Genomic DNA, 72,089 nt, shown 5'->3' with positions numbered 1-72,089 from the left:
GAGACGGACTAGTCATCATCGGTGAACATCTTCATGTTGATCGTATCTACCATACAACTCATGTTCAAACTTTCGGTCTCTCGTGTTGCGAGGCCATGTCTGTACATGCTAGGCTCGTCAAGTCAACCTAAGTGTTTTGCATGTGTAAATCTAGCTTACACCCGTTGTATTAGAACGTTAGAATCTATCACACCCGATCATCACGTGGTGCTTCGAAACAATGAACCTTCGCAACGGTGCACATTTAGGGGGGAACACTTTCTTGAAATTATTGCGAGGGATCATCTTATTTAAGCTACCGTCGTTCTAAGCAAATAAGATGTAGAAACATGATAAACATCACATGCAATCAAATAGTGACATGATATGGCCAATATCATCTTGCTCCTTTTGATCTCCATCTTCGGGGCGCCATGATCATCATCGTCACTGGCATGACACCATGATCTCCATCATCATGATCTCCATCATCGTGTCTTCATGAAGTTGTCTCGCCAACTGTTACTTATACTACTATGGCTAATGGTTAGCAATAAAGTAAAGTAATTACATGGCGTTTTCAGTGACACGCAGGTCATACAATAAATTAAGACAACTCCTATGGCTCCTGCCGGTTGTCATACTCATAGACATGCAAGTCATGATTCCTATTACAAGAACATGATCAATCTCATACATCACATATATCATTCATCACATCCTTTTGGCCATATCACATCACACGCATATGCTGCAAGAACAAGTTAGACGTCCTCTAATTGTTGTTGCAAATTTTTTACGTGGCTGCTATAGGTTTCTAGCAAGAACGTTTCTTACCTACGCCAAAACCACAACGTGATATGCCAATTTCTATTTACCCTTCATAAGGACCCTTTTCATCGAATCCGATCCGACTAAAGTGGGAGAGACAGACACCCGCTAGCCACCTTATGCAACTAGTGCATGTTAGTCGGTGGAACCTGTCTCACGTAAGCGTACGTGTAATGTCGGTCCGGGCCGCTTCATCCCATGATGCCGCCGAATCAAGATAAGACTAGTAATAGCTAGTAAATTGACAAAATTGATGCCCACAACAACTTGTGTTCTACTCGTGCATAGAAACTACGCATAAACCTGGCTCTGATACCACTATTGGGGATTGTTGCAGAAATTAAAAAAAATCTACGCATCACCAAGATCAATCTATGGAGAGACTAGCAATGAGAGAGAGGGGAGTGCATCTTCATACCCTTGAAGATCGCAATGCGGAAGCGTTACAAGAACGCAGATGAAGGAGTCGTACTCGCAGCGATTCAGATCACGGTTGATTCTGATCTAAGCGCCGAACAACGGAGCCTCCGCATTCAACACACGTGCAGCCCGGTGATGTCTCCCGCGCCTTGATCCAGCAAGGAGGAGGGAGAGGTTGGGGAAGACAACTCCAGCAGCAGCACGACGGCGTGGTGGTGGTGGAGCAGCGTGGTTTCCAGCAGGGCTTCGCCAAGCACTACGGAGGACGAGGATGTGGAGAGGTAGGGCTGCGCCGAGAGAGAGAGAGAGAGAGAGAGAGAGAGAGAGAGAGAGAGAGAGAGAGAGAGAGAGACTTGTGTGTTTGGCAGCCCCAAAACCCCCACTATTTATAGGAGGAGGGGAGGAGGGTGCGCCCCCTCTAGGGTTCCCACCCCTAGGGGGGCGGCAGCCCTAGATGGAATGGAGGGGGAGGCCAAGAGGGGGAGAGGGGGGCGCGCCCTAGGGTGGACCTTAGGCCCATCTGCGCCTAGGGTTTCCACCCTCTCCTCCTAGCTGCGCCATGGGCCTTGGTGGGAGTTGCACCAGCCCACTCAGGGGCTGGTCCCTTCCCACTCTTGGCCCATGCAAGCCTCCGGGGCTGGTGGCCCCTCCCGGTGGACCCCCGGAACCCTCCGGTGGTCCCGGTACATTACCGGTGACGCCCGAAACACTTCCCGTGGCCAAAGCCTCACTTCCTATATATTATTCTTTACCTCCGGACCATTCCGGAACTCCTCGTGACGCCCGGGATCTCATCCGGGACTCCGAACAACATTCGGTAACCACGTACAAACTTTCCCTATAACCGTAGCATCATCGAACCTTAAGTGTGTAGACCATACGGGTTCGGGAGGCATGCAGATATGACCGAGACATCTCTCCGGCCAATAACCAATAGCGGGATCTAGATACCCATGTTGGCTCCCACATTCTCCGCAATGATCTCATAGGATGAACCACGATGTCAGGGACTCAATCAATCTCGTACACAATTCCCTTTGTCTACCGGTATGATACTTGCCCGAGATTATTGTCGGTATCCCTATACCTTGTTCAATCTCGTTACCGGCAAGTCTCTTTACTCGTTCGTAACACATCATCCCGTGATCAACTCCTTGGTCACATTGAGCTCATTATGATGATGTCCTACCGAGTGGGCCCACAGATACCTCTCCGTCACACGGAGTGACAAATCCCAATCTCGATTCGTGCCAACCCAACAGATACTTTCGGACATACCCGTAGTGCACCTTTATAGCCACCCAGTTATGTTGTGAGGTTTGGCACACCCAAAGCATTCCTACGGTATCGGGGAGTTGCACAATCTCATGGTCTAAGGAAATGATACTTGACATTAGAAAAGCTTTAGCAGACGAACTACACGATCTTGTGCTATGCTTAGGATTGGGTCTTGTCCATCACATCATTCTCCTAATGATGTGATCCCGTTATCAACGACATCCAATGTCCATGGTCAGGAAACCGTAACCATCTATTGATCAATGAGCTAGTCAACTAGAGGCTCACTAGGGACATGTTGTGGTCTATGTATTCACACATGTATTACGATTTCCGGATAACACAATTATAGCATGAACAATAGACAATTATCATGAACAAGGAAATATAATAATAACCATTTTATTATTGCCTCTAGGGCATATTTCCAACACTATCGTCAACAGGTAGTGGGTCTTCAAGAACATTCTCTAACCTAGACAAGTTGTCTGCAACGGGGTTCTCAGCTCCCTTTCTATCAATAATATGCAAATCAAATTCTTGTAGCAAGAGAACCCATCTAATAAGTCTAGGTTTAGCATCTATCTTTTCCATAAGATATTTAATAGCAGCATGATCAGTGTGAACAGTTACTTTAGAATCAACAATGTAAGGTCTGAACTTATCACAAGCAAATACAACTGCTAAAAATTCTTTCTCAGTAGTAGCATAATTTCTCTGGGCGTTGTCTAGAGTTTTACTAGCATATTGGATAACATTTAATTTTTTATCAACTCTTTGTCCTAGAACATCACCTACAGCATAATCACTAGCATCACACATAATTTCAAAGGGTAAATTCCAATCAGGTGGCTGAACAATAGGTGCAGAAATCAAGGCTTTCTTAAGTATTTCAAATGCTTCTACACAATCATCATAAAAGACAAAAGGAACATATTTTTGTAAGAGATTAGTCAGAGGCCTAGAAATTTTTGATAAGTCTTTAATGAACCTCCTATAAAAACCGGCATGACCAAGGAAACTTCTTATACCTTTGATGTCCTTAGGACACGGCATCTTTTCAATAGCATCAACTTTAGCTTTATCAACTTCAATACCTCTTTCAGAAATTTTATGCCCCAAGACAATACCTTCACTAACCATAAAGTGGCACTTCTCCCAATTCAAGACAAGATTAGTTTCTTCACATCTCTGCAAAACTCGATCAAGGTTGCTTAAGCAATCATCAAAAGAAGTTTCATACACGGAGAAATCATCCATGAAAACCTCAACAATCTTTTCACAAAAGTCAGAGAATATAGCAGTCATACACCTTTGAAAGGTAGTAGGTGCATTACATAAACCAAAAGGCATACGTCTATAAGCAAAGGTACCCAAAGGGCAAATAAAAGTGGTATTTTCCTGATCCTCTTTTGACATAGGTATTTTAGAGAAACCAGAATAACCGTCTAGAAAGCAAAAATGTGTATGTTTAGATAATCTTTCTAGCATTTGATCAATAAAAGGTAAAGGTTAATGATCCTTTTTAGTAGCGTTATTTAATTTGCGGAAATCAATTACCATTCTTTGTGGGATCAATTCATCTTTATCATTAGGAACAACAGTAATACCTCCCTTCTTAGGGACACAATGGACAGGACTTACCCACTGACTATCAGCAACAAGATAAATTATACCTGCCTCCAGAAGCTTTAGTATTTCATTTCTTACCACTTCTTTCATCTTAGGATTTAACCGTCGTTGGTGATCAACAACCGGTTTAACGTCTTTCTCCAATTTTATTTTGTGCTGGCATAGAGTGGGACTAATGCCCTTAAGATCATCAAGAGTATGTCCAATAGCAGCACGGTGCTTCTTTAGAGTTTTCAATAATTTCTCTTCTTCCTGCTCTGAAAGGTTAGCACTAATAATAACAGGATATATCTTCTTTTCATCAAGATCAGCATATTTAAGAGTATCAGGTAATGGTTTAAGCTCAAACACGGGATCACCCTTCGATGGAGGAGGATCCCCTAGAATTTCAATAGGCAAGTTCTGTTTCAAAATAGGTCTCTATTTAAATAATACTTCATCTATTTCCCTTCATTCATTCATAAATATATCATTTTCATGGTCTAGCAAATATTGTTCTGAAGGATCATTAGGAGGCACGACAATAGAAGCAAGACCAATAATTTCATCTTTACTAGGTAGTTCTTTATCATGGGGCTGTCTTCGAAATTTAGCAAAATTAAAATCATGAGACATATCCCCTAATCCAACAGTAACAATATCCTTTTTGCAGTCTATCTTACAGTATTCAAGAAGGGTCTACCTAATATAATGGGACAAAAGTCATCTTGTGGGAAACCAAGACCTACGGAAGTCAGTAGGATATTTAACTTTCTCACACAAGACTTCAACATCTCTAACAATCCCAACTGGTGAAATGGTATCTCTATTGGCAAGCTTAATAGTAACATCAATATCTTCTATCTCGGCAGGTGCAATATCATGCATAATTTCTTTGTATAAGGAATGAGGTATTGCACTCGCACTAGAACCCATATCACATAAGCCATGATAGCAATGATCTCCTATTTTAACAGAAACAACAAGCATGCCTACAACAGGTCTATGTTTATTTTTAGTATCGGTCTAGCAATTCTAGCAGCTTCATTACAAAAGTAAATAACATGCCCATCAATATTATCGACCAAGAGATCCTTAACCATAGCAATACTAGGTTCAACTTTAATTTTCTCAAGAGGTGTAAGTGTTCTAGTATTACTCTTACGAACCACAGTTGAAGCTTTAGCATGACCCTTTATTCTCACAGGGAAAGGTGGTTTCTCAATATAAGCGGTAGGAACAATAGGATCAACATTATAGGTGATAGTCTTTTCTTCAACTTTAATAGGTTCAACTACTTTTACTTCAATGGGAGGATGATATTTAAACCACTTCTCCTTAGGGAGATCAACATGAGTAGCAAATGATTCACGGAAAGAAGCTACTATCTCAGAGTCAAGTCCATATTTAGTGCTAAATTCACGAAAAGCATCGGTATCCATAAAAGATTTAACACAATCAAACTTAGGTGTTATACCTGACTCCTTACCTTCGTCGAGTCCCCAATCTTCGGAGTTGCGTTTAATTATTTCCAATAAATTCCATCTGAATTCAATACTCTTCATCATCAAAGAACCAGTACAAGAAGTATAGAGCATGGAGCGATTATTGAGAGAAAGCCGAGCATAAAATTTTTGAATAATAATTTCTCTTGAGAGCTCATGATTGGGGCATGAATATAACATTGACTTAAGCCTCCCCCAAGCTTGAGCGATACTTTCTCCTTCGCGAGGCCAAAAATTATATATATAATTACGATCACGATGAACCAGATGCATAGGATAAAACTTCTGATGAAATTCCAATTTCAATCGGTTGTAGTTCCATGATCCGATATCATCACATAGCCTAAACCATTTCAATGTCTTTCCCTTCAAAGATAAAGGGAAGACCTTCTTCTTGATAACATCTTCGGGCATACCTGCAAGCTTAAATAATCCACAAACTTCATCCACATAGATTAGGTGCATATCGGGATGTCATGTTCCATCTCCTGTAAAAGGATTAGCTAGCAGTTTCTCTATCATACCCGAAGGAATTTCAGAGTAAACATTTTCAGTAGGTTCAGTAGGTTGAGGAGCAACTCTTTGCTCTACTCGTCGGGGTGAAGATACCCTGAACAAGCCCCTCAAAGGATTATTTTCCATAGTAACAAGTGACAGTAAATTTCAGCACACTATATAAATTTTTCCTTACCAAATTCCACCTACGAAAGGCGCTTCACTCCCCAGCAATGGCGCCATAAAAGAGTCTTGATGACCCACAAGTATAGGAGATCTATTTTAGTCCTTTCAATAAGTAAGAGTGTTGAACCCAACGAGGAGCAGAAGCAAATGACAAGCGGTTTTCAGTAAGGTATTCTCTGCAAGCACTGAAATTATCGGTAAGAGATAGTTTTGTGATAAGGTAATTCATATCGGGTAACAAGTAACAAAAGTAAACAAGGTGCAGCAAGGTGGCCCAATCCTTTTTGTAGCATAGGACAAGCCTGGACAAACCCTTATATAAAGTAAAACGCTCCCGAGGACACATGGGAATTATCGTCAAGCTAGTTTTCATCATGCTCATATGATTCGCGTTCATTACTTTGATAATTTGATATGTGGGTGGACCGGTGCTTGGGTACTACCCTTCCTTGGACAAGCATCCCACTTATGATTAACCCCTCTCGCAAGCATCCGCAACTACGAAAGAAGAATTAAGGTAAACCTAACCGTAGCATGAAACATATGGATCCAAATCAGCCCCTTACGAAGCAACGCATAAACTAGGGTTTAAGCTTCTGTCACTCTAGCAACCCATCATCTACTTATTACTTCCCAATGCCTTCCCCTAGGCCCAAATAATGGTGAAGTGTCCTGTAGCCAACGTTCACATAACACCACTAGAGGTAAGACAACATACATCTCATCAAAATATCGAACGAATACCAAATTCACATGACTACTTATAACAAGACTTCTCCCATGTCCTCAGGAACAAACGTAACTACACACAAATCATATTCATGTTCATAACCAGAGGGGTATTAATATGCATAAAGGATCTGAACATATGATCTTCCACCGAATAAACCAACTAGCATCAACTATAAGGAGTAATCAACACTACTAGCAACCCACAGGTACCAATCTCAGGTTTTGAGACAAAGATCGGATACAAGAGATGAACTAGGGTTTGAGAGGAGATGGTGCTAGTGAAGATGTTGATGGAGATTGACCCCCTCCCGATGAGAGGATTGATGGTGATGACGATGGTGACGATTTCCCCCTCCCGGAGGGATGTTTCCCTGGCAGAACAGCTCCGCCGGAGCCCTAGATTGGTTCCGCCTCGAGACGGCGGCGCTTCGTCCCGAAAACTTCCTTCTGATTTTTTTCAGGGCAAAAGAAACCTTATACCAGAAGATGGCATCGGGGGGCTTCCAGGTGGCCCATGAGGCAGGGGCGCGCCCAGGGGGTAGGGCGAGCCCTCCACCCTCGTGGACAGGGTGTGGCCCCCTCTGGTGATTTCTTCACCCAATATTTTTAATATATTCCAAAACTGACTTTCGTGGAGTTTCAGGACTTTTGGAGTTGTGCAGAATAGGTCTCCAATATTTGCTCCTTTTCCAGCCCAGAATTCCCGCTGCCGGCATTCTCCCTCTTCATGTAAACCTTGTAAAATAAGAGAGAAATGGCATAAGTATTGTGACATAATATGTAATAACAGCCCATAATGCAATAAATATCGATATAAAATCATGATGCAAAATGGACGTATCAAGGGGATACTATGAAAACTAGTAAAGTACACATCAATAACATGTATATCAAATATACATTTGTTCACTTTGTCATCCTTCTTATCCGCCAAGTATTTGGGGCAGTTCTGCTTCTAGTGACCATTTCCTTTGCAGTAGAAGCACTCAGTTTCAAGCTTGTGTCTAGCTTTCGGCCTCTTCAGGGGAGTGAGAACTTGCTTGCCTTTTTTGAAGTCCCCTTTCTTTCCCTTGCCCTTTTTCTTGAAACTAGTGGACTTGTTAACCATCAGCACTTGATGCTATTTCTTGATTTCTGCCTTCGCTGATTTCAACATCGCGAAGAGCTTGGGAATTGTTTTCATCATCCCTTGCATATTATAGTTCATCACGAAGTTCTAGTAACTTGGTGATAGTGACTAGAGAACTCTGTCAATCACTATCTTATCTGGAAGATTAACTCCCACTTGATTCAAGCGATTGTAGTACCAGACATTCTGAGCACATGCTCACTAGCTGAGCTATTCTCCTCCATCTTGTATGCAAAGTACTTGTCAGAGGTCTCATACCTCTTAACACGGGCATGAGTCTGAAATATCATTTTCAGCTCTTGGAACATCTCATATGCTCCATGGCGTTCAAAACATTTTTGAAGTCCCGGTTCTAAGCCGTAAAGCATGGTGCACTAAACTATAAAGTAGTCATCATACCGAGCTTGTCAAACATTCATAACATCTGCATCTGCTCTTGCAATAGGTATGTCACCTAGTGGTGCATCAAGGACATAATTCTTTTGTGCAGCAATGAGGATAATCCTCAGATCACGGACCCAGTCCGCATCATTGCTACTATCATCTTTCAACTTAGTTTTCTCTAGGAACATACCAAAATAAAATAGGGGAGATATACGCGAGCTATTGATCTACAACATAGATATGCAAATACTATCAGGACTAAGCTCATGATAAATTTAAGTTCAATTAATCATATTACTTAAGAACTCCCACTTAGATAGACATCCCTCTAGTCATCTAAATGATCACATGATCCATATCAACTAAACCATGTCCGATCATCACGTGGGATGGAGTAGTTTTCACTGGTGAACATCTCTATGTTGATCATATCTACTAGCTATATGATTCACGTTCGACCTTTCGGTCTCAATGTTTCGAGGCCATATCTGCATATGCTAGGCTCGTCAAGTTTAACCCGAGTATTCTGCATGTGCAAAACTGGCTTGCACCCATTGTATGTGAAAGTAGAGCTTATCACACCCGATCATCACGTGGTGTCTCGGCACGACGAACTATAGCAACGGTGCATACCCAGGGAGAACACTTATACCTTGAAATTTAGTGAGAGATCATCTTATAATGCTACCGCCGTACTAAGAAAAATAAGATGCATAAGGATAAACATCACATGCAATCAAAATATGTGACATGATATGGCCATCAACATTTTGTGCCTTTGATCTCCATCTCCAAAGCACCGTCATGATCTCCATCGTCACCGGCTTGACACCTTGATCTCCATCGTAGCTGAAAGTGCAAGTGGCACTTATACTATATTTTGGTGTGATGACAATGTGGTTAGTTGAACTAATATCGGTTGCTAAAGTTTATCTCAGGATATTGGTTCTAAGTGCCCACGATGGAGATGTGCGACCCCCCCCCATTTCACAAAGGGCAAAGGCGTGGTCTTTCGACGCTTCGAAGGTTTTAGTTTTGGTTTGCTTCGAGTCATAGGAAAGACCGCACTATTAAGAGGGGTTTGTGTGGATGAAAGTAGTGTGGGAATGCCATTGCCGAGCCTTACTCTCTTATCCTTCCCACTCCGACCACCTAAAGAACCTAGTGTGTGTGCTGTGGTACTCAGAAAGCTTACAACAGAAAGTTACTGGGTACCCCGTGCGCACGGGATCCTTTGACCCCCGTGTGCACGGGGTACTGCGTAACTCTCTGAGTACCCCGTGCGCACGGGGTCTTTTGACCCCCGTGCGCACGGGGTACTGCGTAACTCTCTGAGTACCCCGTGAGCACGGGGTCTTCTGACCCCCGTGCGCATGGGGTGGTGTGATAGTCTCTGAGTACCCCGTGCGCACGGGGCTGACTTAGCCCGTGCGCATGGGGTCCAACGGGCAGAAATCCCCACCAGCTCAAGAACACTATATATAGGGACTTCTTCCACCTCCAACCCTTAACCCTAATGTCTTGTTGAGCTCCACCATTGCTACACCCCATTTTGCTCAATACTCTCAATCCCTCCACCCAAACTTGTTGAAACATTGGGGATTGGGAGAGCAAGACCCGATCCACAACTTGACCAAACCAAATCGCGTTCCCCGCAACATTTCTTCCCCATTGACTTGTTACTCTTGGATCTTGGGCTCCTAGGCGGTTAGAGGTTCCTCCGGAAGCTTCCTTGCTTGTGGTGTGCTCCAGAGAAGTTTGTAAAGGTGTGGTGGTCGCCTTCAAGACCAACCCCGAGTGATTCGAGGCTCATCCGTTGGGGGTGACTCGAAGGAGAATATGGTGAGCCTTCGGTAGCGTTCCGCAAGCTTTGGCTCCGGCACCGCTCCAAACGGAGAGTAGCTCTTTCCAAGGAAGAGTGAACTTTGGGTTAAAATCCGCGTCCTCGTCTCACTTGTGGTTAATCCTTTCCCGCACCTTACTTTGTTGTTGTTTGCTTGTTGGCTTGCTAATTAGTTTGTTGCCTAGCATATTTATCTTGGAGCCTGCTTGTCATATAGGTTGCATTCACCTAGTTGCATATCTAGTGAACTCTTTTATCCGCTAAGCCTTAAATATGACAAGAAAGATTAAATTTGTAGTCTCCTATTCACCCCCCCCCCCTCTAGTCGACCGTATCGATCCTTTCAATTGGTATCAGGGCCTCTTTCTCTAATATAAGGTTTTACAACCTTAGAGGATATGGTCGATCTAGGGAATGAGGGAGGTGGCACACCCGTTGCAGAGGATGGTCAAAACCAACCCCCCGCCGCGACCGAGGCACTTGGTGCTCCTGTCGTTGCTCCCGCCGCTCCTCCTAACCCGAGTGTCCCCTTGACCGCGGCCGATCTTCTTTCAATGTTTGCGGACCTCAAAGTCTCTATGTTGAAAGAGGTTCGGGCCTCGGTCAAGGAGGAAATTGATGCTCGCTTAAAGCCATCAACGTCCGCATCAAACTCGTTTGATCCAAATGAGGTTCATGATGCGGATGACTCGAGGGAACCTCTTGCTTCTCCGGCTCGTACTCAAGTTCCCAAGTACAATGTCGTGGAACCCTTTTACTCTCCTCAACCCTTGCAACATCCTCACATTAATCCAGTTGGGCCTCCGCCCCCTTTGAAAGCTAATGCATTTGCTAAGTGGAAGCTAGATATGGAGTCTCACATGCGCAGTGCTTCAACTCAATTGTGGTGGATTGTGGTCAATGGATTCAACCCCAAGGACCCAATGAATCTCACTCGAAGGGAAGCAGTTGATGACCAACTCAATGCTACCGCACACAACATGCTTCGCATCGCTGTGACTGAAGACTATAGTGACTCCATTGCTCTTCTCAAAACCGCAAAGGAAATCTGGGATTGCCTTGAGGAGGCTCTTGAAGGAGATGAAGCAATTCGAAGATCTCGGTTGGCTTTTCTCAAGCAAGAAGTCAATCTCTTTGTGAGGAATGAGGGTGAGTCCGCAGAAGAGGTTTACCGAAGGTTGAAGTCCCTTGTTCTCAACTTGAGAACCTTTGGGTGCACTTGGGCAAATGATGATTTCATCAAGGACAAGTTCATCGATGCTATGGTTCTCACGGAACATACCATGGTCATGATGGTTCATCAACGACCGGACTATCACAAGTTCACCGCGGCTCAAGTTGTTTCCACCTTCTCTACCCATGTCCTTTTGGAAACCAAGTCCAAGAAAACATTTGCAATAGCTCAAGCAACCAAGAACTCCAATCTTGCTTCGAAGGCCAAGAAAGTGATAAGCCAACCCTCAAGGGAGGAAGAAGTGAGTGAAGAGATATGTGAGGAGGATAATGACACCTCGTGCCCGGCAAATGATTTTGCAGAAGACTTGGCTCTCTTAGTCAAGAAGTACTCCGGGACCATGGCAAACAAAGGAAAAAATCTTCAAGGAAGATCTTTTGGAAGAAGGAAATGCTACAATTGTGATAGCCCAAGACACTTTGTTCATGATTGTCAATATGAGAGACGTGAAGACAAGTCCGAGAAGCTTGTGCTTAAGAAGAAGAAGTTCACCAAGTTTGCAAAGAGGAAGGATGACAAGGCTCTTGTTCATGAAGAATACATGTCTGGAGATGAAGATGACGGTGATGATGATCAAGTGGGCACGGCCGCCTTTGCCATGCATGCCACTACCTCCTCCTCCACCACCGGCCTCTTCGACTCTCCAAATGAGGACAAGCCGTTCACTCATCGGTGCCTCATGGCCAAAGAGGACTATGTCTCCGGTGGAACTCAATGGGTGATCGACAGTGGATGCACCAATCATATGACCGGAGAAAGGGGGATGCTTGTGGAGTTCGTTGATTCACTCAAGGCCTCTTCGAACATCTCCTTTGGTGACAATAGCAAGGGCAAGGTATTGGGATTGGGCAAGCTGGTAATCTCTAATGATTCATCACTTTCAAATGTCATGCTTGTCCAATACCTTCACTACAATTTACTTTCAACTATTCAATTGGCTCGTGCCGGATATGATTCACATTTTGGTGAATTCCATGTGACCGTCTTTAAGAGAAGCAATCTCAAAGTGGTCTTCGTTGGGCATGTTGAAGACAACCTTTACGTGGTTGATTTCTCGAAAGAGAAAACTCATCTTGCAACATGCCTAATGGCCAAGGCCGACGTGGGGTGGCTATGGCACCGTAGGCTAGCCCACGTGGGCATGAGAAATTTACAAGCTCTCTTAAAGGGGGAGCACATTCTTGGACTAACCAATGTGTCTTTTGCCAAAGATCATCCTTGTAGTGCTTGCATTGCCGGAAAGCTTCATGAAAAAGCTCATAAAGTGAAGACTATCATCACCACCTTGAGGCCCCTTGAGCTTATTCATTTGGATCTATTTGGGCCTCCAACATATGATAGTTTGGGAGGGAGGAGGTATTGCCTTGTCATTGTTGATGACTTCACAAGATATACTTGGGTGTTCTTTCTCAAGACTAAAGATGAAACTCAAGAAACCTTCATCAACTTTGCCAAAGAAGCTCAACGTCAACATAACTGTGAGATCAAGGCAATCCGAAGTGGCAATGGAACCGAGTTCAAAAACTATACAATGGATGAATTCTTGAGTGAAGAGGGGATAAAGCACCAATATGCCGCACCATATACTCCCCAACAAAATGGTGTTGCGGAGAGGAAGAATCGAACTCTTATTGAGATGGCTAGGACCATGCTTGATGAGTACAAATCACCATACAAGCTTTGGGCAGAAGCCATCAACACCGCGTGCCATGCTTCAAACCGACTTTATCTTCGCAAGCTCAAGAACAAGACCCCTTATGAGCTCCTAATCGGGAGAAAGCCCAACGTCAAATACTTTCAGGTATTCGGTTGTAAGTGTTTCATTTTAAACAAAAAATCCCGGTTAGCTAAATTTGAGTCTAGAACTTATGAGGGCATATTTGTTTGATATGCATCAAACTCTCATGCTTACCGAGTTCTCAATAAATCCACCGGGTGCATTGAGGAAACGGTAAATGTGGAGTTTGATGAAGATAACGACTCCCGTATGGAGCAAATTGTTCCTAGTGTTGTAGGTGATGAGGCTCCTTCACAAGCTATAAGGACAATGGGGATAGGTCACATTCTTCCACAAGAAACACCCCATGTCCAAGTAGAAGAAAAAGGAGTAAGAGCCCCTCTTGAGGATTTTCCACAAGGGAAGTCATCAGCGACACCACTTGTACAAGATGCTTCGGGAAATAGTGAACCTATCCAAGAACAAGATCAAGTCCCTCATATTCCTGAGCAAGATCAAGAGCAAACTCTTCCAAATAATGAAGAACCAATCGTTGAGGTTCAAGATCAAGCTCAAGGTCATGATCAAGATCAAGATCAACCCCAACCACAAGTGTCTTCATCATCATCACTTCCTACTGAGCAAGAACTTGTGATTGCAAAGAGAAGAGTGTCTCCAAGGCTAAAACAATCCCAAGGGCAAGCTTCTTCATCAAGTCCAAAACCAAGTGAAGAAGAGCTTGACCGCAAAGAGCAAAAAGTGGCCGCCAAGCTAAAACATCTTCAACACCTCACCGAGAACATCTACGGAAGCATCAAAAAGGGGGTAACTACTCGTAGACATTTGGCAAACTTTTGTGAACACCACTCGTTTGTCTCTTGTGTTGAGCCCCTTAAGGTGGAAGATGCACTTGACGATCCGGATTGGATAGATGCCATGCATGAAGAACTCAATAACTTCACCCGCAACAAAGTGTGGACCCTTGTAGAAAGACCCAAGGAATTTCATAATGTCATTGGAACAAAGTGGATTTTCAAGAACAAACAAGATGAACATGGACAAGTAATAAGGAACAAGGCAAGGTTAGTGGCACAAGGTTTCACCCAAGTTGAAGGTTTGGACTTTGGTGAAACTTTTGCCCCCGTTGCCCGTCTCGAATCCATTCACATCTTGCTTGCTTATGACTCTCATCATGATTTCAAATTATATCAAATGGATGTTAAGAGCGCATTTCTTAATGGTCCTCTTAAGGAGTTGGTGTATGTCAAGCAACCTCCCGGTTTTGAAGACCCCGATCATCCCTCTCACGTTTATGAACTCCATAAGGCACTCTATGGACTCAAACAAGCACCTCGTGCTTGGTATGATCACCTTACGGCGTTCCTAAGCAAGAAGGGGTTCTAGATTGGGGTAATAGATTCCACTCTCTTTACGAAGAGGGTAAAAGTAGAGTTGTTTGTCTGCCAAATATATGTTGATGATATTATCTTTGGGTCCACTAACCATGCTATTAATGTTGATTTTGAGAATCTTATGACTAAGGAATTTGCGATGAGCATGATGGGAGAGTTGAAGTTCTTTCTCAGTTTTCAAGTGAAGCAATTGAGAGGCGGAACCTTCATCAATCAATCTCGTTATATCCAATACATGCTCAAGAGATTCAAAATGCAAGATGTCAAGCCAATGAAGACACCCATGCCCACAAATGGTCAACTTCATCTTGATCCAAATGGTAAAGAAGTGGATCAAAAGGTATATCGCTCTATGATCGGTTCCTTGCTTTACCTTTGTGCATCCAGGCCAGATATTATGTTGAGTGTGTGTATGTGTGCAAGATTTCAATCCGCTCCTAAGGAGAGCCACTATTCGGCAGTGAAAAGGATCCTTCGATATTTGGTTCATACCCCAAACTTGGGCCTTTGGTATCCCAAGGGATCATCATTTGAGTTAATGGGTTACTCGGATTCGGATTGGGCCGGAGACAAGGTTGATCGCAAGTCCACTTCCGGTTCATGTCAATTCCTAGGGAGGTCGTTGGTAAGTTGGTCTTCAAAGAAGCAAAACTGTATATCTCTCTCCACAGCCAAAGCCGAGTACATTGCTGCCGGAAGTTGTTGTGCTCAATTATTATGGATGAGGCAAACTTTGATGGATTATGGTGTCAAATGTGACAAAGTGCCTCTTTGGTGTGACAATGAAAGTGCCATCAAGATCGCCAAGAATCCGGTTCAACATAGCAAGACAAAGCATATTGAGATTCGCCATCATTTCATTAGAGATCATGTGGCCAAGGGAAACATTGAGTTACTCCATGTCAACACCGAGAATCAACTAGCCGACATCTTCACCAAGCCCCTTGAAGAAGCAAGATTCCGCGAGTTAAGGCATGAGCTAAATATCGTGGATATTAGTAACTTGGGATGAAATTCTTGCTCATACACACATACGCATGTATTATCTTGCTTAGATGTAGGCACATGTCTAGGGGGAGCTAGCTCAACTCATGAGCTATCTTATACTAGAAGTGCATAAAACAAACACAATCTTTCACATAAGCCACTTTAGGTGGTACTTGTGCTTCAAAGATGAGTATTGGTCTTGGGCCCAAGGTTCATATCTTCGCGGTGCCATACCAAGTAAACTCAAACATGGTGGCCTCGGCCACCGCCCTCTCTTGAGGGTTGTGTCCGTGTTTGTTTCGCGTGTGTGGTGTGTTGTTTTTCGTGTCTTTTCTCTCTTTTTCTTGGTGGTTTTTTTTTCTCGCTTCTCTTTTGGTACAAGTGCTCCACATATGCCCTTCTCGTAGTGATAGGACTTTCCTCGCGGCGTATTCAGAAATATAGACCGAGTGTTTTGTGAAGTAGGGGTAAGAGTCTACACTCAGCCCTGTATTAAAAAAATTCACTCATGTCAAAGTTCCTGAATACCCCGTGCCCACGGGCTCTGTACCGTGCACATGGGGTCTGCGGTTTCTGGCCCTGAAGAGGTGGGGCGTGGGGGGGCTCGGGTTCATTCCCACCCATTCGCCCCCTTCACTCCCAGGAAACCTCTGCCGTCGCCTCCGCTCGCCGGAGCTCCTCCGGGCTTCGTCGGGTTTCTTCCTCCGTGGATCTGCATCAGATGGGTTCCTCCTCCGGTTGGTCTTGTCCTCTTGTTTTCTCTCCATTAGTTCCTATCTAGTTTATGGCTTTAGGGTTTCCTCCATAGTTTCGTTTGGCCTAGACTTTTGTTTAGACAGAATTCGATGTGCATAGGTCCTTTGGTCTCTCTGCTCCACCACTCCCGGATTTCGATTTGGAAGTGGCTGCCGCTGGGAGGCCCTCGTGTCCACGGGGTGTTTAACCCCCGTGCGCACGGGGCCCCGTGTCCACGGTCATGTACCGTGTGCACGGGACCCCCGTGCCCACGGGGTCTAAACCCCCGTGCGCACGGGCTATCCAGGAACTTTTTGCCTGGATTCTGTCTAAATCCTTGCCATCCATCTTGCACTTGTACTCATTTGTGTTTGTGCTTTGTGTTGTTGGGTGTTTGCGTGTGTTTCAGACTCCGATGACAAGAGGTCTGAGCTTCGTCGCAAGCGTGCAAAAGGAGGATCAAAGGACTACACCATTGCTCGTCATCAGCCGTATGAAGGCATGGGTCAGGGGTTTGGGTCAGGTCAGGGCCGTGTTCGCCGTGCTGCCTCAAAGCGGCCCGTTGTTGAGACCTCTGATAATTCTGAGGAAGATTATGACTCGCAAGATGATGCTTACTATGACAACCCCAATGTTGATGATGAGATAGAAGAAGAGGATGATCTCGTTGAGGAAGATGAAGAAGAGGAAGAGGTGTCTAGTCCCGAGCAAGCCATTCCGGGTGGGCGTGACCTCCGGAATATGCCTCTTGCCAAGTGGACCAAGCCAGAGATCTAGGTTGAGAGACAGAGCCATCCATATGCAGCTTCCACTGGTATGGGAGTGGATCCTCGCTTCAAGAACGAGTTTCAGCAAAGGGTCTATCATGAGCTTCTTATGACCAAGTCAAAGAAGTTTGCTCCTCACAAGCAAGTCAACACTGAGAGTTTGCGCGACAATGATCATCTGTATCCCGGTGTGTACTCCGCTCTTGGCAGATTGGGTCTTATTCCGTTTGTCACCTTCAACCAACCCTATAATGAAGATCTAGTGATGCAGTTCTTTGCCACTCTGTTTTTCTCCAATGACTCTGCTTGCACCCTCACTTGGATGTCTGGAACGGATCGGTGCTTGGCTCCTATGGCAAAGTTCTCTGAGATCATTCCCTACCCATTTATGGATGCAGAGGCTGTTTCTGATGAGTTTGGCATTGTTAGGGAAAGTGGGCAGCGCACTAAGGATGAGATTGCCATTCCTTACAAACAAGAGAAGTCGTTTGTCACTGGGTCAATCAAAGATCTCTTGCCCCTCTATGACACCATGCACCATATTCTGAGGTATACCCTCACTCCAAAGGCCGGGGATTCCCATAACATTCGGAGCTCCATGCTAGATGTCTTTGTGTATCTTCATCAGAAGAAGAAAGTGGATGTTCTGGATTTCATGTACTATGAGCTTCATCAGTGTGTGCAAGAGAACAAGTCCTTGATCTATGCTCCATTCATACAGGCTTTGATTGAGACCGTCTCTCCTACAAAGTACATTGCCTCTTTCAAGACCTCTATTCCTAAGCGCAACTCCAACTGGACCCCGGCTGCTCCTGCTCCTTATGTGCCTATCAAGAAGGGGCGAAACCCTAGGCCCGAGGATCGTGCCACTTATACTCCAGGCATGTCCTCTACTGCACGGATCCCTCGTGGTAAGGCCAAGTCTGTTGGTTCTGAGGCCATCTTTGCCAGGGGAGAGAAGAAGTCTCTGTTCAAGACCTTGAGCAACATGTTCAAGATGTGCCAGTCAATTCAGCGTCGTCAGATCAAGGAAATCAACAAGGACAAGCTTGTTCGGCGTGAGCAGAAGGCAGCAAGGGCTGCTGCTGCTGAGGAGGTCGGTCCAGGTTCAGAGGACAACGAGAGTGAGGCCACTGCTCGATCTTTCCCGATGGTCGGGTGGCGTTTTGATGATGATGATGATGCCTCGAGTGCTCCTCCTCTTCTCTAGTGGGTCTGGGTGACGCCATTTGTCTCCTTTTTGCTGTCTTGATGACAAAGGAGGAGAAGTGGTGTGGTCGTGGGTGTGTTGTGTGCGTTGAGATCTCAAGCCTCGTGTTTCTCGCTGTTGGTTGGTTTTAGTTGGCTTGAGATACTCTTATTTACTTTCCGTCTGTGTGGTTGTGAGACTCTAGTTTATCATTGGACCTTGCAATTATCTCCTTATGCTTTTTGGGTCTCACATTATTTGCTCGCCACACTTTGTCATGAGATCTAGGCACCGTTATAGGTTTATTATGATATATCTCATGATTGTCAATCGTGACCTTGGTAGAGCCTCCTATGTGTGTACTAGCTGCATTCTTGTTTTCGGGCACACATATAGGGGGAGCTATCATGATCATTATATGTTCCATGGCTTTCTATCTGTTTATCCTCTATGCCATGCTCTAACCACGTTGTCATCAATGCACCAAAAAGGGGGAGATTGAAAGTGCAAGTGGCACTTATACTATATTTTGGTGTGATGACAATGTGGTTACACTACAAAAAATACACTTCCGTGATGATACGTGTTTGTCACAGTAGGTCGCGTTTTTTGTCATGCATGTACATCCATGACAAATTTATGACAGAATCAAGATAGTCATACCTGTTCTGTCGTAGAAGTGTTCCATGACATTACCAAAATTATCATCACGGAAGTGTCCACTTCCATGACGATAAATCGCGCGTCACAAAAGTGCTTACGTCAAGGGTGACCGACACGTAGCATCCACCGTAACGGAACGCCGTTAAGCTATCGGGTCGGGTTTTGGATCCGATAACCCGTTAACAGCCCCGACCAATGGGGATTTTCCACGTATAAAATCATCATTGGCTGGAGGAGACACGTGTCAGGTCCGCGTTGGCACGGGTGTCACTCATCCAATGGGCGAGACGCGCCTATGATATGTTGACACGTGGACCGGCCCATCAAGTTTAAATGGGCCGGCCCAACTGAAGGCCCACAAGATTTTGCGGACCATAATGGGCCGGCCCAGCTAAAGGCCCACGAGATTTTGCGGACCATAATGGGCTGGCCCAGCTAAAGGCCCACAAGATTTTGCGGGCCATAATGGGCCGGCCTAGGTAAAGGCCCACAAGATTTTTGTGTGCCATAATGGGTCGGCCCAGGTAAAGGCCCACAAGATTCTTGCAGTTCATAATGGGCCGGCCCAGCTAAAGGCCCACGAGATTTCGCCGACATTAATGGGCCGGCCCAGCTGTAGGCCCACAAGATTTTGAGGACCCTAGTAGGCCGGCCCATTAACTGGCTGCCATGTTTTGGGCCAAATGCCGGCCCATATTTGATCCGGTCCATTAATGGCATGCCACGCTCCGGGCCTAATAGTGGCCCATATGAGATCCGGCCCGTTAAAAGCCTACCACGTTCTGGGCCAAATTACGGCCCAGATCAGGTCCGGCCCTTTAAGAGGCTTTGGGCTCAATTATGGCCCATATCAGATTCGGCCCGTCAACTGGACACTATGCTTTTGGGCCCACTTGCTAAAGGCCCACTTAGTAATTCGGCCTGATATTAGTTTTGGCCTGTTAAGGGCCCGTTTAACATTTTGGCCCTATATTAATTTCGGCCTATTAAAAGCCCGTCATATAGTTGGGCCTAACTACGGCCCGGTTTGCATCCGGCCTGCTCGCAGCCGATATCTGATTGGGCCAAACAAGGACCGAGACAATTTTGGCCTGTTAAAAGCCCGTGATTTGATTCGCACAATCATGGGCCGGGGTTCATTTCGGGCTGCTGCCGGCCCGTGAGCTGTTCGGCACGTTTCAGGCCCAACCTACATCGTGATTGCATGATGGCCCGATTATGTACCGTAATTTTACGGTTTGGCCGGTTTACTGCAAAGACAGGATATATATACAGTAAAATAACTACAGCATCGTGAATAAGAAAAAACCTAGACTATACAATAAAGAAATTACGGCATATTACATCCACTGGGCATCAAAGTTTGCCACTATGATAATAAAGCACAAGCAGACAGCAGATTACATACACTGGGCATCAAAGATCGCCACCAGTGCAAATAAACACGCCGACAAAATAATATACAAAACCGACAGCACTTCAATAGAGTTCAAGAAAGGTTAGCCCTGCTGGGGAGCTGCAGCGCAAGCAGCTGAGCAAGATGATGAGACTGCGCTTGTTCAACACTTATATCTTCCTCACTCTGAAAGATAAACAAGCAGACAGATGACAGGTTTTACACATAAAAGTATCAGTGCTGACAATTCATCACATTTCTTACTGACGAATAAAGTGACACAGTTTAAAATTGCATTAACACAATATGGTATTGTTCAGGTCAAGACATGGCAGGAAATGACATTGTGAAGGAGTTGGTAGCTTCACGACACCACTGGATTACAGATCAAGAACTCATAAGTATCAATGGTTAGTGTGTTGTCAATTTATACCATTTCAGATTGGCAAATAAAGAGATGGTTTAAATAATAGTAGAATGATATGACATTGTTCATAGTTAAGACATTGCAGAATATGACATTGTGTTGTAGTGGGTAGGTTCACCACACCACTGGATTACGGATGAAGAACAGAAGCATACATGCAGTGCAAAAGAAGATCACTTGCTCTGTATAGCTTAATTTACATGGTATGAAGAAGGAACTTGGTTGTACAACTGAAAACTTAAATTGAGAAAGGACAAACTTTTGTTTATGAACTACATAATAAACTTTAAACAAGCAATTTGATGCAAACACCAAAAATAAACAGCTGTTGCAGTCATGCCTAACCAAATATATACAACAAAGTTTGAAGGCTTGAGATGGACAAACTTACATTATTGGTGAAGACAGGCTCTATAAAGGCCTTGTCCATGCTGATGGGGGGCAATTCAAGAAGTTTACCACAGAATCTTCTTCAAAAGCATTGCCTTTATTCTACATTTTGTTAAGAGTAAATATAGATGTGATAATATACGAAAAAATGGAGAATATTTAAGATAAGATGAAGAGTGATGCTACATAAACAAGTAGCTATAAATGTAAGTGCAGCGATACAGGCAAAAGGTACAGCCAAGAGCAATGCACAGCTAAACTTCTTCAGTACCAACCTTATGGTAAGAGTAAATATAGATCTGATGTGTAGAAAATGGAGGGCAAAGGAAAATAAGCTGCAGAGTGATGGTACATGAACAACTACCTGTCATTATAAGTACACTGATAAAGGACAGCATGTACTTACAAGAAGTATGCAGAGCTAAAAAAACATTGGCATTGGATATATTCTACACTAATGTAACCATTCATACAAATCAGATAATTTGGAGCGAACAATTGATAAGCAAGCTATCATGCATACTGCTGTCACATAATGAACCAGGTATGTATGCAAGTACAGTGATACAGGACAACAGGTACTAACAAGAGCAAAGCAGCGGGCAGCATATTTGCGATATCCTGTCGTTCTTGTCAAACCGGAATTCTTCTTCGAGCAGATTTCCTGCAAAAAAGATCCGTAAGGCACATGCGGAAAAGTAGAAGTTCAAATTGTCATGTGATTTCATAGACAGTACCTCGTCCTGGGAACGAGACCAGTGCATAACAAGGTTTTTCCATTCAATGTCTTCTAAATTTAGCACAGGAAACTTCACCGGAAATTCGTTTATAGACTTGCCATCAAAGTGTGATTTCCTCAGGTAACACCGATACTGCTGCAATGCTTCCTTGAAAAGCACAAGCAAGCTTTGCTCATCATGACTATCCAGATTAACCGTCGCCTAGTTACAACAATGTAATGTAAATCATTGATGTGTTCAATCAGCAGAAAACAGGAAAATAATAACCATGAATAATAGCACTTACACGTAAGTTGGACAGGAAGATGTGAAAATGGTGTTTGTCTTCACAATAATCTTCCCATGATGGGAATATATGCACGTAGTCCCTAACAACATTGAAATCATTGTCTTTTAAACTGGGAATAAATGGAATGGGGTTCCAATCTGCAGGAGTTGGTCGTCTCTGCAGTTGGGATAGGTCTTCGGCCGGTGGACTTGCTGTACTTTTTGCTGGAGTGGGATTTTTCTGTGGTACAGCTGGTGCTATGGCAAATGAAATCGGTATACCTTTTGCTGGAGTGCAGGTCCTGTGTGGTGGGGCTAGTGGTGTGGCTAGTGAAGTATGGGTACAGTCTGCTGGAGTCGGTCCTACGTTTTGTGTCACTGGTTGTACAACCAATATAAGTGGGGTGCTGTCTGATTTCTCCGGCACCACCACATTTTTCAAGGAATTTGCTGGTGCTCCTTCAGGTTCGGCAATCACCCTCTTCCTTTTTGATGTCTGATGCATAAGAACAGCATTTGAGTGGAAAAACATGGTATGATGACAGATGGAATATGTATTGATAATGGATGGGCATGGCATCTCGACATATATGATGAGTAAACTAAGCAGATGGCGGTGCAACAAAGTAGAAGAAATGCAAGACAACATATGCAAGATACCCGCAATCAATAAAACATTGCCAAATTAGAACAGGCACCTTGATGGGTGAACAGGACAGGCCATCTGCCTTTGACTCCTCGAGGTTAGAATAGTCATTAGGATCATATTCTGAACAAGAATCAACAGGTGGGGAGCGTATGAGTTTCATTGCATTCAGAATGGCACTCAATGCCTTGGTGCCAATTTTGTAAGTCATTGCAGTGTTTAGCTTCAAGAGTGGACTGCTGCTAGTGCGACACAAAGCAGCTACACAGATCATAGTGTAGATATAACGGGAAAATCTTAAGCATCAGAGTAAAATCAGCAAAGTGGAACTTGCTGGAATATATGTGCTAGTATTGCCGGTACGGCTAGAAAGGCTTCGGATACCAGCTCTCTTCAAGTGAAGGTGCGGTACTGTTAATATCAGTGTAACTCTCAAAGGAGACACAGCTCCCCGCATTTCCTTGCTATTCTTATAGGATTCAAGTGGGCAGGCCACTACAAATCCTATTCCTATGTTTACAAGATCCTACGAATCAAAGAGGCTCAAATTGTCCATCACAACCGACCGTATAGACCTCTACACTGAAAATGTCCCTGCTCATCTTCAGTACAAGGAACATACTGTACTACTATCATACTCCCTCCGTTCCAAAATATAAGTCTTGGTAGAGATTTCCACTATGGATCACATACAGATGTATCCAGATACATTTTAGAGTGTAGATTCACTCATTTTGCTCCATATGTATTCCATGGTGGAATCTATACAAAGACTTGTATTTAGGAACGGAGAGAGTACATATTAAAGAAGAACGGAAGAGGAACATGGTAAAGAAGAGCAAGCAGATTTTGGATAATAAAATGTTGGTTGCGCAGTGCCCACACATGATGAACCAGAGCGCATTAAGAATGCAACTCCCAGCTGTCTCTCGACCATTTCAGGCGGTTGGATGAAGATCCTACGTCTCCTAACCCTTCTTCTTCCTCGTCTCTGATTCTTCCCATACAGAACACCGCACGGGCCGCCGGCCGGACCACCGGCCCCCACCGCCTGTGTTCCTCCGCCACCCCCGCCCCAACCCCCACCCGCGTCGAGTTTTCTTCGTTCGGCGAGGCCCCACAACCACCCGAGCCCCTTCGATCGCACCAGCGAACTCCGGCGAGCTCTGAAAAATCGACTGACCCAATTTTGAAATTTAGTCTACTGTGATTTAACTAGTGTGGAATATAAAAGGGGAAAACCAAAAGCATTGGGAGTATAGTGTTGAGCGTGCCATGGCGGATCTGAAGGTGCAAACCGGACAAAGGCAACTTCGCAACGAAGACAAGAAATCAGAGTAAAGCAGTGGCGATCTATTTTCTTGCTGCGATAAATAAGTTGAGCAGATACGAAAGAGTACCGCCTCTGGTGTGGCGCCGTGTACGCATCTGCTGAGAATTTGACGGTGCTGCGGTAGCGATGGCTGTCGGCAGCGTGGAAGCAAATCTAGGAGGGTAGACGGTGGCGGCGGGGCGCAGTGGACGAGACGGTCGTAGGAGCGGCGCCGGCAAGGTGGACGACGGCGGGGATGAAGCGAGAGGACGGGATGCAAGGATCCCGGTCCGAAGCCGTGGATGAGAGAGGTCAATCTCTTGTAATAGACGGCGGCGTCGGGGTATCAGCTCCGACATGGTGGAGGAGGACGGCGGTGGATGGGGTGGCGGACGGCGACGGACGGGGGAGGGTGGGGTGGAGAGGGTGTTTTGGCGCCCACGGAGTACGAATGGGGAAAAGGGAGGTAGAGAGGAAGGGGGAACCATGTATTCAGTGCGCGCTTGTCTCAAATGCGAGGAAATTTACAAACTTAGCCCCCGTTTCAAATTTCTACTACATCACAGCAACATTATTCGGTTGGGGATAGGACGGTAATCTCGCATACACCGAATATTTGCCGACGAGAGTTTGTTTTTGGCGCCCACCGTGTATGAATATGAATCGGGGAGGGGGTCGATTTCGGCCGAGGACACACTGTGTTTTGGCGTCCACCGTGTATGAATCCGGGTGAGAGGCGGTTACGTCATGTTTGGGTGAAATTACAAACCTACCCCTATCGAAACCTATAGAAATCCAGCAGATAGGCTTTGCGTGGCAGGGATAGGCAGTAGTGATTTCCATCTCGCAGATTTTGGTTTCGGGCGGTTACTGCGACTTTCCCCGCTTCGTTCAAATTTTGCAGAGTGCACGTTTACCGTGCCAACTCAATTCGAATCCCGTTTGTATTCTATTTTTTTCGGGCGGGATCCATTTTCAATTGGAATTACATTCTATATACATCATTTTTTTATATATACTTTCAAAAGCACAACACCATTTATACATAAATATGGTTTACAAATGGCATGATCTCTGATTCATAAGATTGTATCCATCAATTTGGATTTTCAAATATTTGAAACCACTTTATGTTGAAATCCAATGCATGCATTCCTCGCTAACTGTCTCCAATTAATGTGCGTTTCATGCGGGTTTTTTTTTACTTCTCAAACATGTATAATGTGTTTCACACACGCAACATATAGTGTAATCCTGTTTAGACATTAATTGCATATAAACCATGCATTGTTTGTAATTGAAGAACCTATGGATCACCAATATTGATAAACTATATAACATTACACGTGTGCCCAAATTCAAATGAATATGCATGTTTGATACACCAATTTGCGTTATGATATTATCGATGTCGTGATCTCCAGTTTAAATATTTGAATCCCCTTTAATCCAGATATTCGTCTCATATAGCTAGCACTCATGCTTATATAGGACTATCTCTCTGGACCTATACGCGTTCATCGTCTCTCAGGTATCTCTCGTGCTACCTGTATGTCGACAATGATCTTTTATCTTCGTGACACACTGACGGTACTCTCTCCCTCGACCTTCATCACTCTATCTCTCTCTAAGTATATCTCGCTCCCTGCTATGTGTCTCTAACTATGATTCTCCATGTGGCATCTCTTTCTCTCACACAAACACAAAACTTTGTCTCCCGGGGTCTCATTTCTCTCTACTATTCCCATGTGTGCCACTAGCACACCCCTCATACAGAGTTGTCTTTCGCTCCTTAGATATGAGAACCTACGATTCTTCCTCTTCAATGTCTCTTTCTCACACACAAACACAAACTCTGTCTCCCAGGGTCTCATATTTCTCCATTGTTCTCTTGTATGTCGCTCACACACACCCTCTCTCCCTAGAGATATCTTGCGTTCCCTCGTATGTCTCTCTAGCTATCACTCTCGTTGTGAAATATCTTTCACTCTCGCAGACACAAAACTCTGTCTCTCTGGATCTCATTTCTCTCTGATATTTGTTTGTATGTGACTCACATGCACCCTCTCTCTATCTCTCTCACACCCACACACATAACCCAGCCTTCTGATCCACTCGACTCCTATCTCTAACGCACACTAGCTAGCATCTTTATCTTTCTATTTATCTGTTTCTCCATCAACCTTCTTTCTCGCCCTCACTCTTGATTCCTATCACGCACACTACATATGTTTCTCTGTACATGCAGTCAAGTGCCCTCTAACAGACATATATAACTTCACCCTTTGAACCACCCGACGGTCATCTCCAACACCCAAACTAGCGGATGTCCCTCTAGCTACCATCTCCATCTCTGTATCTATATGTAGTTTCTCCGTCAACATTTCTTTCTCGCACGGAGTCTTGCTTCCTATCACCCACACTATATATGTCTCTCCATACATATGCATTTATAGGTTGGTCTCTTTTGCACAATCGTTGCGCCTCACTCCCTCTGCTCGCCATAGATGCATGCTCCAGCCCACGCCACTATCTCTTAAAGACAAAAACACATGCTCAATTGTCGGTCCTTCTTCCCTGCATTCTCACATGCATGCATATTGTCATACCGATCCGTCTCTCCCATGTCGTTGATCTTATGACTTATGTCTTCTTTCTTTTATCTCGATCATGCGCGCGCGCACACACACACATCCCACGTATACATGTATACCTCGCACACATGCACGTTCATGGTCTCTATGTCTCCATACGTAGTTAATTACCCTCAATCCTAACGCCACATCGAATCGTTCTCCTCTTTTGTGCACATAACTTCCGCCTGGATGGGTAAAACACACACTCACACTTAACAATTCTCCTTCTAGCTACCCCCCCCCCCCCCCGCCTCTCACTCTTCCCCTATATCCCCGAAACCAATAAGACCATCCCTTTGTTTAATTCCCGCCTACATGCACCATCGATATATAGTAGTCTTCCTCGGTGTCTCTCGAACAAACACGTTCTCTCGATGTCGACTCCTCTCACGCGCACACACCTTCTCTTCCCTCTCTACGGGCATTTTCTCTCTCGCACCCCATTGTTGGTGGCCTCTGCCATACACATCACCTCTCTATGATGAAGCCATGCACACTTAAATTACATCCGCCACAGAGGACCCCGCGACACACACACACATGCGCACACACACACACGCACGCACGCACGCACGCACCCCCCCCCCACACACACACACACACTAAGACTCCATCTCTCTCACACACACACACACGCACACCCCCCCACACACACACACTAAGACTCCATCTCTCTCTCACACACACACACACAAACTAAGACTCCATCTCTCTCTCCTCTCTCTCTCACACACACACACACACCCCACACACACACTAAGACTCCATCTCACACACACATGCTCTAGGCGGAGCATTTGTTCCTACCACCCTTCATCCAACCTTACCCGTATGATAAACAATCACCTTTATTTAGTTGCATAACATGGACAAATTCCACTTTACTTTAGTAGTCAGCAAACTTATATCTGTACCCTTATAAAAAAACGAGTTGGCGGTGATGGTGTGCCTGCCATCTTGTAATACAGACCGTATGATCTATATCTGAGGATAGAAAGCAAACTATGATAATTTTACAAAAGATACCCGCACCTCTCTCCACATCATTATCTCCCGCAACCTCATTGCTCATCAATTAAAAAAGGAATAAGTCTCTAGAACAATCTAGCATGCATGATGGCCGCTGCCGCCTGCCGGCGCCGTCCATCCCCATGCCTCCGCCCATTCCGACCACCAGTCACCACCATGCTCCACTCCTCCTCGCCTTATCTCTCATCTTTCATTTTTTCGATGACATTCTCGAGATACTAGTTTTCCGATAAAATTCTCGAGATATCATTAGTTTTTACACATGGGATTACTCCTGCATGGGTCAATCACAACAGGTGTTCTGTAAAAAAATGATATTGATGTTCCGTGCAATGCACGAGAATCTTGCTTGTAATTATATAACGCAAATCACGAGCAGGAAGTGACATTTTTTTGACACAACCACATTAACATGGCCACGTAAATCACTAGCTAAAGTAAATACCATTATACTTATATCCCGATGCAAAAGGTTGAGTACATGTCCGAAGAGTAGAGTCGCACACACGCACTCTGTCTCTTAGAATCTCTCACACACACACCAGTTACATGACGCCCACTTAAGCAGACACGTATGTTACAATTTGTGCACCCGCGGGTACACGTGATGTTGCGCATTTATTTAAGCCGGAAGGCGAACCCAAACAGTAGCTGCATTCATTCCCCTCCTGCCGCCTCTTCTCTGGTCGCCGTCGCCCGGTAGCCATGGGCCGGCCGAAGGTAACAACATACGCCATACTCCCGCCGGAGCGGCGCTTTAATATGGAAAATTTAGTGGTCATGCATGCATCTTTTTGTGCTAGCACTCCTATATAAGGGTTGACCGGTCGCTTCCCGCAGACGTGCATGGGCGGTGGAAGAGGAAGGAGAAGGGAAGCGGGCTGTGGAGTAACATTTTTTACCACAATTTCTTAGGAAACTGAGTGCAATAATTGAGTAGTTTTGCAAACTACCAGTACTACACCTGAAACGGTTCAAAACCTATACTCCCTTGCCAGCGCGCGCTTCCTGCGTGAAACGGTCAGCGTCGCCCTGGAGCGTCAGTGCCGCATTAATGCCCGGCCAGAGCGGAGGCGACCTCTCACTGGCGCCGGCTTTGAAGTGGCGCGACGGCCCAGAGAGCGCCGCTTCCCGATGCACGCGACTGCTCCGCGTCGAGACTGGCCATAGGCCCTATTTGGATCCATGGGTTAGAGTTAGTTTGAGCTAGTTGGGGCTCAAATAGCCCTAAAGTATCCAAGCATGAGGGTTTAAATTGGAGCAAATTGCACCGAACCCACCAAAAAAACTATCCCACCCAAGAGGTGCTAACTGGAGATAGTTCTCATTGGGACCACTGAAAAATCACTTTTCTCTCTCCATGAAGTGCATTTATTGTCAATCTAACCCTGTCACCCAAACACCTCTTTGGCTACAGTTAGTTCAGGGTTAGTCATGAGTTAGTCTAACCACTAGCTAAGTTAGAGTATCAAACAGGAGCAGTATAGGACATGCAAGTTGCTCAAAGCATACAGGCAAATTCGTACGTGAAAGGATTTTTTTCTTTTTGAAAACGGAACGTGAAAGGAATTTTTTTAGAATGCTCTTGGCATGTCGCTAACATGTGATAGTTAACCGACCTCAATAGACGGCAGAAACGCCAGCCCGCTGCACTTTGGTAGAGACGAGGAGGGAGAAGCGATACAGGCTGCTGGATTACTAGAGATAGGTGTCGCACGGAAGCCAAGAAATATGGTGATAGCGTGGGTTAGCCATGTACTAGTATGATGTAACTACACTAGGCTGCCATGTTTCTACTCTTCCATTCCACTGTGGAGATGATTGGTTAATTTTATATCGCTGAATAATATTAAATATTATGAGTGCAGACGCTCCACCACAAGGTTCCTTGCTCCTTCTCGGTCGTCCGGAATCTATGTTCTTCCACTCTATTTTTTTTACGTGAGCTTTGTTCATCGTTTTGCCAACACGCGAGACATCTAGCATCAAGGTGCACGTGTTATGCAAGGATCGTTCCATCTATATGAAGAACACGTGGGACTGGAACTACGAGACGGACATGTACCCATGAGTGGACAACGAACCTGAGTAATGTAGCGCAGTAAGTGAAGTAGAAAGGCACAAATGGTATGAACATGCGTGGCATATAGGGTGTGTTTGGTTGCGTTCTCGTCTCAGCATAGTTGTTCCCTCTTCATGCATGCTCAACTCAACACCCCTCTTCATGCATGCTCTCTTCATGCATGCTTCTAGTGTATTTGTGCTAAACTAGTGTGGACTCATGCACCCTCCATACTGTTGGGGAACGTAGCAGAAATTCAAAATTTTCCTACGTGTCACCAAGATCAATCTAGGAGATGCTAGCAACGAGAGGGGAGGAGTGCATCTACATACCCTTGTAGATCGCGAGCGGAAGCGTTCAAGAGAATGGGGTTGATGGAGTCGTACTCGTCGTGATCCAAATCACCGATGATCCTAGCGCCGAACGGACGGCACCTCCGCGTTCAACACACGTACAGAGCGGGGACGTCTCCTCCTTCTTGATCCAGCAAGGGGGGAGGAGAAGTTGATGGAGATCCAGCAGCACAATGGCGTGGTGGTGGAAGTAGCGGGATCCCGGCAGGGCTTCGCCAAGCGCAAGCGGGGAGGAAGAGGTGTCACGGGAGGGAGGGAGGCGCCATGGCTTGGGGTGCTGCTCCCATGCGCCTCCCCACTATATATAGGGGTGGAGGGAGCTGGTTTCTTGCCATCCAAGTCCATTGGGGCGTTGGCAAAGGTGGGGGAAAGAAATCCCATCATTTCCCTTCCCCACCGATTGTTATCCCCCTTTTTTAGGGATCTTGATCTTATCCCTTCGGGATATGATCTTATTCCTTCTAAGGTGGGATCTTGGTGCGCCTTGAACAGGGGTGTGGGGCCTTGGCCCCACTACCCACGTTCATGTGGGTCCCCCATGCAGGTGGGCCCCACTTCGGAACCTTCTAGAACCTTCCCGGTACAATACCGAAAAATCCCGAACATTTTCCGGTGGCCAAAATAGGACATCCCATATATAAATCTTTACCTCCGGACCATTCCGGAACTCCTCGTGACTTCCGGGATCTCATCCGGGACTCCGAACAACTTTCGGTTAACCGCATACTAATATCTCTACAACTCTAGCGTCACCGAACCTTAAGTGTGTAGACCCTACGGGTTCGGGAGACATGCAGACATGACCGAGACGACTCTCCGGTCAATAACAAACAGCGGGATCTGGATACCCATGTTGGCTCCCACATGTTCCACGATGATCTCATTGGATGAACCACGATGTCGAGGATTCAATCAATCCCGTATACGATTCCCTTTGTCAATCGGTACGTTACTTGCCCGAGATTCGATCGTCGGTATCCCAATACCTTGTTCAATCTCGTTACCGGCAAGTCACTTTACTCATACCGTAATGCATGATCCCGTGACCAAACACTTGGTCACATTGAGCTCATTATGATGATGCATTACCGAGTGGGCCCAGAGGTACCTCTCCGTCATACGGAGTGACAAATCCCAGTCTCGATTCGTGCCAACCCAACAGACACTTTCGGAGATACCCGTAGTGCACCTTTATAGCCACCTAGTTACGTTGTGACGTTTGGTACACCCAAAGCATTCCTACGGTATCCGGGAGTTGCACAATCTCATGGTCTAAGGAAATGATACTTGACATAGAAAAGCTCTTAGCTAACAAACTACACGATCTTGTGCTATGCTTAGGATTGGGTCTTGTCCATCACATCATTCTCCTAATGATGTGATCCCGTTATCAATGACATCCAATGTCCATGGTCAGGAAACCATAACCATCTATTGATCAACAAGCTAGTCAACTAGAGGCTTACTAGGGACATGTTGTGGTCTATGTATTCACACATGTATTACGGTTTCCAGTTAATACAATTATACCATGAACAACAGACAATTATCATGAACAAGGAAATACAATAATAACCATTTTATCATTGCCTCTAGGGCATATTTCCAACACATACACTCTACCAAACACCCAAAAGTAGGTCGAGAAGGGAACTCTTGGGCGGCATTTGTCTCTTACTACGTACTACCACTAAATATTGTACGTGCAATGCACGGTGATGTTATGGAGTACGTGCCTAAGTACTCTACTACTACTATATTAGTTGGAGGCACATATTAACTTTTATATTTGTTTACGTGTATGCCCCGAGACCTTCCAACTAGACGTGTCTTTCTCTCCAGGTCGCACTTTGTATCGTTCATACCACTAAGTACTACTACGTGTGGTCTCCGACCCAGAAGTGGAAGAAGTGGAGACGCTCTACCACGCTGTTTTTTTTACGCTGGGCTCTACCACGTTGTTCATGTCCCACTCCTTTCGCTGACGTGTGGGACATCCAGCACGTGCCGTGTTTGGCACCCTTCGTCGTAAGAGTTGAAACGCTAGCATTCATCAGAAATAAAAAATAATTATAAATCGGCAGTGTATTTTTTTGCGAACCAATCAGCAGTGATACTATACCACGCGGTTTCCTTGCTCCTCGATATCAGAAAGAATACTTTCGTTCGCCAACATGTGGGACGTCGACCATCCTGGTCCACTTGCCATGCACGCAGAACTCCAAGGGAGAGTCACCCAGGTCGTCGCGCCGCAGTAACAATGACTAATGAGCCGTCAAATCACAGGCCCACTTCCCACTTTGAAGTTGCTCGGACGAAGGAACCATCATGCTTCGTTGAATTCCGCTTCTTGAAGAAAACTACTGTACCAGCAGTACTGCTAGCTACAGTAGTTACTCCAACAGAGGCCTCCTTTCGTTCATAGGATAGGAATATGAAAATCATAGGAAGTGAGATGAGATGCATCTCAATTCCTATAGAGAAAGAGATGCCATTTGATGCTTAGGATAGGAATTTTTCCATTTAGTCTAGGCTAATGTACTGGTAATTTGCTCTAAAAACTATAGTAGTAACTAGTAGTATTGGTACATGCTCGTACTCAGACACAGACACACACACTAACTACTAGTACTACTAATTCTCACATGCTGGCCAGACGCCGTCGTTCTCCTTCCCGGCTTTGTCGGCGACACCCCACCGTGCTTGGATCTCCGCCGACCTCTCCGCAGCAGCGCGTGCGTCCTTTTCTTTCTTGCGGCGGTGGGCCTCTCTTTTCATGAGTGCTTTCTGACTTTTCCGCTGCCTCTGTGCGGCTTTGGCCGCCTCTTGCTCTACCGCCCATTCGGCCTTGGCATCTTCAAATTCCTCCCACATAGTTGTGAGGTCGCGAGCGGCGATGAACTCGGCACGACGGGATGCCATCGCTTCCCTACCATTTTGTGTGCGGTCGTGGGCGGCGAGGAACTCGGCGCGGCGGGATGCCATCGCTGCCTTACCAGTTAGTGTGCGGCGCGGTGGCATGAACGACGCTTGGTGAGAGCTCTGGGGTGGAGTGGCCGGACAACCGTATAGTGCATTGGTTTGTCAAGAGCTCAAGGACAGAAGACGAAGCAAATTTGGATTCCCCTTCAATCCTGGTCATTTATTACCGAGTAAAATGCATTGGCGTTCATCGAACTTGTCTTGATAGCTCACTTTGATCATTGTATACGAGATATGGTGATTATACGGTCACTGGCTCAGCGTATAGCTCCGTATTTGTCTGGTTGACCAGTCAAACAGTCCGCATGCGCCTCATCAGCTCGTGTTCTTTATCTATCTACGCGGGCCTACCTGTCAATGGAGAAAGAAATGCTGTAAAAACCAAAATTATGCGTATGTGGGGAATCAAACCACGGACTCGTCGCTGCAACGCACCCTCGTCAGCCAAATGAAAATGAAATACTTCGCGTCAGACACTCACGCTCACGCTGTCAAAGCATGCTAATGCATGCACGTCGCCCTCTAAATCAAAGTCCTGCTCATGGCGCAACGCAAACGGCGAGCCCATCACCTGCGCGCCTCGGCGGTGCCTGACATTACTGTTTAGACGTTTGATGGAGGCCTACGCGAACGCCGAGCATGTATTCACCAGGCTCAACACCAACGGTCATACTCGGACCGCCTTGCTCATGTATATCGTCCATCACAACGACAATCTATAAAACAGCCTAAGCTAGAGAGGGTACTATGGTAGTATGGTACGGAGTATGTACTATCGTGAGCGACCGATCTTAGTGCCACTGCACACCGAAACCCCTTCCATCGCTAGCGCGCACTTCCCGCCTAAAACGGTCACCGTCTCTCCAAAATGTCAATGCCGCATTCACCGGACTTAACTGCAGGTGCAATTGGTGTGTCACTGACATGCGGGCCAGATACCCGTTGGGCCCACGTGTCAGTAACCCAAACGCATCTGCAGTTAAGTCACTGAAGCAGCGTCCGCATTCACGCCCGACGAACCTACTCCGGCGCCAGTTGTCCATCCGTCTGCCGCGGCTCATTGCCATTCGCCCGCTATATTAACTTGGGCCCCAGCTCCCAGCCATAGCCAAAGACCCACACTTATTCTCCTCCGGTCCCTTCCTTCTATCGGCACCACTTCAACCATGGCCTCCTGGCGCTCCAAAGCTCTCTTGGACGTATTGTCGCAGGAGCAGACGAGGGACATCGGCGGCTCCGCTCCGGGTGCGCTCCAAAGCTCTCTTCTACGTACTGTCGCAGGAGCAAACGAAGGAGATCGTCAGCACCCCCTGGCCGCCCTCCGCCGCCACGACCACGAAGCCGGCGCGCGTGCGCGGGCGCAGTCGGCAGCGAGGAAGAGTAGTACACGGTAGGTCGCCGCCGCTCTGGTCCCGGGAAGGCCAGCGCTACTCCACTCAGTCGACGCCAAGCTTGGTGGGGTAAACATCGGCGGCCGATTAGCCGCTTGACGGCGACGTGGAGGCGGAAATCTTCAGAACCTTGTGCTCCGGAGGAGGAGGTTATCGAGGCGGATGAGGAGGAGGCAAAGGCAATGGCCGGCTTTCTCGGGTTCATGGCCGGACATGGTGGTCGGGCGCCGGCGATCGTTTAGATTAGGTTTATAGTAGATTTTAGTACGGTTTGTGCGAAATATGTAATGAATTTCGTCCAGTTTGTAGGAAAAGTTTTCGAAATGTAATGAATTTCATCCTGTTAATTTGAAATTTGCTTTGTTTGCATGAATTTCGTCCGGTTAGTTCATATAGTTGTCGAGTATGCGGGCAGCATCGGATGGCATCCATCAGTGTCCTCGGACAGATGCCGGTGTAAATTTGTGGGCCAGCGCTGGAGATGCCCTAACTATCATGCTATAATCGCTAACAATCCTCCATTATTTGGCAGGGAACAGTTATCCCTCGATCAAAATCAGATCCGCGGTGTTTCGCACTCCTCCCGCGTAAGAGTGTAAACTCTTGCTTACATAAAAATGGAGCAAGTGGACGGCACTATAGCACGTCATATCACTCGAACTAGCCCACCTAACGAGCGGGAAAGCACCGCCCTCGTCATTTTGTTCTGGATTTCTATAGATCGATCGCGCGAAAATGTTACGCTTCGCAAGTTCTAAAGGAAAAGGTGGCACACTTACGACTCGTACGCGTCGCAACCCCGACAGTACGGCTCGCACGCCGCTCACCAGTGGGGACACGCGTTGTCTTGCAATTTCACTAACATGTGGGACCGTAATTGAATAAACCGTCGATAGCCGAAATCTAATCACTCGGCGGGCGTCGGCTGAGAAGAGAGAAACGGGGGAGGGAGAAGAGATCGCCCGCCCGCCGCGCACGGACTCCAAGAAATATATGGTGATAATGTGAGGTGGGCCATGCTGGAGTCCGGACCACTTCCGGAGCCCGCTCTCACCGCCCTGGCCCCTCAAGACGCCAGCTGCCCGCCGCATGCATGCATAGCAAGTAGTACTCCTTATGTGGAGGAGAGAGAGGCATTGACAAAGTCAAGGAGTGGGCTCTGCAAGAGCCCATCTCTACACGTGCTCCTAGGTATAAAAAAATAATTCTAAAAAAAGGCATAAAAAACAATTGTGTCTTAAAAAAGAAAGGTAAAAAACATTTGAGAGGAAATCGATAGAGAGAAAGTGAGAAAAAGCTGTAACCTGGGCATTACATGAGGAAGGAGGGAGTGGTGCACATGCCAAGTTCACTGGGCTGCCGTGTTTCACACTCCTCCGTCGTAACAGTGGAGACAATAGCTTTCATCAAAAATAAACAATGAATACTCGTTGCTCGTCCTCTATATCAGAAAGAATACTTTCATTCACTGACATGTGGGACGTCGACCATCCTGGTCCACCTGCCATGCACAAAATTATCCTGGTCTACCCCGGTCGTATCGCAGGCCCAACCTTTCCCACTGTAAGTTGTTCGGACGAAGGAACCATCATGACTTCGTTGAATTCCGCTTCTTCAAGAAAACTTACTGTACCCGCAATACTGCTACCACATGCGAAGACTGGACGGCACTGTACCACGTCATATCACTGAAACCCACTAGGCCAAACTAGCCCGCCTAGGTCATCTATTTTGGAATGGAGGGAGTACGTCTCTGCACTGCTATGATTTTGTGTTGCACGTTCTCTATACTTTTGCTACGATTTTCCTACCCTATGAACCAATGAGGCCTGAATGTATGTCGACTATTGTCTGATCAATCGCTAAGCCTACAATTTTAGGAGCTAGGGCTATTGGTCGATCGACGAGGGATAAGTATAAGCGTACCACGAGCTCATCAGCCCCAACGTTTCTCTTCGGTGAGTGTTTTGCAAGTACTATAGCTCGCACAGTAGCTAGCCTACTAACACCAAGAATCATCAAACAAGCCCTGCTGATATGATAAACAGTTCAAACTTACATCTAAGCATGCCATATATTACATCAAAAGCTGGTGAGGATACATCTGTTTCCATAACTCGGAGAGGGTTCGCATGATTCATCGCATGATTCACTATCAAACAAAAGTAGCAAGATCCGCCCACACAAGATAGTGCACTAGCCCTAAGATGGTTTGATAACACGCATCGTTCTAGTAATTAAACACAGGGCAATGCAAACTACCCTGAAGGATTAGCGCGACCAACTATTTCTTGTCATCGATCTCTCGGGCAATGACCACAGCACGGACAGCGGCATGGGAATCGATTTCTGGGGCGATGTCCACAGGACTGACCGCGACATCGGAATCGATCTTTGGGGCGATGTCCACAGGATGGACAGCGGCATCGGAATCGATCTCCGGGGCGATGCCAACAGGATGGGCCACGACATCGGAATCATCAAGGACGTCCACCGGCACCTTCACAACCCTAACATATTAGCAAGCACATTGCAAATAATCAAAAACCACAACTATGGTAATAAGCCATTATTTTTTACCTTGTGCAGCTCACCGGGGGATCTCATCCCTCCGGGGGCCATCTCCTCGTCCTCGATGGGGGCCATCACCTTGCCAGGGGAATACTGCTTCTCAACGGCGACTATCTCCTCAAACTCGGTCTTGAGCCTCACATAGGTGGCAATCAGAGTTCTTGGGGTAGGCACGGTGGGGCCCTTGCTGTTCTTCCAACTTTCTTTGAGGAGTTCGTCCGCCAACGTCCTCAACTCTTTGGCCAGTGCTTGTTTCTTGGAGTTCTTCGTCTCAATGGGTTGGCCCGCCAACATGGTCAACTCATTGGTTGGTGCTCGCTTCCTGGAGATCGCTGTCTCCAGTGGGTTGTTCGCCGGCAACTCTTTGCCTAGTGCTCCAGGATCCATCAATGAACTGACAAACAAAAAGCAATCGAAAGGAAACCACAATCGCAATGAAAATGGGAAAAGAATAGGATGTGAGAATCGGTCGGTGCTTCGCAAAAAGAAGATTCTTGGAATGAAAATATAGCAGCATAACTGATTCGCCCACCTTTCCTTCGTCGGTACAGAAGAAAAATGGCAGAAGTGAGTATCCTGGAGTGAGGTTTTCTTCAAGAAAGGGAAGAAAGGGCTTGAACGAGCGTTCCAGTGAAATGATGGTTGCTTCGTCCAATCCAACTTGGAGGCCAAGGTGTGGGTTTTGTGATATGACGGGTCATGACGGCCACACCGGGGTGACAGGTGAGTCTCGACTGTAGCACCTCGCTGTGATTTGGTGGATGGCACGCGGGCCCGGATGCTTTGAAATGTCCCGCATGTAGATAGAGCGGCTAGTCATATAGGAGTGCTCAATATTGTGCACCGCGACCAAGGCGGAGAGGAAAATGAGAGAACTACGTAATTAATGCATGAGTTTAATTAGGGTAGTTTTGTAAAGTACGAGATACATTCCTCCAATCGCAAAATGCCTTGGTTCATGAGATTTCAGATTTGAGCCCTATAAACCGGAAGGGAGGGAGTACTGCACACGGTGTAGTCTAGTCACTTGTTGAAATCTCTAGAAAGGCAAATACTCCTTTCCGGTTTACAGGGCTATACTACTCCCTCCGTCTAGGTGTGTAAGTCATCTTACGAAAACCAAATAGTCCCAAAACACTTAGGCGCGGTGCATTAACTTCTACCTTGTTTCTTGTTTCTTGTTTCTTGATATATGTCTTTTAATGACTTGCAATGGCTAGTTCATTGCATGCAATGCTATTAATTAGCAAATAAACATTGGTGACCCCAGAAGGAAACGGTGCTAAGCGCGTGGACCTATGCAGAATGAGTATCAACCAATGGATAATGGAGTTTAATTGTTAAACAATAGCAATTTTGTCTCATGCAAGAGCCTGGCTAGTACTCCAAGGAACCGCACCACGCGAGCGTTCGCAACTGCCACGCGAGTGTTCGCAACTGCCACGTTCGGGTTGCGCTTGGCTCTTCACCTCTTCGAGAAGACGAACAATGATGTTACTCCTACTTCTACAGTATCGAATCCACTGCTGCATGTCCGTCCACCTCGTGCGGGAGGGATAGCGTGTAGCGAAAGCTTCTACTTACTGCTCCTGCCTTTGCGTCTATGACAGGTGGGCCCAACAGGTGGTTGGCCCTCCTGTCATGCAGCCAAAGTCAGGTGCAGTTAAGGCACCGGAGCTCAGTCCGCGAGGGAGAGGGCGTTGTAGTAATCAAATTTCTCGGTCTTGTACGAGTTGACGCGACACATCAAAGCACTGCACTCGATATAAGTCTTTTTACACATTTCAAATGGGCTACTTCGTATGTAGGAGCGGATGGAGTAGACATATTCTGCTCCATATGTAGTCACTTGTTGCAATCTCTAAAAAGACTTATATTTGGAAACGGAGGGAGTACAACGCATGCATGCATGCTGTGACTTTCCTTTTGATACTTGCATGTGTTGATTTGATGCACCTTGCCAAATTTTGACTATAAATTTAACTAACCAAATTTTCATGCATGTCACAAAAAATTACGGGGCTGTTTGGATTGTGACTATGTTTGTCTTATGTTGCCACATTATTTTTCCCACACTTGCCTAACATGAGTTGCTCAAATTTTTAGACACACTTTGGCTTGCCTAAGGGAATCTTGCCACAGTTTTTGTGTCTATGACATGTGGGGTTCACTGCTAATAAAAAAATTCTTGTCTTAGGTGTGGCTTATAAAAAAGACTTATATTTAGGAACGGAGGGAGTAGAAAATATAAATAATAATGCATGTTGGGGCAACCCACGTTTCCGCTAATTTTAGCCGTGGGCTTGTTCACAATTTTTACGAGGGGGTGGTTGTTCATTTAATGGAGGGACTTGTAGTACCAGACTTGAACGATACAAAGTGCGACCTGGCACACCGTAACACCACTTGGAACAAGCGGGTAGCTATCTCAAAAAACAATCAACAACTAAAAAACTGTGACCTGGCATGTAGTAGTACACAATTTTAAACGATTGTTTTGATGGAGTGAAAAAGGAAAACTACCCCACTACGTATATATAGGCCGGAGCCTCCGCGCTTGCTTGCTAGGGTTGCTCTATTCACACACTCTCATCCTCTCCAGATCTAAACAAGATATGGGTAGTAACACTGGCTTTCTATCCTCACCGCTGGTTACAGATCCAGACGTATCCCCTCCGCCGGTGAAGGGGAGGAGGGGCAGCGTTTAGGCCGTCGTCGACAGCGAGGGAGGAGACCCACTACCGGCCGCACCGTTATCTCTGGCCGAGCGCCGACGCGGGAGGTCCTCCGATCCCTTCGTCGTTGCCTGTGGGCGGATCCGGCCTCCCGCCGCCCACCTATCCACATCCCGACGACCTTCAGGTATATCTTCATTCGAAACCGCCTTAGCTCTACTTCCCCAGCTCGCTACGTCGCTGTATGTGCATCATTTTCTACCTCTCAGCCCCTCTCGATCGGATGGTCCAACGTCACATTTTTTTCTTCTATTGTTAGAGGTAAAGCTACTTCATGGAGTCGAATCTTGTACTCCCTCCGTCCGAAAATACTTGTCATTGAAATGGATGTATCTAGATGTATTTTAGTTCTAGACACATCCATTTTGATGACAAGTAATTCCGGACAGAGGGAGTACTTGGTTCAAACAAGAAATAAAGTGGGGGTGGGGGAATTTAGTGTGTACATCGGACTTGGTAGAAACAGGAAGGAAAGGGGGTGAAAGTAGTACAGACTGGTCATCCAACCGGTCTCTTGGTCGAAAAGGGAAATATAGGGGTAACGCTGTACATAGTGGTATGACCAGGACTAGATTTGCTATCCACACATAGGAGTAGGTGGCTAGAGTGAACAAAAATGGGACCAACCCAGATATGTTTCTTGGATGTTTGTTTCTCGGGGCAACAAACTATGAATCACCACTTTATGCCCCTGTTTACGTACATGGTGCTGGACTGCTGGTGCACCCACTGTCCCATGCCCTTATACCAAATATTTAGGCTCCGTTCGGAATAAAGGGGCAGAAAACATAGGTCTTGATGAAAATAGAGGAATAGGAAAGGAATGTAGGTATAAAACTATGGAATAGCGAACTGGAGGAAACTCTCAAGAGAATGTGTTCGGATGGACTACGAAATGTACAGATTTGTTTTTTTAGAGTAGCATGCTTGGCAGTATGAGATGCTATTTGTTTATTCAGCTGCACAGTGACTACTCTTGTCCTGACCTCACGTACCACACATAGGTTGATTTTTTTATTCCGGCAACACAACACAGCAACCTGTCTAACGCATGGCAGCGAGCGCCTGCCTCGGGCTTCCGCCCAAAAAATGAGCAGCGCGTGGATGTTTCTAATCCTATGGAATCGGTACTACCAGACCAGCTTTCCTATGAAACACTATTCACCTTTCCCGTGTTCCGAACGGTTGGAAGGGAAAGAATACCGTAGGAATTGTGTTCCTACGAAAATCCTGCACCAAACCTGTGAACCGAACGCAGCCTTAGCTGTTCTTAATCTAATGTCCCTGGTAAAAATGAAGCCATGCCACTGTTATAAGCCATGACAAGTTTAGCCAAATGTTTTTTCCTGTAATTGTTTGAGACTCTGACTGTTTCCTCTGTGCCTTTTTGTGCAAACAGGGATATCCAATTCACCTGGTTGCTGTTCTGACCTTTTGGTGCACTGCACAAAATTCTTCTTAAAAGAAGTGACTTTTGTGCTGTTTAACTGGAATGTCAGAATGGAACAGTTGGTTCATTTTGGTGGAACTGCACAAAGGGAGATCTGTGTTCCAATCCTCATCATCCATATTGGCGCCATAACCTTCCTTTAGGTAAGAATGATATTTAATGCATGTGTTCATCTCTATTTTCCGACTGCCATGAGAAAATAATGTTGTTTTTTACTAGTACACTTGTACTCCCTCACTGACAAAACCAATTCTGAATTAGAAGGCCAATCATGTACTTGGTTTCACCAACTGGTGAGGAGAAAGAGAAACATAGCATGAAGAGGAAGAAGAAGAAGAATAAACAGTGCCAAGGCGATCTTGCTGAAGCCAGAGGCCTCAGTCGAGGCCATTCAAGGGCTCCGGCAACGACTACCTTACATGTGAGACGATCCTCCAGGGAGCCCTTCCACTTCTGCTGTCTCACTTAATTAATTAGGAGTACTTAAGTACCACTAATTTATTACTGCCTAATTTTCCTGTTGGAGTTAAACAAATCTTTAGTAGGACCCTATGCTGAATCATGTACGTGTGTATGTTTGTCTATGGAGGTGAATCATGTGGTGGAGCAGGGAGGGAATATTATTAGTGTCATGACATAATAGTGCTATTGTTTTGCATGTCAATTTATTGCCATTGGTTCAATGAGGCAATGTTTTGCGTATTGTCCATCATGAATTTGATGCTACTGTTTGAGTAATATGCTAATGTCGTCCTATCCTTTCTCACTAAGCTAATGAAGGTTTCACCTTGTTCCTACTTGTGCAAACAGGATCATGTTGTGCCAATCATATATTTTAGTGGAACTACACAAGACAATACAATGAACTGTATCCCAGCCAGTGCTTTAACTCTGCTGGAAGTTCTTGATAATCTTTCGATATAATCTCAGCACTGGTAAACAAGAGTGATTTCAACCATACATTTGAAGTGCACAAAAATATATACTATTGTGTGATTCCAGTGAGTGCTTTATCATCTCTTATGGGACTACATGAATAAGCTTTTTTTCTCAGGTTGGTATGGGCCTAAGGCCTTCATCCATATTAGTTTGTTGGCATCTCTATTTGTATCGTGCTACTGTCATGAGAAACTCCTTTATCTTTGCACGTTAAAGTTTTGCAACCTATGATAAATGGCAATGCTTTGAGTGTTGAGTTGAGCTAATTGGCACTGATTAAATAAACTAATACCTCTCTTTAAGCAAGACTACTATGTCGCTAACTTTACCCATTAAGATAATGAGGGTGCTTCTATTTGTTAGTGTATGTTTCATCAACTAGTCCCACTATTATAGTAATCTCACTCTCTCAATATATGTGCCAACAGGGATGCTCGATTTTGGTGGAGCTGCACAAAAACTTTGGGTGCTTCATTGCCTCGACAGCTTCCGTCCTTTCCTGTCAGTCGCTAATCTCCGCTTGCTTTCTTCCTTTGCTGTCAGTCGCTTGGCTTATCTCGGCTTCCAGTCAAAGGAAATAGTAATTGATATGCTACCTCACACAGGTTGGTCTCTTTATCCTGATTATTGTGCCTGTCATATGTATTGGTAATTTGGTATTGTGCTACTGTTTGCCGATTTCATAAAGGAGTAATTTGGAGCCTGAACTCGCAGGCAAATCATTACATCGGGTGATTTCAGTAGAACTGCACAAAATGATCAGATGGACAGGTACTTATGCTGCTGCTATGTACTCCAAAGTTCACTCAGACAAGCATCGATGTTGACAAGAAGTGCCTATATTCATTCGACTATCAACCGGCGTCAACCAATTGTCAAACTCCAAGTATTAGGAGAGTGAACGCCAAAAATATTGCTTGGTGCATAGCCCAGAAAAACGCAGTCCAGTCTTTGGTCCCAACTTGTGCCTTTTGGTCATCGGCACATATGGTAGCGAACTATATGGCATGGAGTCTAAAGATTCCAGACAAGTTGGTTGACGCATATATTCATCTGGCACTTAATCAGTCTGCACGCCAAGGATGCTCCATTTCAGTTGAACTGCACAAAAAATTTGGGTGGTTCATTTTCTCAACCGCCTCCTTTCTCGTCTGCAATGTAGAATTTTGGCGAGATACAGGACCAAGATGAGCCAGTAAAGTAGTTGGATGAAAGTAGTGGCCAAGTTGCTCAAACCTCCCTCGGCATGAGGCCACTATTTGAGGATAAACCTACAAGCAAAGTTCAGATTGTCTGTGCTGCCTCTTATGTACTCGAAAGTTTACTCGTACAAGAACTAATTTTAGCAAGAAGTACCTCCGATTGAACACCATTTACCAGTCTATACCCTAGGTAATTAAAGTTCGTCCATGGATCATATTGGTTGTGATCTCAATCATTTGGATGCATAAACATACTGAACATGTGTATATCTGAATCTTTTTGTGAATTATGTATGAATATTGTCGTGTGATCTATCAATCATTTGGATGCATGCTGAGCTTGTGTATATATGAATCTTTTGAGTTGTTGATAGTGAATGTTGGCTATGAATATGAACGTGTCCTGTGAACCTGAGTTTGATATGAATGTTTACCTTTTCTGTTGTATTTGTGTGTGAACTTGTTATATGCCTACTGTGGGGTATAAAACGCAGGTCTCTTATAAAAGTAATGTTGTGTCCAATTTATGTTTTCCCTTCTAACCACATTATATATATTTATATTATTACTATTATCGTATATTTTATAGAGACTTATATATACATTATAAAAACATACCACGTGTTATTAACTTATAAAAGTAAATGTTTAATGGAAGTTGGCAAGGAAAATCCTGGTTGTTTTTGACTCACAGGCAAGGAAAATCCTGGTGATTGCGTACAAAAGCTTGCGAAGATTTTAAGGACCAATTTAATAATAACGTGCTCATTTTTATTTTGAGCAATAACTCGCTAATTTCTTAATTATATATATATATAATGTGCCTCTCCGGTTTATTCTTTGATATTAATTGCTCCTTCTAACATAACATTATATATATAACGAGCCCACCTAATACGTGTATTTCAAGGAAGTGCAAATGGGCTGGGATTTCTTAGAAAAAATAAATGGGCCTGATTGACGCGAAATTATTTGTTCACCCAGCCCAGCAAATGGACTGTACATTCTAGAAAACATGGGTCAAATATATGCCACATTTTTGCAGGCTGACATGTGGGCCAATAGGTCAAAGCCTACGCGGGGCGTTGTCAACTTGGTCAACAAATGATTGTGTCATCCACAGCCATTGGATTTATATCCAACGGCCGGCATGCACCTTCAATCTCTCGTCTTCTTCCTCCAGCGTCGCCGGGACCGCCTGGTCCGGCCTCCGGCGGCTAGCGGCTCTGCTTAGCATGCATCGCTGCGAAGCGCTACCCCACCGCCGGCCAGGCTATCCCTCCACCCCTCGACACCTCCTGTTATTCTCCACAGACTACAGCCCCACGCCGCAACAAAACCAGTTATAACCCTTCTCCTCCTCTCAATCTGCGACTCCACTGCCGCGTTTTCCCATCTCTGAGTCATTCCCGTCCGGGGCCTCGCCGTCGTCCACCGCCTCGCTGCGTTCGGTGCGGCGTGGTCAACAAACGAGAGTCATCGGAAGAGGACTGTACGTGGAGAGCCTGACGGCTGGGACCCACGAGGTCCATGGTCGCACGCAAGGAAAGTTCCTCCTTATTAAGTTGAAAAAATGTTTCTTCCACCTGACAGCTGGGACCCACCGGTTGGATCTTCGCACGGAAGGAAGTGCCTCCTTGTTTTGCGAAAAAAATTATTCATCCCGTTGACAGCTGGGACCCGTCAGATTTGGTGACTGACTTGTGGGCCTACTAAGCGGACGTGTACACACGGCTTTGTCAACTTAATCAACAAATGATTCTAGCAGCTGGACCGTTGGATGTTAATCCAACAGCCGTGCTCCTTCTTCAACCTCTGTTCTTGCTCCTGTCTCCCGTGGGCGGCACCGTGGCTGTGCTGCCGCGCACCCGAACCAGTGAAGTTTCCCACTCCTCTCCATCTGCGACTCCACTGCCCCGTCTTCCCCATCTCCGGGTCGTTCCAGTCTGGGTGCGCTCGGCACGGCGTGGTCAACATGGTCAACAACCGAGAGTCATCGGAAGATGACTGTACGTGAGAGGCTGACAGTGGGGACGCACCACGCCCATGGACGCATGCATGCAACGGAACGCGGCGAGGTCAACATGGTCAAGGAACGACTTCCATCGAAAGTATACTGTATGTGGAGAGTCTCAGCTGGGTCCACGACCGCAGCAAGTAAGTGCCTCCTTATTACGCGGAAAATAATGATTCCTCCAACTGACAGCAGGGACCCACTGGACGGGCCACCGTATTTTGCAAAAAAACGTTTGCCCCCTGACTGCTGGGACCCACCTGACGGGCCACCGTATTTTGCGAAAAAAACGTTCCCCCCACTGTCAGCTCGGACCCACCGGAAGTGCCTCCTTATTACGCACAAAAAAATGAATACTCCCCCAGCTAGCTGGGACCCACCTTGGTCGGAGGCTGACTTGTGGGCCTACTAAGTTGACGGGGACGAAGGGCTTTGTCAACTTAGTCAATATGAACGATTCTAGCTCCAGTGACCGTACGATGTCCATCCAACGGCTGTAGTGCTTCTTCAACCTCTGGTCTTCTTGCTCCAGCCGCCCAAAGCAGCGCCGGTCGTGCCGCATGCTCCTGCCTCCCGTGGCCGGCTGTGCTGCCGCGGAGGCCTCACCGCCCCCTACTATTCCCACCGCTGGCGAGGCCCTGCGGCGACGGCAGCCTCACACCGCAGCCGAACCAGTGAACCCTCGTACTCCTCTCCGCGCGGGCTTCCACTGCCGTGTCTTCCCCGGCTCCGCGTCGTCCCCTTCCTAGGCCTCGCCGTCGTCCATCGTCGTGGTGCTCTCCGCGCGGCGTGGTCAACATGGTCAAGGAACGACTTCCATTGGAAGAGTACTGTACGTGGAGAGGCTGACAGCTGGGTCCACGGCCACAGCCCAGTTTTTTGTGATTTGCCAAGTAAGTCGCTTTGTCACGCCTGTTGGGCTGCAAATCTTTCAAGACGAGGAGAGCTTTCATTCGGCTGGCCGAGAAAATGGCCCATCAGTAATGAGAAATGGGTTGTACATTTTTAAAACACATCAAACCGGCAATTAGTTTCAAATATCTTTTTTTTCATTTTGAGATTTTAAATTACATTAATTTTTATGCATGGAGAATTTGTTGGATTTTATATTGATATACATTTATTTTTAAAATCAGTTTGAATGTGAGTCGAAATTTCGTGATTAAAAACAGTTCGGACCGCACCGAAATAAGCAAAATTTTGTATAATTTTTTAACCGTAGCCACAATATGGGCTGTAATGCTAACAAAAAGAATATGGGCTCCAAAAAAACCTTAATAATTAGAAAATGGGCTGTAAATTATTAGAAATAATGGCAGGTGGGATGTATGTTGTTTTCCACAGATTTGAGGCTTTCCTAAAAAAAGGTTGACGCACAAGCAGTGACTGTTGGATGGCCATCCAACAGCCGTCGTGCTTCTTCAATCTCTGCTCTTCCTGCTCCAGCCGCTCAAACAAGCGTCGGCGGGACTGCCTGCTCCCTCCTCCCCGTGGCCGGCTCTGCTGCAGCGCAGGCCTCACCGCCCCACCGTACTCCCGTCGCTGGCCTAGCCATCCCTCTACTCACCCACACCTGCTGTTATTCTCCGGCGACGGCAGACGAACCAGTAAACCCTCGTACAGTCGTACTCCCCTCCGCGTGGGAAACAACTGCCGAGTCTTCCCTGCCTCCGTGTCGTTCCCTTCCTAGGCCTCGCTGTCGTCCACTGCCCTGGTGCTCTCGGTGCGGCCTGGTCAACGTGGTCAACGACCGACATGCATCTGAAGTGGACTGTATGTGGAGAGGCCGACAGCTGGGTCCACGGCCGCACGCAAGGAAATGCCTCCTTATTATGCGCAAAATAATGATTCCTCCACCTGACATCAGGGACCCACCGAAAGGGTCTCTGTATTTCGCGAAAAAAATGTTACCACCGTTAACAGCTCGGACCCACCAGCTATATCTTCGCACGCAAGGACGTGCCTCCTTATTACGCACAAAAAAATGAATACTCCCCCTGTTAGCTGGGACCCAGTATAGTGGCAGGCTGACTTGTGGGCCTACTAAGTTGACGGGGGCGGAGGGCTTTGTCAACTTAGTCAATATGCACGATTCTAGCTCTAGTGACCGTACGATGTCCATCCAACGGCCATAGTGCTTCTTCAACCTCTGGTCTTCTTGCTCCAGCCGCCCAAACCAGCGTCGGTCGTGCCTCGTGCTCCTGCCTCCCGTGGCCGGCTGCGATGCGGCGGAGGCCTCACCGCCCCCTACTACTCCCACCGCTGGCCGGGCCATCCCTCTACTCACCCACACCCCCTGTTATTCTGCGGCGACGGCAGCCTCACACCGCAGCGAACCAGTGAACCCTCGTACTCCTCTACGCGTGGGCATCCACTACCGCGTCTTCCCCGGCTCCGCGTCGTCCCCTTCCTAGGCCTCGCCGTCGTCCACCGCCCTGGTGCTCTCGGCGCGGCGTGGTCAACGTGGTCAAGGAACGGCTTCCATCAGACGTGGACTGTACGTGGAGAGGCTGACAGCTGGGTCCACGGCCGCAGCAAGGAAGTGCCTCCTTATTACGTGCAAAATAATTATTCCTCCACCTGACAGCGGGGACCCACCGGACGGGCCACCGTATTTCACGAAAAAATGTTTGCCCCTGACTGCTGGGACCCACCAGCTACATCTTCGCATGCAAGGAAGTGCGTCCGGGCAAAAAAAATGATTCGCCCCCCTGACTGCTGGGACCCACCAGCTACATCTTCGCAGGCAAGGAAGTGCCTGACAGTCGGGACCCACCTGGTCGAAGCGTACGTAGCGTTGTCATTCTGGTCGCGAACGTGTACATACATATATACTGGTGGATGTAGAGGCGCGCACGTGTCGTAGTAGAGGCGCGTACGTGTCGTAGTAGAGGCGCACACGTAGCATGTACACGTACGTACACCGGCCAGGGTGCAAGAAAGAAAATACGGCCACGTATGTGTACATACGGGCGGGGTCTCGAACGCCTACTCGCGCATACGTACGGCCAGGTCTCGTGTACATGGCTAGGTCGGAACGGAGAAACAGCGTCGTCGTCGTGTTCATGGGGAGGCAACGAAATGCGTCGTGTTCATGGGGAGGCAACGGAATGCGTCGTGTTCATCGGGAGGCAACGGAACGCGTGGGAGCCAACCGGCTGGGTCGGAACGGAATGCGTGGTCGTGTTCATCGGGAGGGCTTGGATGGAACAGGCGATGGAAACGAGGCCTGGCGTACCGCACAACGGAGGAAACGGACCTCCTACGTTCGGAACGGGGTCCTGTTGATTGGGAGGGGTGTGGCGTATCGCAAAACGGAGGAAACGGACCTCCTACGGTCGAAACGGGGGTCCTGTTGATCGGGAGGGGTGTGGCGTACCGCAAAACGGACGAAACGGACCTCCTACGGTCGAAACGGGGGTCATGTTCATCGGGAGGGGTGTGGCGTACCGCAAAACGGGACTCCACGGGATACTGTTCATCTCCACCGTCGACCTCCTCCAGCCTCCACGGGCTACCGTCGACCTCCTCCAGCCTCCACGGGCTCCTGTTCATCCAGCCTCCACCGCGCGCTACTCCACCGGCTACTGTTCAACCACCCCTCCACGGGCACCCCTCCACCGTCTACTGTTCATCCAGCCCTCCACCACACCACGGGGTCCTGTTCATCCAGAGGCAACGCCACCGCTCACTGTTCATCCAAACCCCCCCCCCCCCCCGCGCGCAACGCTCACTGTTCATCCCAGAGGCAGCATCGATCGGCTTCAGTTAGCAGCAGTAGTGAAGGAATCGCTCGATCGGGTTCAGTTAACAGCCATCGATCGATCACTCGGGTTCAGTAACGCGTAGCCTGCTGTGCAATCGCTCGGGTTCAGTTAGAGCCCAACGCCTCGCTCGGGTTCAGTTAGAGCTAACGCCTCGCACACACGCGCATACGTGTACGAGAGAAACGCGCATCGCTCGGCCCCCGACCTCCCACCGTAACCGGGAACTCCCCGAAATTTCCCTCGCCCTCGCTTCTACCACGGTTTTTTCCGTCATGGACGGCCCAAAGAATGTCATGCAGCTGCGTCTCCGGCCTGCCCAGGACGAAAAGCCCATTTTCTGTCATGATTTTTTGTCATAGAAGTAGGAGCCCACCACATCTATGATGATACCGGGTTTTGTCACAATTATCGTTATAGAAGTGTCATATGTATGACAGAAAAAAAAATTCGTTCGGCCCAAAATGTCACGGATGTGTCTTTTTTTGTAGTGTTAGTTGAACTAATATTGGTTGCTAAAGTGTATCTCAGGATATTGGTTCTAAGTGCCCACGATGGAGATGTGTGACCCCCCCCCCCCATTTCAAAAAGGGCAAAGGCATGGTCTTTCGACGCTTCGAAGGTTTTAGTTTTGGTTTGCTTCGAGTCGTAGGAAAGACCGCACTATTAAGAGGGATTTGTGTGGATGAAAGTAGTGTGGGAATGCCATTGCCGAGCCTTACTCTCTTATCATTCCCACTCCGACCACCTAAAGAACCTAGTGTGTGTGCTGTGGTACTCAGAAAGCTTACAACAGAAAGTTACTGGGTACCCCGTGCGCACGGGGTCCTTTGACACCCGTGTGCACGGGGTACTGCGTAACTCTCTGAGTACCCCGTGCGCACGGGGTCTTTTGACCCCCGTGCGCACGGGGTACTGCGTAACTCTCTGAGTACCCCGTGCGCACGGGGTGGTGTGATAGTCTCTGAGTACCCCGTGCGCACGGGGTGGTGTGATAGTCTCTGAGTACCCCGTGCTCACGGGGCTGACTTAGCCCGTGCGCACGGGGTCCAACGGGCAGAAATCCCCACCAGCTCAAGAACACTATATATAGGGCCTTCTTCCACCTCGAACCCTTAACCCTAATGTCTTGTTGAGCTCCACCATTGCTACACCCCATTTTTCTCAATACTCTCAATCCCTCCACCCAAACTTGTTGAAACTTTGGGGATTGGGAGAGCAAGACCCGATCTACAACTTGACCAAACCAAATCGCGTTCCCCGCAACATTTATTCCCCATTGACTTGTTACTCTTGGAGCTTGGGCTCCTAGGCGGTTAGAGATTCCTCCGGAAGCTTCCTTGCTTGTGGTGTGCTCCGGAGAAGTTTGTAAAGGTGTGGTGGTCGCCTTCAAGACCAACCCCGAGTGATTCGAGGCTCATCCGTTGGGGGTGACTCGAAGGAGAATACGGTGAGCCTTCGGTGGCGTTCCGCAAGCTTTGGCTCCGGCACCGCTCCAAACGGAGAGTAGCTCTTTCCAAGGAAGAGTGAACTTCGGGTTAAAATCCGCGTCCTCGCCTCACTTGTGGTTAATCCTTTCCCGCACCTTACTTTGTTGTTGTTTGCTTGTTGGCTTGCTAATTAGTTTGTTGCCTAGCATATTTATCTTGGAGCCTGCTTGTCATATAGGTTGCATTCACCTAGTTGCATATCTAGTGAACTCTTTTATCCGCTAAGCCTTAAATACAACAAGAAAGATTGTAGTCTCCTATTCACCCCCCCCCCCCTCTAGTCGACCGTATCAATCCTTTCAGTAGCGTCATTATAATCTCGCCAACTATTGCTTCCATGACTATTGCTACCGCTTAGTGATAAAGTAAAGCAATTACATGGCGATTGCATTTCATACAATAAAGCGACAACCATAAGGCTCCTGCCATGTGCCGATAACTTTTACAAAACATGATCATCTCATACAACAATTTATATCTCATCACGTCTTGACCATATCACATCACAACATGCCCTGCAAAAACAAGTTAGACATCCTCTACTTTGTTGTTGCAAGTTTTACGTGGCTGCTACGAGCTTCTAGCAAGAACCGTTATTACCTACGCATCAAAACCACAACGATTTTTCGTCAAGTGTGATGTTTTAACCTTCAACAAGGACCGGTCATAGTCAAACTCGATTCAACTAAAGTTGGAGAAACAGACACCCGCCAGCCACCTGTGTGCGAAGCACGTCGGTAGAACCAGTCTCATGAACGCGGTCATGTAATGTCGATCCGGGCAGCTTCATCCAAAAATACCGTCGAATCAAAGTAAGACGTTGGTGGTAAGCAGTATGACTATTATCGCCCACAACTCATTGTGTTCTACTCGTGCATATAACATCTACGCATAGACCTGGCTCGGATGCCATTGTTGGGGAACGCAGTATTTCAAAAATTTCCTACGATCACGCAAGATCTATCTAGGAGACGCATAGCAACGAGACGGGAGAGTGTGTCCACGTACCCTCGTAGACTTAAAGCAGAAGCGTTTAGTAACGCAGTTGATGTAGTCGAACGTCTTCACTATCCAACCGATTCAAGTACCGAACGTACGGCATCTTCGTGTTCAGCACAATGACGTCCCTCGAGCTCTTGATCCAGTAGAGGGTCGAGGGAGAGTTCCGTCAGCACAACGGCGTGGTGATGGTGATGATGAAGTTACCAGCGCAGGACTTCGCCTAAGCACTACGATGATATGACCGAGGTGTTAAACTGTGGAGGGGGGCACCACACACGGCTAAGAGATTGTCTGTTGTGCTTTGGGGTGCCCCCCACTCCCGTATATAAGAGGAGAGGAGGAGGCGGCCGGCCTAGGGGGCGCGCCAAAGGGGGGAGTCCAACTAGGACTCCCAATCCTAGTTGGACTCCCTTTCCTTTTGCGGAGAGGGGAAAGAGGGAAGGGAGAGGAAGAGGAGAAGGAAAGGGGGGGCGCCCCCCCCCTCCCTAGTCCAATTCGGACTCCCTATAGGGAGGGGCGCGGCCACCCCTTGTGGGCTGCCTCCCCTCTCCCCTATGGCCCATGTAGGCCCAATATTCCCCCGGGGGGTTCCGGTAACCCCTCGGTACTCCGGAAAAATACCCAAATCACTCGGAACCATTCCGATGTTCGAATACAACATTCCAATATATGAATCTTTACCTCTCGACCATTTCGAGATTCCTCTTCATGTCCGTGATCTCATCCGGGACTCCGAACAAACTTCGGTCACCAAAACACACAACTCATAATACAAATCGTCATCGAACGTTAAGCGTGCGGACCCTACGGGTTCGAGAACTATGTAGACATGACCGAGACACATCTCCGGTCAATAACCAATAGCGGAACCTGGATGCTCATATTGGTTCCTACATATTCTACGAAGAGCTTTATCGGTCAAACCGCATAACAACATACGTCATTCCCTTTGTCATCGGTATGTTACTTGCCCGATATTCGATCGTCGGTATCATCATACCTAGTTCAATCTCATTACCGGCAAGTCTCTTTACTCGTTCCGTAGTGCATCATCCAGCAACTAACTCATTAGTCACATTGCTTGCAAGGCTTATAGTGATGTGCATTACCGAGAGGGCCCAGAGATACCTCTCCGATACTCAAAGTGACAAATCCTAATCTCGATCTATGCCAACCCAACAAACACCTTCGGAGACACCTGTAGAGCATCTTTATAATCACCCAGTTACGTTGTGACGTTTGATAGCACACAAGGTGTTCCTCCAGTATTCGAGAGTTGCATAATCTCATAGTCAAAGGAATATGTATAAGTCATGAAGAAAGCAATAGCAATAAAACTGAACGATCAACATGCTAAGCTAACGGATGGGTCTTGTCCATCACATCATTCTCCTAATGATGTGATCCCGTTCATCAAATGACAACACATGTCTATGGTCAGGAAACTTAACCATCTTTGATTAACAAGCTAGTCAAGTAGAGGCATACTAGGGACACTCTGTTTTGTCTATGTATTCACACATGTACTAAGTTTCCGGTTAATACAATTCTAGCATGAATAATAAACATCTATCATGATATAAGGAAATATAAATAACAACTTTATTATTTCCTCTAGGGCATATTTCCTTCACTCCAAGCGCGGCGTGTTGCCGGCCTCGATGTGCTCGAGGACGGCTTCGAGGGTGAGCCCGGGGACGCCCCACCATCAGCGCCGCCCCTCGGAGTTGTGGCGGCCGCGGGCCTCGACGCTGTTTGAGGAGGCGAGCTGGTCGGCGTGGCAGCGTTTGAAGTACGCCGTCCACAGCGCATTGCTGTCGGGGGCGTACCTCGGCTCGTTCCGCATTGCTCCGGCAGCGAGGACCGAATGCGCGCTATCTTGCCGCGCCGGTGGGTGGTGGTGGCATCGGGACTCCGCCGGCGCTTAGCTTCCATGTGCCCGACACCCGCATGTCCGGCGACGCCGGGTAGTCGGCCTCGTAGAGGAGGCGTGCCTCGTCCTCGTGCTGGTGTTGGCGGCTGAAGCCGTTCACCGCCGCCCCATCACCTGGGTAGCGCTTGGCCATGCTCATCGGCGGGGAGAGAGGAGAGGAGAGACGCGCGCGCGGTGAGTGGTCGAGAGGGGCGTCGGTGGTGAGAGGGGGAGAGAGTTTCTGTGGAGATGGAGTGTGCACTCACCGGCGAGGGAGGGGCGGCTTTTTATAGCCAGGCGTGGACGGCGAGAGGGCGGCCGCCGTGCATACGTGTGGCGGGAGCAGGCGGGACGCGCGTCGCTGCGCCTTCATTGCGTCGCCCGTGAGGCATCAATGGCAGGCTGACCGGCGCGGCAACCTTCGCATTGATTCCCGGCGAGAAACCGAGGCGATGAGGACGACGATGCGCCAAGTCGCTGACTGGGCGGGCCCGCTAGGCTTTCGCGCCAAAACTCTTTCCCCCATGCCCCCAGGGCGCCGGGTTCGGCCTAGGTCCGCCGGCGCCAAATTCGGCCCTAACCGGCGAAAAGTGGGCTTTTGGGGACGCGGCTGGGCCGATTTTTCGGCGCCAGCGATAAAAAAGGGCCTCGGGGGGCTTGTTGGGGGCGCGGCTGGAGATGCTCTTACACGTGAGTTAGCACATGGTATCCAAGAAGTATCCAAGAAGATTATCATACCCGGTTACACGTGAGTTAGCACATGGTACCATGTAAACCTCGAAGTATTTACCACAAACCTGTTATTTTTACTAATTATGTATAAGCGTATAAATTTTTAGATTCTTGCCGACAAGAAACAATCGAAGGATCCATCAAACTAACAGAAAGATTGAATGCATTTTGGGTACTTTAATTGAGAAGAGAATGAAAGCAATGCAAGAAGGAGAAAGCACCAAAGATGACTTACTCGATCTAATGCTCCATTCAAACATGACTGCCACAAATGAAAATAGTCAATCCATCCCGGGAATGACAATTGAAGAGGTCATAGAGGAATGCAAGCTATTTTATTTTGCAGGATCAAAGACAACATCAGTATTACTCACGTGGACAATGATAGTACTAAGTATGCACCCAGAGTGGCAATATCGTGCAAGGAACGAGATCCTTGGCATATTTGGGAAGAACAAACCTGAGTACGAGAACTTTGGTCGACTCAAAATGGTGAGCAATGTTGGAACTGCTCGATTTCAATGAAACAATAAAACTGTGGAAGTGATTTGGACTTATAAAGCTTATATATCAATCTACGGCTTATGCAGGTGACCATGATTCTCTATGAGGTTCTTTGGCTATACCCATCGGCCATCACATTCATTCGAAAGACATGCAAGGATATGAAGAACGGAGGCATCACATACGCAGGCGGCGTCCTCATCGAACTACTTGTGTTGTTCATCCACCATGATCTTGAAATTTGGGGCAGCGATGTGCTTGAGTTCAATCCGGAGAGGTTTGCCGAGGGGATCTTCAAGGCATCCAAGGATGCGAGTGCATTCATCCCATTTGGTTGGGGGCCACGGGTCTGCATCGGCTAGCAATTTGCGCATCTTGAGGCCAAGATGGCAATGTGTATGATTCTTCGACATTTTGAGTTCAGCCTCGCACAGGCATACACTCATGCACCGCACAATGTGACATTTTTGCGTCCGATGCATGGTCAAATTAAGCTCGGTGCGATTTGATCATTATGTCCGCTCATGCTTCGTTCATTGCCATGTGTGCACTCATGTAGTAAGACTTTATTTTGGAAATTTGTATCAATGTATTGTCTATGTTTTCTTAGAAACAAAAATCAAACACATCTAGGGCTTCCCTGATTCAATCCATAACCATATGAAAATATGGTAGTCGGCTTTTATTATCATTCTATGATGGAATGAGACATCCAAAGTTCCAGCAACAAAACACAATATGATGTGAGGGCTCTCTGACTTCTGGCAATTCAAAGCAGGAGCTTTTACCTTCAAATTTCTGTTATGAATTTAATTGCAAATTCTCTCTTGCTCTCTCCTGGTTTCTCCGCTTAAGTAGCACATAATCTCAAATTTCGTGTGTTTTTGGTGCAGCGTCCAAACACCCCTTTCAAGCAATTTATGTCTTTTTTACTCTTGCATTGCAATCCAACACATGGGTCAGCGTTTTTTTTTCTTTTAGAAGAAAGGAAGACTACTCTAACAGTATACGAGAAAAAACATACACGAGGAGAAGCAAAAGCTGGGACCGCGTCTGGGCCTAGGCCCAAGCTCGTTCTGCCACGGGGCCCAGATAAAGCGAACGCAGGCCCATGAACCTAGACAGCGCTCCCGTGACACCCGTTCCGCTCGCTCGCTTCGCTTCGCTAGTTTTAGTCCCACCTCGCTCAGCCGAGGGGGATCGAGCAGGAGAGCCGGCTATAAGAGGAGAGGCAGGTGCGACGTTGCTCCATACTTACCTGGACGGGGTCGACGGATGATCAGGAAGACCCGTGGCCTAGGAAGACCCGTGGCCTAGGCTAGTGGCCCACATTGCACATGGTGGGTGCGCTGGCTTACCATCTCCCCAAGCGGAGAGTGGACGTCATAATTTGTGGTTGAGGGGGTACGCGTTCGCGTGGCCCCTGCCAATTCTTTCAAATTAAACTTTGGTCCCTGGCCCAGCAGGAATCCGTGGTTCAATACTATCTTCTGTGAAGCGAATCAAAATTAACAAGAATTAAACGTAGCGTCCGGTAAAGCTGACACTGGCATGAAGATGAAGTTTACAACAGCCAGTCCAGTGGATATCTCCCATAACTGACGACGCAACGTTAAGAATTGTTGCTGACATCGTCAGATAAAATCGTGACCAAACCAAGCTGCGTGCTCTCTCCGCAAGCGGCCGCTGTTACAAGGCTAGCGCTACACATTAACACGACATTATCATCGTTGCCGAAGAAGCATCCGTCGGTGTCGACCATAACTTCTCTCTCTCTCTCTCTCTCTCTCTCTCTCTCTCTCTAGAAGAAGTCTCACGCCAACCGTCCGATTTGCTAGTAAATGTTGAGACCGATTGACCAGCGCCTGCTTAAACCACTTCCAATATGCGGAGCGACATTTCAGAGCAACTGAAGCGCGGTCAGCATTGCCGTGCTACACGGACTGGACCACAGCACAGTACCAGTCAACTGGTCAAGTCAATGTGTCTACGCTATGGCAATGTACCCATCGGTAGAAGACAGCATGATCTTGACGCAGAGAAGACGAAACAAGAAACTTAACATCGTATAAGAGCATCTACAACCACAACCCGCAAATTCCGCCCCCCTCCCTCCACAAGCAGAGACCGGACAGCACACTAGAAACCATTTTCACAACCAGATACCCCATTTGTGAATCATCAAATCCATAATATTAAATCCATAATATTACATGCACGTGAAACCTAATCTAAAACTGAACCGTCTGGCTCCGCCGTGCCCATGTCTGACGATTGGTTGCGCCCGCCTAAATGTTGGTCCGGTCGCATTTTCTCATCTGGGCAGTGACCAGGCATCCCGGACCCGCCCGGGCGTTTGGGACGGATATGGGGTCCCGTTGTAGATGCTCTAAACATTCCGGATACCCGCCTTGGACGGTTACACGGCTTGAAGTCTAGTCCCTCTCCAACCCTCTCATAAGTCATGACCCATAGCAGGAAGAGTAGATGCTACAGCGACTTAGCAATGGATTCAAGGAAACCATGTGAACCCGGGCCCTGCGGGAATCACATGTGTGTGATATATACATGGACACATGGCTGTAGCACTGGATGCATGAGAAGCAAGCAGAACCAAGATGGTTGCCATGGCGGCCACCAAAGCTGCCTACATTTTCAGCACATCCATCTCACTCCTTCTCTTGCTGATCCCTGTTGCTCTCGCCAAGGATCACCATACTCATGGCACCAGCTACCTCGAGAGAGGTTCATCGGTGTTCATCGAGGATGGCACCACCACCACCACCACCACCACCATCCTTGCGTCGCCCAACGGCCTCTTCGCCTGCGGCTTCTACAAGGTGGCCACCAACGCCTTCGTCTTCTCCATCTGGTTCAGCGGCTCGTCGGCGAAGACCATCGCGTGGACGGCCAACCGCGACGCGCCGGTGAACGGCAGAGGGTCCAGGCTCGCCTTCCGAAAGGACGGGAGCATGGCCCTGCTCGACTACGATGGCACGACCGTCTGGAGCACCAACACGACCGCGACTCGTGCCAGCCGTGCAGAGCTTCTCGACAGCGGCAACCTTATCATCATGGATCCAGACGGTCGGAGCCTCTGGACAAGCTTCGACTCACCGACCGACACGCTTCTGCCATCGCAGCCGATGACTCGGAACATAAAGCTGGTATCTGCATCTGCCAGGGGCTTGCTCTATTCAGGTTTCTATACATTATACTTTGACAGCGACAATGAGCTAAGACTCATCTACAATGGCCCTGACATCAGTAGCATATATTGGCCTGCCCCTTTCAACCAACCGTGGGTAAATGGAAGGACTACTTATAACAGCAGCCGGTATGCTGTTCTTGAACAGACAGGCAAGTTTGTCGCGAGTGACAACTTTACATTTGAAGCTTCTGATCTTGGTGATCAGGTTATGAGGAGGCTGACTCTGGATTATGATGGCAACCTAAGGCTGTATAGCCTAGACGCGACAAGCAGGGATTGGTCGGTCTCTTGGATGGCATTCCGCCGAGTCTGCGATATACATGGGCTGTGTGGCAAAAACAGCATCTGCAGATACCGACCGAAGCTCGAGTGCTCTTGCCTTGAAGGTTTCGAGGTGGTTGATGCAAGTGACTGGAGCAAAGGGTGCGCGCCCAATGTAAACAAGACAGCCAGCTGGGACTACAGGAGAAGACACAAGGCAAACAGCACGGCCACCCAGGATTTCTCATTCAAAAAGCTCGCCGAAACTGACTTCTATGGATATGACTCGAACTATGTGCAGCAGGTGTCAATTCTGCAGTGCAGACGTATGTGCTTGGACAATGCTGATTGCAAAGCTTTTGCTTACCGTCAGGGAGAAGGCACATGTTATACAAAGGTCTACCTTTTTAACGGCCAGAGCTTTGCATATCCTCCCAACGACGTTTATCTGAAAGTTCCCAGGAGGTTGCTGTCTTTGCCAGAATTGACTTCTACACTAGCTCACACATGCAGAGTTCATGAAAAAGAGGCAGACAGTTCATCACAGATGTTCCAGGACGGCTCTTCCAAGTTCAAGTTTGGCTACTTCCTTTCTTCCGCGTTAACGCTGCTTTTCATCGAAGTAACTTTAATCATCGCTGGTTGTTGGATTGTTTATAAATGGGAAAGAAGACCAGAGATTACAGATGAAGGATACATGATAATATCAAGCCAGTTCAGGGTATTTAGCTACAAGGAGTTACAGAAGGCAACCGATTACTTCCAAAAAGAGCTAGGAAGTGGTGGATCAGGAGCAGTTTATAAGGGAGTCCTTGATGATGAAAGGAAGGTCGCGGTGAAGAAGCTAAATGATGCGATCCAAGGAGAGCAGGAGTTCAGGTCTGAGCTAAGTGTCATAGGCAGAATTTATCATATGAATCTGGTCAGAATTTGGGGGTTTTGTGTCGAGAAGACGTGCAAGCTCTTGGTTTCTGAGTTCATTGAGAATGGTTCTTTAGCCACGGTTCTGTTTGATTACCAGAGCCTATCTCCTGTGCTCCAATGGGCCCAAAGGTACAATATTGCAGTTGGGGTGGCGAAAGGACTGGCCTATCTCCACCATGAGTGTCTTGAATGGATTGTGCATTGTGATGTCAAGCCAGAGAACATATTGTTAGACAAAGACTTTGAGCCCAAGATTGCAGATTTTGGACTGGTGAAGCTACTGCAACGAGGATCAAGCGCACAAATGTTGTCAAGAGTGCACGGGACTAGAGGCTACATTGCACCAGAATGGGCTCTAAATCTTCCAATCACTGGCAAGGCCGATGTTTACAGCTATGGAGTAGTGCTTCTTGAGTTAGTGAAGGGGATTCGGGTTTCCAGTTGGATGGTTGAGGGTAAGGAGGAAGTGGAAATGGCTGTTAGATGTTCTACTGAAATTCTTAAAGAGAAACTTGCAGGCGAAGATCATTCATGGATCCTGGAGTTTGTCGACTATAGACTGGATGGAGAATTCAACCATTCAGAAGCACTCATGATGCTTAAGATAGCAGTATTATGTGTGGAAGAAGAGAGGAGCAGAAGACCGAGCATGAGCCAAGTGGTCGAAACTCTGCTTTCACTTGTGGAATAATGTTCAATACTGTATTTACTACTGCTACATCTAGCTGATGTGTGTAAGAATAATATTCTGTGATGTTATACAGAAAAGTTGCCCTTATCCCTGCCATATGTAGCAACTCTACGGATTTGTATCAATCTATGTAGTAGGAGTATTTCATTTGTCTATCTGTTTGGATGTTTAAGTCTATATAACACATCTATCTACTTCCAGCAGTTTGAAGAAGAAATCGTTGATCCTTAGGAGCTAATAAATCGATAGCAAACCGGAATACATCGAATCTAACATGAATTGTAGGTTGGATCAATCTAGCCAGTTTATTACTTGATTTATTGAGCAGCCAACAGAATAATGAACCCAATGTAACAGAATACTCACCACTATACAAACTATATATGATCCAAAAGAATGAACAATGACAGGACCTGTTAAACAATCAGCAGTGCACCAGTGTTAGGCCGGCGTCCGCCAATCATTCATCGTTGCTGCCAATGCGCTCCGCAGCGCTACTGCCCGCTTATCAACCTTGAACCCTTCCTCTGCGGCATGATCTCTCCGGCTCTGCATTGCCCCCAAATCAGTCTCTGCTTCTTCCTCCCCCTCCTCCGGTGCCAATGCAGAGTAATCCTCCCTCGCCAGCAGCACATTGTGGAGCATCGCGCAGGTCCCAATGCACGTCACGGCGGCGCGAGGGCTCTCCTCCTCGTGGAGCCGCGCGATGGCGCCCCACCCCATCAGGCTCCGGATGGCGCGCCTCGCCGGGCGGCACATTGCCTTGTGGGCAGTGTTGAAATGGGCCTCCGGCGAGCCGGGCACGACAGGCCCCTCGAAGGGCAGCATGAGCCAGCGGAGGAGCGGGTACCCGTTTCCATCCGCAACCAGGTACTGCGCGGGGTTGAGTAGCTTCCCCTGCTCCAGCTCCTGGTGCAGGGACGAGAGCCTGAGCACCTCGAGGTCGGCGCGGTCGCCGCGGAAGCCGGCGGCGAGGGAGAGGATGCGGGAGGAGGCGCCGGCGACGAGCTGCGCGGCGAGGGGCCCGCCCGGGCCGGCGAAGCGCGCGCAGGCGAGCGCGCCGCGGCAGGAGGGGAGCGGGGAGGAGGAGGCGCCGGCCGGATCGGAGGGGAAGGCGAGCCAGAAGCGGAAGTTGGCGAGGAGGACGCGGCGGAGGCGGCGGGAGGCGGCCCGCGGCGCGGAGGGCGGGACGCGGAAGAGCGCGGCGAGCGCCGGGTAGGGGAGGCCGGAGGCGAGGCGCGCGAGGGCGAGCGCGAGGAGGGTCGGGCACGGGAGCGAGGGGTGGGAGAGCAGCGGGTCGAGCAGGCCCGAGAGGTAGTGGAAGGTGGGCGCGGACACGCGGAAGGCCAGCGGGTAGTGGTCCGGGCTCGTCGGCGGCAGCGGCAGCGGCGGCGAAGGCGGGGGCAGGGGAGGAGGCGGGGCGACGGGGGTCGCGGGGCCGGCCTCGTCGCCGTCGCCGTCGGTCCGCCTGCGCTTGCGGGCGGCGTCGGGGTCGGGGGAGGGGCCGAGGAGGTCGAGGACGAGGACGGAGACGGCGGAGAGGAGCTGGTGGGTGAGCAGGAGGAGGGGCTGGGACGACGGGGGCGGCGTCATCGGCGGCGGGGGCGCATGGCGATGGCGGGGCGGTGGTGGTGGTGGTTGCGGTGTCGATGGGTGGAGGGATTTTGTATGGAGGGGGTGCGATCGCGGTGACGCGACACGGCGATGGCGCCGTCCGGACGTTTCCGTGCACGCTCCTAGGCTCCTAGCGGCTGGGGGTATAGTACGAGTACCATTCGTTCGCCCGGTGGCCCTCTGGTCTCCCCCGTCCTCTCACCTCACCACTTGGAGGGTTGGAAAGGTTGGGGGCTCCAGCGGGCAGCAGATGCTCGGGAGCCAATCGGGACAAGAAGGGGTTTGTCAAAAGTCCACTAGGCAGGCAGGGCACATGTCGATCGACGCGAGTGTGCGCTCTAATCCTATCATATCCTCACGTGTCTAATAGAGACTGGAAACGGGCCTACGGAAATGGCAAGCCTTTGTACCAAAAATCAAGCCTAAGAGCAACCCCAACGGGTCGACCCAAACGGACGGTGATTTTGTCCGTTTGAGTCGGCCAGACGGACACGAATGTCCGTTTCCGCATTTGGGTCGGCGCGTGCGCTTAACGCTGTCCTGAACCCATTTTGGACGGCGCTAGAAAAAAATGAATGCATGCATATTAAAAAAGAGAAACAGCATTAATAAAACATTAAAGCCGGCCACGAAGGCCGGCGAGAGTCCAAGCGTCCACATTTGCATTTAAAAAAATAAAAACAGCCTAAACTACGAGGCGGCGCGCTGCCTTAGGCTTTGTCGACGTCGTCCTCGGGGTCCGTGAGGTTGATGAGCGTCGGCGCCGGGCCTGGCCCAGGCGAACGCCGTGTTCCAGAGCGCCGTCATGTCGGGCTGTGCCGGCGCGGGGGGGAGGGGGTGCGGCCGCCTGTGCAGCCGCGGCCTGGCGCGCCTCCTCCTCGGCCTCGCGCTGCTCTTCCTCGAGGTCGCGCTCGAGCATCTCGAGGTACTCGCCATCGCGGCGCTCCTTGGCCACCCTGATCTGGCGCCAGTACTCGAGGTACGCCGCTGATACGTCTCCAACGTATCTATAATTTTTTATTGCTTCACGCTATATTATATTCTGTTTTGGATGATTAATGGGCTTTGTTATACATTTTTATATTATTTTTGGGACTAACCTATTAACCGGAGGCCCAACCCAAATTCCTGTTCTTTGCCTATTTCAGAGTTTCGCAGAAAAAGAATATCAAACGGAGTCCAAACGGAATGAAACCTTCGGGAACGTGATTTTCGGAACGAACGTGATCCAGAGGACTTGGACCCTACGTCAAGAAAGCAACCAGGAGGGCACGAGGTAGGGGGCGCGCCCTCCACCCTCGTGGGGCCCACGCTGCTCCACCGACATACTTATTCCTCCTATATATACCTACGTACCCCCAAACCAACAGAGGCATCCACGAAAACCTAATTCCACCGCCGCAACCTTCTGTACCCGTGAGATCCCATCTTGGGGCCTTTTCCGGCGTCCTGCCGGAGGGGGCATTGATCACAGAGGGCTTCTACATCAACACCATAGCCTCTTCGATGATGTGTGAGTAGTTTACCTCAGACCTTCGGGTCCATAGTTATTAGCTAGATGGCTTCTTCTCTCTGTTTTGATCTCAATACAATGTTCTCCCCCTCTCTTGTGGAGATCTATTCGATGTAATCTTCTTTTGCGGTGTGTTTGTTGAGACCGATGAATTGTGGGTTTATGATCAAGTTTATCTATGAACAATATTTGAATCTTCTCTGAATTCTTTCATGTATGATTGGTTATCTTTGCAATTCTCTTCGAATTATCAGTTTTGTTTGGCCTACTAGATTGATCTTTCTTGCAACGGGAGAAGTGCTTAGCTTTGGGTTCAATCTTGCGGTGTCCTTTCCCAGTGACAGTAGGGGCAGCAAGGCACGTATTGTATTGTTGCCATCGAGGATAACAAGATGGGGTTTATTTCATATTGCATGAGTTTATCCCTCTACATCATGTCATCTTACTCAAAGCATTACTCTGTTCTTATGAACTTAATACTCTAGATGCATGCTGGATAGCGGTCGATGTGTGGAGTAATAGTAGTAGATGCAGGCAGGAGTCGGTCTACTTATCACGGACGTGATGCCTATATACATGATCATACTTAGATATTCTCATAAATATGCTCAATTCTATCAATTGTTCAACAGTAATTTGTAAGTGACCGAGAGAAGCCACTAGTGAAACCTATGGCCCCCGGGTCTATTTTCCATCATATTAATCTTCCAACACTTAGCTATTTCTGGCGCCGTTTATTTCCTTTTATTTTACTTTGCATCTTTATCATAAAAATACCAAAAATATTATCTTATCATATCTATCAGATTTCACTTTCGTAAGTGACCGTGAAGGGATTGACAACCCCTTTATTACGTTGGTTGCGAGGTTTTTATTTGTTTGTGTAGGTGCGAGGGACTCGTGCGTGGCCTCCTACTAGATTGATACCTTGGTTCTCAAAAACTGAGGGAAATACTTACGCTACTTTACTGCATCACCCTTTCATCCTCAAGGGAGAACCAATGCAGTGCTCACGAGGTAGCAAGAAGCATTTCTGGCGCCGTTGTTGGGGAATCTACGCAAAAGTCAACATACCAAGTATCCATCACAAACTCTTATCTCCCGCATTACATTATTTGCCATTTGCCTCTCGTTTTCCTCTCCCCCACTTCACCCTTGCCGTTTTATTCGCCCTCTCTTTTCTGTTCGCCTCTTTTTCGCTTGCTTCCTGTCTGCTCGTGTGTTGGATCGCTTGCTTGTCACGATGGCTCTACCTAGATTTGGTGATCTTCACCTTAAAAGGTTAGAAGAGAATGAAAGCAACGTTAGAAGTTTCATGACTTTACAGTTTGAGCATAACAATTTCTTTAGAAACGAGCTCAAAGAACAAAAAAGCTTTATGGGTTACATGAATAAAGAGCTCGACGATATGTCTAAGGAATTTTATGGTTTGAAATCTCAGATTGCTCATCTAGAAAAATTAGTTGCTGAAATCTCGGATAAGCAGGCCACCTTAGTTAATAAGATGGCCGCTAAGCCGGATAGTTTCTATGAAAATAAAGATGAAGATCTAAAAGTTATTGATGTATCCCCTATCAAATCTTTGTTTTCCAACATGAATCTTGATAATGATGGGACTGAATATGATCCACCTTTACCTAGAAGGCATTCCAAAAATTCAGAGTTTTTAGATCTAGATGCTAAATTTGATAAAAGTGGGATTGAAAAGATCAAAACTTTAGATATCAATGAACCCACTATTTTGGATTTCAAGGAATTTAATTATGATAATTGCTCTTTGATAGATTGTATTTCCTTGTTGCAATCCGTGCTAAATTCTCCTCATGCTTATAGCCAAAATAAAGCTTTTACTAAACATATCGTTGATGCTTTGATGCAATCTTATGAAGAAAAACTTGAGTTGGAAGTTTCTATCCCTAGAAAACTTTATGATGAGTGGGAACCTACTATTAAAATTAAAATTAAAGATCATGAATGCTATGCTTTGTGTGATTTGGGTGCTAGTGTTTCCATGATTCCAAAAACTTTGTGTGATTTGTTAGGTTTCCGTGATTTTGATGATTGTTCTTTGAACTTGCACCTTGCGGATTCCACCATTAAGAAACCTATGGGAAGAATTAATGATGTTCTTATTATTGCAAATAGGAACTATGTGCCCGTAGATTTTATTGTTCTTGATATAGATTGCAATCCTTCATGTCCTATTATTCTTGGTAGACCTTTCCTTATAACGATTGGTGCAATTATTGATATGAAGGAAGGGAATACTAGATTCCAATTTCCATTAAGGAAAGGTATGGAACACTTCCCTAGAAAGAAGATTAAATTACGCTATGAATCTATTATGAGAGCCACTTATGGATTGCCTTCCAAAGATGGCAATACCTAGATCTATCCTTGCTTTTATGCCTAGCTAGGGGAATTAAACGATAGCGCTTGTTGGGAGGCAACCCTTTTTTTTTTTGCTTTTTGCTTCTGTTTAGGAATAAATCTTTGATCTAGCCTCTGGTTAGGTTTGATTTTATGTTTTAATTAGTTTTTGTGCCAAGTTAAACCTATAGGATCTTCTTGGATGATAGTTATTTGATCTTGCTAAAAATTCCAGAAACTTTCTGTTCATGAAAACAATTGTTAAAAATCACCAGAACGTGATAAAATATTGATTCCAATTGCTTCTGATCAATAAAAAAAAAATCTAGGTCTTCCTATTTTGGCTGAATTTTTTGAGTTCCAGAAGTTTGCGTTAGTTACAGATTACTACAGACTGTTCTGTTTTTGACAGATTCTGTTTTTCGTGTGTTGATTGCTTATTTTGATGAATCTATGGCTAATAAAATAGTTTATAAACCATAGAGAAGTTGGAATGCAGTAGGTTTCACACCAATATAAATAAAGAATGAGTTCATTACAGTACCTTGAAGTGGTGTTTTGTTTTCTTTCGCTAACGGAGCTCACGAGATTTTCTGCTAAGTTTTGTGTTGTGGAGTTTTCAAATTTTGGGTAAAAGATTTGATGGCTTATGGAAAAAGGAGTGGCAAGAGCCTAAGCTTGGGGATGCCCATGGCACCCCAAGATAATCTAAGGACACCAAAAAGCCAAAGCTTGGGGATGCCCCGGAAGGCATCCCCTCTTTCGTCTACTTCCACCGGTAACTTCACTTGAAGCTATATTTTTATTCACCACATGATATGTGTTTTGCTTGGAGCGTCTTGTATGATTTGAGTCTTTGGTTTTTAGTTTACCACAATCATCTTTGCTGTACACACCTTTTGAGAGAAACACACATGATTCGGAATTTATTAGAATACTCTATGCACTTCGCTTATATCTTTTGAGCTATATAGTTTTTGCTCTAGTGCTTCACTTATATCTTTTAGAGCACGGCGGTGGTTTTGTTTTATAGAAACTATTATTCTCTCATGCTTCACTTATATTATTTTGAGAGTCTTAAACAGCATGGTAATTTGCTTAAATTGGGAAATTAATCCTAATATGTTAGGTAATCAAGACTAGTACAAAAAAACTTTCTTATGAGTGTGTTGAATACTAAGAGAAGTTTGATGGTTGATGATTGTTTTGAGATATGGAGGTAGTGATATTAAAGTTGTGCTAGTTGAGTAGTTGTGGAATTGAGAAATACTTGTGTTGAAGTTTGCAAGTCCCGTAGCATGCACGTATGGTAAACGTTATGTAACAAATTTGAAACATGAGGTGTTCTTTGATTGTCTTTCTTATGAGTGGCGGTCGGGGACGAGCGATGGTCTTTTCCTACCAATCTATCCCACTAGGAGCATGCACGTAATACTTGGTTTTTGATGACTTGTAGATTTTTGCAATAAGTATATGAGTTCTTTATGACTAATGTTGAGTCCATGGATTATACGCACTCTTACCCTTCCATCATTGCTGGCCTCTTCGGTACCGTGCATTGCCCTTTCTCACATTGAGAGTTGGTGCAAACTTCGCCGGTACATCTGAACCCTGTGATATGATACACTCTGTCACACATAAAGCTCCTTATATCTTCCTCAAAACAGCCACCATACCTACCTATTATGGCATTTCCATAGCCATTCCGAGATATATTGCCATGCAACTTTCCACCGTTCCGTTTATCATAACACATTCATCATCGTCATATTGCTTTGCATGATCATGTAGTTGACATCGTATTTGTGGCAAAGCCACCATTCATAATTCTTTCATACATGTCACTCTTGATTCATCGCCTATCCCGGTACACCGCCGGAGGCATTCATATAGAGTCATACTTTGTTCTAGTATCGAGTTGTAATCATTGAGTTGTAAATAAATATAAGTGTGATGATCATCATTCATAGAGCATTGTCCCAAAAAAAATAGAAAGGCCAAAAAAAGGCCCAAAAAAATAAAATCAAAGGGACAATGCTACTATCCTTTTTTTCACACTTGTGCTTCAAAGTAGCACCATGATCTTCATGATAGAGAGTCTCTTGTTTTGTCACTTTCATATACTAGTGGGAATTTTTCATTATAGAACTTGGCTTGTATATTCCAACAATGGGCTTCCTCAAATGCCCTAGGTCTTCGTGAGCAAGCAAGTTGGATGCACACCCACTTAGTTTCTTTTGTTTAGCTTTCATGCATTTATAGCTCTAGTGCATCCGTTGCATGGCAATCCCTACTCCTTACGTTAACATCAATCGATGGGCATCTCCATAGCCCGTTGATTAGCCGCGTTGATGTGAGACTTTCTCCTTTTTTGTCTTCTCCACATAACCCCCATCATTATATTCTATTCCACCCAAAGTGTTATATCCATGGCTCACGCTCATGTATTGCGTGAAGGTTGAAAAAGTTTGATATTACTAAAGTATGAAACAATTGCTTGGTTTGTCATCGGGGTTGTGCATGATGAGAGCATTCTTATGTGACGAAAATGGAGCATGACTAAACTATATGATTTTGTAGGGATGAACTTTCTTTGGCCATGTTATTTTGAGAAGACATAATTGCTTAGTTAGTATGCTTGAAGTATTATTACTTTTATGTCAATATTAAAATTTTATCTTGAATCTTTCGGATCTGAATATTCATACCACAATTAAGAGGGTTACATTAAAAATTATGCCAAGTAGCATTCCGCATCAAAAATTCTGTTTTTATCATTTACCTACTCGAGGACGAGCAGGAATTAAGCTTGGGGATGCTTGATATGTCTCCAACGTATCTATAATTTTTGATTGCTTCATGCTATATATATATTCTGTTTTGGATGATTAATGGGCTTTGTTATACACTTTTATATTATTTTTGGGACTAACCTATTAACCGGAGGCCCAGCCCAAATTCTCGTTTATTTGCCTATTTCAGAGTTTCACAGAAAAAGAATATCAAACGGAGTCCAAATGGAATGAAACCTTCGGGAACGTGATTTTTGGAACGAACGTGATCCAGAGGACTTGGACCCTACGTCAAGAAAGCAACCAGGAGGGCACGAGGTAGGGGGGCGCGCTGAAACGCCCACGATGCGGCTATATCACCCACGTGTCGAGGTACGACTTAGAGGCATAACCGCATAGTGGTTTTGTCGCAAGAAGGGTCATCTTCACACAATCCCATGTAATGAATAAGACTGGGATAAAGAGTTGGCTTACAATCGCCACTTCACACAATACATAAATATCAACATACATCATCCAAAATACAAACATATAGACCGGCTACGGTCAAAATCCAGATGAAAATAAGACAACCCCAAATGCTAGATCCCCGATTGTCCCAACTGGGCACCACTACTGATCATCAGGAAAAGACACATAGTAACGACCACGTTCCTCGTCGAACTCCCACTTGAGATCGACGCCATCATCTGCACTGGCATCGTCGGCACCTGCAACTGTTTTGGTAGAATCTGTGAGTCACGGGGACTCAGCAAACTCACACCCGCGAGATCAAGACTATTTAAGCTTAAAGGGGGAATGGTGCAAAGAGGTGGAGCTGCAGCGGCAAAAGCATATATGGTGGCTAACTTGTGCAAATGAGAGCGAGAAGAGAAGCAACGGAACGGACGTCATCTAGCAATGACCAAGAAGTGATCCTGAACACCTACTTATGTCAAACATAACGCAGACCGTGTTCACTTCCCGGACTCCGCCGAGAAGATACCATCACGGCTACACACGCGCTTGGTATATTTTAATTGAGTCAAGTGACAAGTTATCTACAACCGGACATTAACAAAATCCCATCTGCCTCATAACCGCGGGCACGGCTTTCGAAAGATAATACCCTGCAGGGGTGTCCCAACTTAGCCCATCATAAGCTCTCACGGTCAACGAAGGATAAACCTTCTCCCGGAAAGACCCGATCAGTCTCGGAATCCCGGTTTACAAGACATCTCGACAATGGTAAAACAAGACCAGCAAAGCCACCCGAATGTGCCGACAAATCCCGATAGGAGCTGCACATATCTCGTTCTCAGGGCACACCGGATGAGACATCCTACGAGTAAAACCAGACCTCGAGTTTCCAGGAGGGGGCCCCGCAGTCTGCTCAGTTTGGACCAACACTCGAAGGAGCACTGGCCCGGGGGGGTTAAAATAAGATGACCCTCGGGCTCGCGAAAACCCGGGGGAAAAGGCTTAGGTAGCAACTGGTAAAACCAAGGTTGGGCCATGCTGGAGGAGTTTTATTCAAGGCGAACTGTCAAGGGGGTCCCATAAATCACCCGACCGTGTAAGGAACGCAAACTCAAGGAACATAATCCCGGTATAACAGTAACTAGAGCGGCAAGAGTGGAACAAAACACCAGGCATAAGGCCGAGCCTTCCACCCTTTACCAAATATATAGATGCATTAATTAAAAATAGATATTGTGATATCCCAACATATCCATGTTCCGATATGGAACAAACTTCAACTTCACCTGCAACTAGCAACGCTATAAGAGGGGCTGAGCAAAAGCGGTAACATAGCCAAACAACGGTTTGCTAGGAAAGGATGGTTAGGGATGACATGGCTAAAATGGGAGACATGATATAGCAAGTGATAGGTAGCGAGCATGGCAATAGAGCGAACAATTAGCATAACAAAGATAGAAGTGATTTCGAGGGGTGGTCATCTTGCCTGCAGGATTCTCAGAGTTGTCGAAAGCTTGATCCTCGTAAGCGTACTCGGCAGGTTTCTCGTTCACGAACTCGTCTCCCGGCTCTACCCAAGACAAGAACACAAACAAACGGAACCACAATCAACAACGAGGAATGCGCAAGCAACATGATGCAAAACATGTATGATATGCAAGATATGGTATGCGATGCATATGCGTGCTCCGGATGGAAAATGATGAACATGGTAGTAACTTGGCAAACCAAGCATTCCACTGGAAAGATGAGATGATTTCGGTCGAAATCGATATAAAGATCACCGGAATCGGATGCACGGTTTGCAAATGACAAGCAAAACAAGAATGACACTAATCTGCGATAAACAGCAAGATAGCACTTAAAATACAACAAGTAACAAAGCTACAGCACCCCATCATAGCAACAAAGCACATGGCAGTAATCTACAGGAGATGCTTGAGAAAAGATGAACACTGAGCTACGGCTAGATCACAACATATCAAGCTCAAACAAGTATGGCAAAAGTGCAAAAGATTACAGGTTCACAGACTTGGTGAAAAACTGGGCATGGCAGAAATCATCATCAGGTAGCAATGCTCAGAGCACGAAACCAACATGCTACAGGAACTTAATATAGCAAAACAAGGCATGGTAGTGTTCTACTAAATGCACATGACAAAAGTCCCTTACTGACCATAAGCCAAAAAGGACCAGAAGATATGATGGCAAGCATGTAAACTTAGCAAGTTTCGTTATCAGGTTTCAGACTTAGCAGAAAACAGAGCATGGCAGAAATATTAATATGTAGGCCTCTTTGTGAGCTTGATGCACTCACTAAAGAGCAATGCATGACAAACCAAGTATACCTACAGCAAGATGGCATGTTTATGAAGCTATCCATGGCAAGAAAAATTACATAGCATGTATCGATCAACTACAATAAGCTAGGCAAAAATGCATGTCATGTTAAGAATCTGCAGAAATATTTTATAGCAAAAGTAGAGCAAGATTGAGTCATGCTATGGCACTCTAAAATTTCAAACAATTGTAGGAATGGATCAATTACAACTATATCTACAAAACATCCTTACTGAATATCTACAAAATATGCATGGATCTCTCTCTAGCATCACGTTTACATGGCAACAAAATTACAGCAGACAAGGTCTTAGAGAAATCACTTTCCCTGAAATCAGAAATATTACGGGGCCTACTTTGCATGCTTGTGTTAGTCACCACAAGGATCAAAAAAATACATGGACTAAACCACTGGAAAGATGGCATGGCATACTTCAAAACACATGTAGAGCTCATGCTCAAAAGATGCACAGAATAAATGATACAAAAATGACAAATCTCCAAGTTCTGATAAGAACCAGAGATTAACAGCAACTAGCCCTCTTCCAACGAGGATTTGGGCATCAAGATGACCTCTAATGAAAATGGTGCAATTGAACAAAATGAAGAGCATCACGAGACGAACAATTTGACATATTATACGCACGAATCAGAGCTACATACACAAAGTTATCGCATCTCGAACAGGAGCACATGCTGAAGATTTCTGGGACTTAGAGAAAAAGAGGGGGGTTCGAGGAAAGTCAACGGGGGAGTTACCGATCCAGATCTGGCCGGACTACAGGAGCTCGGGCTCGGCTCCGGCGAGGGAGGTCGACGCCGGCGAGGCAGCGGATGGCGGGGCCCGGCGCCGGCGAGGGCGGCGGGGCCG

The 72,089-nt window shown here is 46.7% G+C and overlaps 3 protein-coding genes and 1 pseudogene across 3 annotated transcripts; 3 read left to right on the top strand and 1 right to left on the bottom strand.

The window, feature by feature from the left end:
• The first annotated feature begins 54,331 nt into the window (after positions 1–54,331).
• Positions 54,332–55,609, top strand: LOC109755317 (cytochrome P450 CYP72A616-like). The gene is made up of 3 exons (XM_073505622.1): positions 54,332–54,555; positions 54,647–55,031; positions 55,130–55,609. Exons 1-3 carry the CDS (start codon positions 54,332–54,334, stop codon positions 55,403–55,405), a joined length of 885 nt encoding a protein of 294 aa, XP_073361723.1. The 3' UTR covers positions 55,406–55,609.
• Positions 55,610–56,293: 684 nt separating this feature from the next.
• On the top strand, positions 56,294–56,469 carry LOC120970221 (U1 spliceosomal RNA; annotated as a pseudogene).
• Positions 56,470–57,265: 796 nt separating this feature from the next.
• Positions 57,266–60,309, top strand: LOC109755298 (putative receptor protein kinase ZmPK1). Its single transcript, XM_020314208.4, has one exon. The coding sequence runs from the start codon at positions 57,662–57,664 to the stop codon at positions 60,128–60,130; it is 2,469 nt and encodes an 822-aa protein (XP_020169797.1). The 5' UTR covers positions 57,266–57,661; the 3' UTR covers positions 60,131–60,309.
• Positions 60,310–60,409: 100 nt separating this feature from the next.
• Positions 60,410–61,926, bottom strand: LOC109755299 (uncharacterized). Its single transcript, XM_020314209.4, has one exon. It carries the CDS (start codon positions 61,721–61,723, stop codon positions 60,572–60,574), a length of 1,152 nt encoding a protein of 383 aa, XP_020169798.1. The 5' UTR covers positions 61,724–61,926; the 3' UTR covers positions 60,410–60,571.
• Between the last annotated feature and the right edge of the window lie 10,163 nt (positions 61,927–72,089).

This window comes from Aegilops tauschii, chromosome 7 (genome assembly GCF_002575655.3).
Source record: "Aegilops tauschii subsp. strangulata cultivar AL8/78 chromosome 7, Aet v6.0, whole genome shotgun sequence".
Classification (NCBI taxonomy): domain Eukaryota; kingdom Viridiplantae; phylum Streptophyta; class Magnoliopsida; order Poales; family Poaceae; genus Aegilops; species Aegilops tauschii.
Note: the sequence above shows the minus strand (reverse complement) of the source record. Positions and strands in the feature narration are given on the sequence as shown.

What these genes read in the sequence shown, in the direction of transcription:
- LOC109755317 (XM_073505622.1), top strand. Translation starts at nt 54,332, where the DNA reads ATGCCCCCAGGGCGCCGGGTTCGGCCTAGGTCCGCCGGCGCCAAATTC. An exon ending in ATTATCATACCCGGTTACAC is followed by an intron (nt 54,556 to 54,646) that starts GTGAGTTAGCAC and finishes ATAAATTTTTAG; the next exon opens with ATTCTTGCCGACAAGAAACA. An exon ending in ACTTTGGTCGACTCAAAATG is followed by an intron (nt 55,032 to 55,129) that starts GTGAGCAATGTT and finishes CGGCTTATGCAG; the next exon opens with GTGACCATGATTCTCTATGA.
- LOC109755299 (XM_020314209.4), bottom strand. Translation starts at nt 61,723, where the DNA reads ATGACGCCGCCCCCGTCGTCCCAGCCCCTCCTCCTGCTCACCCACCAG.
- LOC109755298 (XM_020314208.4), top strand. Translation starts at nt 57,662, where the DNA reads ATGGTTGCCATGGCGGCCACCAAAGCTGCCTACATTTTCAGCACATCC.